The sequence below is a fragment of the Lissotriton helveticus genome, chromosome 6 (genome assembly GCF_964261635.1).
Source record: "Lissotriton helveticus chromosome 6, aLisHel1.1, whole genome shotgun sequence".
NCBI classification, from domain to species: Eukaryota; Metazoa; Chordata; class Amphibia; order Caudata; family Salamandridae; genus Lissotriton; species Lissotriton helveticus.
This window is the reverse complement of record NC_136067.1, coordinates 349,706,013-349,778,101: the sequence shown is the minus strand read 5'-3', so window position 1 is coordinate 349,778,101 and position 72,089 is coordinate 349,706,013.

Sequence of the window (72,089 nt, the reverse complement as noted above, 5' to 3'; positions counted from 1 at the left end):
GTGTCTCTTGTCTTGCATAAGGATTAAAGGATATAGGCAGTCTTATAGTTGAGCAAGTCGGTCTTATCTTCTGGGTGCCCCAGTCTCTTGGTCTTTGGCGTGCCGTAGCTAGACTGTATTGTCCGCATACGTTCCATGAGGTAGTTTTGTTGTGATTTGCTTTGCAGCTTCATTATATACATGAGGTAGATATCTTTCTCTTTCGTAGTCTTGAGGTGTTGTGAGGGTCTTCAATTTGTTTCTCTATGGGTTGTTTGGTTTCTGTCCTTGGCCCTTGGGCATATCCTGTGCTCTTGCCCCTTATGGGTCTAGCTAGTCTGTCATGAGGTCGGGTGAGGCACACCTTTTGCTTGACGGGGTTGCCTTCTCCATTTCCTGTAGGGCTGGGCCCCTTAGGTATCTTGATAGTTCCGCTGGGTCTTCGAAGGTAGGCGTAGTTCCTTTGTTGTTTATTCTGAATCTGGTTGGGCCGGCGAAGGAAATGGTGATGGTTTTCTTCCTTAGCAAGTCTCGCTGGGCTAGAAATCCTTTCCTTATGTCCACTGTGGTCTTCGAGTAGTCTTGCGTGAGGATAATTTTGTGACGTTCCATAGTAAATTGGGGTTCTTCCTTGCTACCCCAAACATAGTATCCGTTTGATGCGAGCGGAGTGGTTTGCAAATTATCGGTCTTGGGCCCGATCTGTTGCTTTGTCTAAAGGCCGGGACTCTGTAGGCTTTGTCCAGTTCAAAAGGGTTCTCAAATTTGAGGTTCGTCAGTTTAGATATGAGGTTCTGTACGAGTGAAACACACGAGCCAGCTTTTTCCTCCTCTCCTTCTGGCACCCCTAGAATTCTTATATTTCCTTTCCTGCTGTGATCTTCGAACTCTGCTGCTTGATTTCGGAGCACTTCGCAATGGTGCGACAGCCTTTCCTGTGAGCTGTGACTTGTCCTCTATGTCGCTGACTCTGTTTGACTGCAGATAGCCTGCTATTTGCTGTGTGGATGTCTGCTCTGACTGCAGCTAATTCAAGTTGGATTGCGTCTGTGGTCTTTTTTGTAGTTCTTGCCAAGTCGTGGACTTCAGCCAGTTTTTTGAGTATGCTGTCCAGAGTGCTGCTGATGTCCGATTTTTGTTTAATGGGGGACTCTAAGTGGCCTTCAGGCTTTGTTTTTTTCGGCTGTTGAGCTAGTTTCCCCTCATTGCCGGCCATTTTTATTAGCCCCCTCTTTGCTTGTAGGAGTTCGAATCTTTTTTTGCTGCTTTGTGGTGCAGACTGTATTGCTTGTACTTGTGGAAGATCGTTTTGTGGCTCGTTGCCCCTCTGCCTGTGTGGTCTTGTAATTATTCTTGGTTGTGGTCTTCTCTGCTTGGAGTTCTTTTTTTTCTCTGGCACCCTTTGTACGATCTTCTCTTTGTGTGCTTGGCCACCTTGGTTCGTGTTCTCTGCCATGACTGGGCTTCTTTGTTGGAGTGGACAAGGGTGGTATTAGCCCAGCGCAGTTTGACCCCTTTTTTGTCTCGTTACCAGCCTCTCTCTCTTTATTCCTGCCGTTCGCAGCTTGCTGACCGTGATGCAACTTCTCCGCTTCCGCCCCCATCTTGGACACAGATGGCCACTATCTTCTGTTTTCAGATTCGTTTCGTTTCTGTGCGGTGGTTACTATGTTGTGGGGGGGTAGGCCCTACTGTATGTTTGCTTTTAGCTTTTGTAAGTTGACATGGGCAGAATCTTTAGGTCCTCTTTAGTGCTGCGCCTACGCGCTTCTTTCGGGCAGTTCTTGGGTAGGCAGTTGGTTGTTTGGTGCTGTTGCCGTAGTTGTCCTAGGTGTGCCCACGGTGGTCTGCTCTGGCCGTGTTCGGCTGTTTCTGCGTTTGCGTTGCTACTGGTTCTTTACTCCACTGGCAGTGTAATTCATGTGCTGGTAGCTGCTATTATTTTCTGAGGAGTCTCCCCTTTCATGCAAAAGAGCAAGGCATGTCGACATGTTCTGATGCAATATAAATTTAAAATTCTTTTCAGTTAAATATTGCGTTCAGTTAATAATTTAGGGCAAATTGATAAAATATGTGTCAGGCTTTCTACGTGTCTTTGACATAGTCAGCACTTGGTATCCTGTGGTTTTCATTGCAATTTAGGGCTAAATTCTAATGTTTGAGATACACCAAGTTATAGGTTAAGTTGCTTATTTTTGTAAAACAAAATTAGTAATGTTGTTAAATATTTCTGAGGGCAAGGTTGCTTATAAGAATCAATGATTGTCCAGGCGTGTTTTCTTTTACTGAATTCCTCTTCATCTTTGTGCCATGTCAACATCCTCATTTGTTTGTTAATTACTTTCTTAAAGACGCTATAAGGCAGTGTTGAACACCATAGCTCCATTTCTTTCAGGTCCTTTAATGCTGTCTCGAGAGCCAGGGCCCAAGTATTTGAGTTCAGTTATGTTTTATTTTGGATTTCTTCCCACAGTAGAGCACTGAGTGTGGTTTCACCAGAAGACTTTATTAATAACACATATTTAATAATAAACAAAGAAGGGGTTTTCATCGAGAAGGCGCAAGGTATGAAGGTATAAATACAGTTATCAACAAAGAGAGACAACCTGGCACTTGATTTTTGAGCCGCTGTTTATTTCAGTGGAGCAAACCCAAGACTAATCAGTTCTTAAGCTTTGAGTGTCATTGGCACATCTTATATATCATGTTTGAAACATTTATATGATCATTTGTCACATGTCAGAGTTAAATACACTCTCAAATACAAAAACAACTGTGCCACATATATGGTGTTTTTAAACAGAAACTTAGTGAAAAAAACTCTAGACATTCATGAATAATACAACAAAATTAATGAATAATACACAAAATTAATACACGTTACGCAGAAATTACACCAGCAAGATCTTAGTATAAATACAAGACAGTTCCCAAGGGCCCTAAAATGTGGCGCGGTTGAGGGAACTGTCACATGGGAGAGATACTGCTCTGTGGGGTACAAAAGCTCCTGAGAACCCCCTCCAGAGATCCATAATTTTTTATGAATACCAATTATGGCAAAAAGGGAATAAAAGTTGCCGACGCGTTTCCAATCCCGAATCACAATTTACGGGATTTTCATCAGGGCATAAAGCATGGTGTAACCGGTGAATTTAAAATGAAATGACAATAAGTTACCCAAACAAGGATTTCCCCTTTCTTTTATATTCTATTGTGGACGTAATCTATTTACACTAATCATACCTGAATTCGACAAATTGCACCTTTCATGCATCGCACAAGGGACAATAATCTCGTTTCCCGGACCTGAAAGCAACCAGAACATTGGCATTCAGTATATCTCCATAGTTGTTTTTTAGCCCATATTTGTTGAAAGTTTGAGTGCATAAAACTTAGGTTTATGTATGCAGGTGGGGACCAAAAAGTTAAGCCTTCAAAAGTGCACGAAGTTCGATATTTTCCATAGTTATTTCGTAACAAGTGCCGCATTCACTGGAAAAAGAGATTCAATGCACGTATTTCATTGTTGTTATGTTTATACGTGATATCCTGTTTATTCAATATTGCAGTGAATGCACTTACTTTTACTGGATTGCACTCAAGGCCATCGGAAATTAAAGGAAGCCTCGTTCGGCAGCACGAGCCATCTCTCTGCAACAAGATAAATCATTCTGACTAGTTCCCACCTACATTCTGTTTAGAATGAACGGTGCTACTTAGTGGCAACCACAAGGCTGTATACGGGCAGAACCACTTACTTGAAAGCTTTTTGGTGCCAACGTTTATGCCCCAGAGATGGCAGTGCTCTTCATGGCCCTGTTTGAGGACCGGTTTATCTCCAAGCACAACCCATTCAGTGGGAACATTTCATCATGGTACCGCTATATTGATGACGTGTGGTGCCTGTGGAAAGGCACAGAAGAGGAATTATCCAACTTTTTTGAGTGGCTTAACAGTAGATGTTTACAGGAAATTTTCCAATTGACTTAAACGGGGAACCCTACACTGAAAAGCACCTCGGCACGCGGACCCCTCCCAGAGCGGACCGAGGCGTCCTGTTGGTGCTGCCATTGACCTTGGTCCCTACTTACCTTGGTACAGAAAGAACAATCCTGTTAGTCGCTGACAAGTGACTATATGCAGTATATATTCTCTCCCATAGTTTAACATTACCACAAATACAGTATTGTCTATTTACATGCTAAAAAACTATCTTAAAAAATACTTAACTGATCACAAAGCTCTTTGTGCATAAAATAATATCAAAATGGGCGCAATTTTTATAAATTGGTGTTAGATTTCTTTATTGAATGTGTGGCCCATTTATTGACTATGTGTGTACAGCATATGTTCAACACTCCCCTCTGATAAGCCTAAAGCTGCTCACTCACACTACCCCTAATAGAGCACTTTGGAAATGTTATACCAAGCCCCTGTAAACCAGTGCGGGTTGCTTGGACTCTCTATGCAGTGTACTTTGTTTTAGTGCACTATATAGAAAGCAAGCTTCCAACATAAACCCTTTGCCAAGCCTTAGGCTCCCCTTTTATTACATATAAGTATGGCTCCCGGTTTTATGGTATTTATTTTTCTAGCATTTCCGTCTGTATGTATCCTTATTTATTTTTTGCCCACTTTATCTGTATTTATCCATTTTTAGTTTGTGTTTTGCGGATAAATGAAGTTGTAAAACTGTACATTTCCATATTTATTTATTATTTAACTGATAGACCTGCACTCATACTTTGATGTCTGTCTGTTTGAGCTATTTCAGCTGCCAAATATTATATAACAAAACATCCACTGGTAAATATTAGCATTATACCACAAATGTATGTTGACACATGGCATCATTTATTGATATTTCATCCAGTTTTTTTATTTCCTGTGCTGTCCATCTGCTCAGCTGTTGGCCTATGATTCTTGAAAAACAGCACAGAGTCTCTTAAAAGAGTGCCAATTTTCTGTATTTATCCACTTTTAAAAATAAATGCAGCCAGAAAACACATTGTTTTCTGTCTATATTTATATGGAAAAATCCGTAAAAACGGAAAACCGGGAGCCGTACATATAAGTCACTCCTAAGGTAGGCTCATGAACTATATAGTTTTACGTGTCCTGGTAGTGAAAGAACCCTAAATCCATTTTGCACTACTGTGAGGCCTACCTGTTCCATAGGATAAAAATGGGCGGATGTATTACATTTAATAAGTGCTAACTTTTAATTGGGAATAGATAAGCATTTCATGTTTAGTTCTATGACATGGTAATTAAAAATTCTATAAATGGTAAAATGGTATTTTAAATTAACATTTTGAAAAGGACACTTTGAAAAAGTTCCCATTATCCTGCCCTTTGCAATTTGGTGTCTGCAGCCTTCCCTGGGTCACATGACTGGGTGTAGTTAGCAGTTTAGAGTTTGTAAAGTCCTCCCAGACAGTCACAGAATAGAGGGGATAGCTGTGCCTGACTGGCCATCTACTGGAAGGATGGGAGCGAAGGAGCTGAGCACAGCCCCATGTGCAACTGAATAGGCTGTGTTCTGCCTTCACACAAAAGGCTATTTACCACTGCATTGTCTCTGCACCCAGCTTGGAGCCATGGAATGGAGCCAAGAATTTCCAGATACTTCAAAGACAAACCTCTAGAAACTTCTATAAAATCAAAGAATTCCCCAGGTATAAAAGTGGGGCCTTCATAACTACTCTTAAGTTCATTTCCTTAGACCTCCGGAAGTACTTGGAGCACTGCCTTCTACTGTGGTTGGCTGTGGACTGCACAAGATTGCTTTGCTGCACCTACAAGGACTGCTTTGCTGCCTGAAGCCTGCCTTGAACCTTTAGAGACCTGCTTTTCTGCTTGAGCCTGGCTTCTTCACCTGAATGAACCCAGAGTGACTCAAAGGGCTGTTCAGAGTCAGAGTCACAGGAACGTAACAGGCTCCCACCATCTCTAACCCGCACCTGCACTCAGCTTGAATGAGTCGAAAGCCCCCAAGTGGTACCCTTCCATTTCTGCACCCTTGGTGTTTTGCTAAAGGTTCTTGGATAGCCAAAATCCAGAACTTGGGACTTCAAACATTTTTTTCTAAAAACTGCTCTGACAATCGAGGGAAGACTAAGACCATCCTGTTCATCAATCCGCCAGAAGAGCATAGCTGGTTGGCCTGACTTTGCGGAAGTTCCTGCTATGTTCTCCTTCGCAGAAGCAAATCCTGTTCAGCCTTTCTTCTTCAAAGGGGTATCTGGCCTGCTGGAGTTTTTTGACATGCAAAAAAGAGACAAAGTTTGAATGTTGAAATCTTCACCTCGACTTTGTCCAGCAGTTTGCTGAGAATTACTTTCTCTCCTCGGGACATGCCTGCAGCCTTGCCCCACTAACTTTATCTTCTCAGAACATTTTCTTCAAAATTCCTTCTAAGTCCGAAGGTAAGCGTTGACAGGACCCAATCCACTTCTTTTATTTGCCAAGTCTCCATTGGGTCGAACATCTTTTTGGACTTTGGCCCCGTCTCATGTGACTAGTCACTAGATGTCAGCGGTTGGCATTGATCTTTTAGGCACTAGTTTTCACAACATACTTTTAAAATTCATAATTCCTGTTATACTGGTTGGATTTTAGCTGTGTTGGTATCTAACAATTTATTTAAAAAATTCCCTATTTTTCCAACTTGGTGTGGGAGTTTTCTTATGTTGTGTTTTTACTTTGTCCCTGGTAGTGTGCTGTATAAATACTTTACACATTGCCTCTAAATTAAGCCTGACTGCTGTTTGTGCCAAGATACCAGCGTAGGTTAATTTAGTGAATGTTGTGATGATCCCTCCTCAAACACAGTCTGCATCCTTGCAGTGCTGAACTTCACCTTCTCAGAACATTTTCTACAAAATTTCTTTTGAGTCCGAAGGTAAGCACTGACTGGGCCCATTGAATTTCTTGTATCTGAGCCACTCTACATCATGGGCAGACATATTTTTAGACTTTGACACGGTCTCGTGAAACTAGATGCCCGTGGTTGGCGGTTTTACCTTTGAGGTGCTTTTTTTAACTAAAACTTTAACAATTCATAACTCCGGTTCTACTGATTCATTTTTGTTGTTTTGGTGTTAAATTTTTTATTAAATATACTTTATTTTTCTAAATTGGAGTGAGATTTTTCTTGTGTTATGTTTTCACTTGATTACGGTTTGTGTGCTGCATAAATATTTTACACAATGCCTCTAAGTTAATCCTGACTGTTGATTGTGCCATGCTACCAGAGCACAGATTAATGTATTGAATTTTGTGGTGCACCCTGACAATGATTTTGGATGTTGTTTAAACAGGGGTCACACCCCCTCAACCAACCACCCAATTTCTCACACCCCTTTAATTCATTATCTCTGAGTAACTTCAATAAGATTAAGGGCCCAATTACAATCTCGTTCGGAAAGCATACCGACTGAATCTGTTCAGGAATGCTTTCCATACGACTCGGATTGGGGGAGTCAGACCGAACGAGTACGATGCATCTGTATGCATCCAGGATACGAATTGGTCGGACTCTCATTGACTTCAATGGAAGCCTGTTCTCCGAACGTGAACACATGCTCCCAATTAAGAGAGGGGTGGGTGAGGAAAAACGTGCACCCTATGGCGGGCACCCCATGGTGCCTGCCACACTCTGCATGGGTGGAAAGGAGGAACTCATGGATACCACCACGGGTCCGATTCAGTGGTCACTGGGTGGAGAGGGGCCTGCTACAAGCCTTCTACGGGCCCCCAAAGACCAATTCTGGCAGCCGTTTCCTTCCGGGCAAACCGATTCGGAAAGGCTGTCCGAATCGATCATCTTACTCGCTCGTTCATAAACCAAGTCCATAGAGCTGTTCGAATCGGCTTCCGAAAGGCCCAAACTGTCTGAATGCCTTGCAGAACTGATTCGGTCATCCCGAACGGTTTCCAGGCATTGTACTTGGTCGTTCGGAACTAGGAACGGGTCGGTCAGAAACAAGGGCTCCGTATCAGATTCGGCAAGCCCAGATCCTATTCGGCAAGCCTACCCCCTTTTCTGAATCATTCTGTCCACCATAAGCGTGGAAGGGTATACTCAGATGTGAGTCCCTTGCTCATTGCACCATCAGGATTCAAGCAAGCCGGGCCGACGACGCCTGAAATGGCAGAAACCGGTCCCCGGAAGCTTGTTTCCTTCCCAGTACAAGAATTGGCTTGGTAGTTTGGTTTGCCCTGTTCCCATCATGCACTGGGACAGGAACAGACTAATTTGCATATAGCCAAGTTCTGAGCTGGGATGGTGCAGTGAGCTAAAAAACGGTGATGGATCAAGCCCTGATCTTTGGACTGGGTAAGAGTGGTCTGCTTAATTCAGGCACTCTGTTCATCACCACCCCCTTTTCTGAATCAGATCCTATTCGGAGCCCTTCTGACCGACATCGGATACAACATTATTTATACATTTATTTATTTGTATTGTGAAGTTTTTATATAGCGCTAGCTCCACCCGAGGGTATCAGAGCACTTTACATCAGCAATGGAAATAAACAAGAAAAAAAAAATCAATCATAGAACTGATCAAAACAGATTATACAGGAGATCAGACAAAATAAAAGGAAACAGTTTAGGGTACATGGTGAGTAAAATAAATATAGGATAAACAGGAAACCCATTAAAAGAACCCAAGTTTTCTTATAAATAGAAATGTAATAGTGTGCCAAGGGGGATTCACTGGGCATAGAAGGGTGTGCGGGGGGGGGTATAATGAAGGGGATAGGGTGAGGGGGGTGTCAAGAGGGGGGTAGGTGAGTGTGGGGGATTGGCGGAGTTGCTTAAGGAGAGAGGAGGGAAAGTAGTCAGAAAGGGGATCAGGGATTTAATTTCCCCAGAATTTGGAGAGAAAGTGAATTTTAAGGTTTCTTTTGAAGCTGGCATAGGAGGGGTTGCATCGAAGGTCTTTAGGGAGGGCATTCCATATGGTTGGTGCCTTGCCAGAGAAGGAGCGGGATTTCGAAGTGTTTTTATTTAGTAGGGGGTTATGAGTAGAAGAGTATTGGTGCTTCTCAGCATTCGGGCACAGTCAGCTTTTTTTAGTTTAGTTGAGAGGTAGGTTGAAGTCTTCTGGCTTTGTGTGTAATACAGGCAACTTTATAAGAGGATCTCCCTTCGATGGGAAGCCGTTTGAGCGTCTTGAGAGCAGGGGAGATGTGGTCAAAGCGTTTAACGTTTGTTGTTAGTCTGGCAGCGAGGTTCAGGACGGATTTGATGGGGGCAAGGTGGATTTTGGGAGTACCAGAGAGAAGGGCATTTCCGTGGTAGTCGATTTTGTATAGGGCAAGAGATTGGATAATTAATTTGAAATCTTACATTGGAATAAAAGGTGTGTAAAAGGTGTGATTTTTTTTTAGATGCTGGAGTGTGAAGAGTGCGCTTTTTGCTGAGTTCTTTACATGGGAGTTAAGTGTGAGTTTATTGTTGACTGTTATGCCGAGTGATTTGACGGATTCGGCGAGGGAGAGAGAGCAGTTAAGGGCATTAAGGTCAGCGATACATATTTGAATGGGGAGAAGGTTGTTTTTGGGAGAGAATAGGATGTCCTGTGTTTTGTTAGGGTTGAGTTTAAGATGGTTGTTGTGGAACCAGGTTTGGATCTTGGTTAATGCAGTGTTAAGGTGTAGGATATCGGCCTGGGATTTTATTTTATAGTACAATTGTGTGTCGTCAGCATAAAGGTGATAGTTGATCTTTGCCTGTTTAAGTATAAGGGTAAGGGGTTCCATAAAAACGTTGAAAAGGGCAGGAGAGAGGATGGATCCTTGAGGGACACCTAGGAAGACAGAGGTTGGGCTAGAGAGGCAGTTTTGAATTTTATTTTGTTGGGTTCTATGTTGGAAGTAGGAGGTGAACCAGTTCAGGACAGTGCCATTGAGGTCAAAGCGATTTTTCAGTGTATTGAGTAAGTTTGGGTGGTAAACTGTGTCAAATGCAGCAGTGAGGTCAAGAAGGATGAGTCGGCAGGTTTCGGCCTTATCCAGGGCTAAGTGAATATCATCGACTATGTTGAGCAGTGCAGTTTCAGTGCTGCAGCCTTTGCGGAAGCCAGATTGAAGGGGGTCTAGTAGGTTGAATGTGTCAATGTGTTTGTCCAGTTGGAGAAGGGCACACTTTTCCAGGGCTTTGGACAGGAGGGGGAGGCTGGAGATAGGGTGGAGTTTGTTAGGGTCATGAGGGTCCGCCTTGGGATTTTTGGGGATGGGAGTGATTTGTCCGAGTTGAAGGGGGATGGGGACATTCCCTGTTGAGAGGGAGGCATTAATGATGTTGGTCCAGTGGGGACAATGACGTGTTTGAGATCTTGGACAAGTGCACAAGGGAGAGGGTCTTTAGTGTGGGAGGAAGGTTTGAGTTTGGCTAGGATGTTGAAAACGTCCAGTTCAGAGACAGAGTGAAAGTTATGCCATGAGGTGTTATTTTTTAGCGTTAGGATAGCGGGGAGGGGTTCAGGAGGGATATGCGAAGGAAGGAGGAGTGAGTGAGTCATGGGTGTTTTGAAGGGGAGTGGTGGATGAGGTGTAGTATTCAGGGGAAGTTGGGGGGTGAGAGGGTTGAGTATCGAGGAAAGCACGGTCAATCTTTGCAATTTTTTCACTGAAAAAGTTGGCAATATCTTCACATTTATTAGTGGAGGGCACAGGGTTAAGGGGGGCAGGGGAGGTTTGATTTCTAATAATGTTGAGCAGTCCTCTTGGTCTGTTTTTAGCATGGTAGAGTTGAAGACAAAAGAAAGACGCTTTTTAAAAAAATATGTGTTTTTTTGTATGAGGATCGTGCAATTCTAAGGAGAGCAAGATGGGATGGGGAAGGGTGTTGTCTCCATGTTCTTTCAGCCAGTTTCAGTCAGCGTCTTTCTTTATTAAGGTCAAGGGTGAACCATGATTTAGAGGGGGCATTTTTAGCGTTTTAGTTTTCAGAGGGGCAAGTTGGTCTAGAACTTCAGAGACAGTTTGTTAAAGTGCTCAGTGAGTTCATTTGCATTTGAAGAGGGGGGGTGAGACTGAGTTGGGATTGGAGTTTATGTTCCAGTGCGCCGAGGGGGATTTGCTTAAGATTTCTGGTCACAATTGTGGTTTTATTGTTTTTTATAGGGGCGGATGGGGCTGGACGGGAGATCGTGAACAGAATGAGATGGTGGTCAGACCAGTCCATAGGGATGATGTTGGATAAGGATGTCAGATCAGGGTTGGAGATGATGGCGTCTAGAATGGCTCCTTTGGAGTGGGTGGGGGAGTGGCAAAGTTGCTTGAGGTCGTTAATCTCAAGAAGGTTATTGAGAAGATTGAATGTAGGATCATCGGGTTCATTCCAGTGAAGGTTAAGATCTCCTAGGAAGAGATTTTTGGAGTTGGAAAGAAGCGATTTAGTTAGAAGGTCCGATAGCTCTTCGGCAAAGGGAAGGGGTTCACCAGGAGGGTGGTAGATGTTATGAAATCGTATTGGGGGAGAGTTTTTCATTTTGAGTTTGGCTCCTAAATATTCAAAGGTTGTGTAGTCAGTGTTATTAATTGGGGAGAGTTGTAGTTTTTCTTAATAGCTAGACCACCCCCTATTTTTCCAGGTCTATCTCTTCTGAGAATAGAGTAGCCAGGGGGGGCAGAAGGTTAATAATGGGTGTAGAGTAGTCTTTGAGCCAGGTTTCAGTGAGGAAGGCAATGTCGGCATCTTCGCTAAGAATGGTTTCTGAAAGTTCGGTCGCATGCCGGACAGCCGAGTGGCAGTTTACGAGCATGCAGGAAAGTGGCTTGGGGATGGTGATAGGGGCGGGAAGTAATTGAATGCTGGTGAGTTGAGGGGGGGATCTGGGGGAGCTAGGAGACTCTGGGATTCTGCTGGTTCCAAAGATAACTGAGATATTGGAGTGAGAGGGGGAAAGATCTTTAGGTGGGGGGTTGTTAAGGTAGGCTTTGCAGAGGGCAGAGAGATCGAGGGCAGAGTAGGTGTTTGAGGTTCGGAGGGGTCTGTGAGAGCGGGTGAGGAGAGGCGTTGTTAACCAAACTTTGGATCAGAGTGTTCGTGAAGGTTAGCACATGTGGGGGAGGGCCAAGAGGGGCGGGCAGTGGGTTTGTAGAATTTTAGCAGATTTAAATCTTTTCTGAGTAGGGTAAGTTCAGTAGCTAGGGAAGAGAGATTGGTTACAAAGTGTCTGGCTGAGGTTGAAGGGGAGGGAAGTGGGAGTGGTTGGAGTGGAGGGGGAGTTAGAGACAGAGTGGCTAGGGAGAGAAGGTTGACAGTTTGGAGTAGGCGGTTCGCCAGAGGTAGATAATGTGGGTAGTTTTGTATTAGAGGGAGGAGTGGGTGACCAGGGGAGGGAGGGGAATGTGGCCCGGTGTTGGGATGGAGGGATGGTCGTGGTGTGCGATAGCCTGGAAGGGAGGGAGGGAGGGAGGGGGAATGGGTGAGAGGTGGGGTGGGAGTGTGAGGTGCGAGAGGGGATGTGGTAGCGACGTAATTGGTGGAGGTATAGTTTGTAGAGGATGGGGTAAGGACATGAGGTGTTATGGTCGTTATGGGATGGTTTAGAGGGGGGAGGGGTACTCGGGAGGTGATAGGTTGTTGGAGGAGGACGGTCATTTGGGGACATGGGTATTAGAGGAGTAGGGGTGGTTTGTGTGAGGTGTATAGAATAGGAGTTAAGGCGAGGGATGTGTTATTACGGATAGGAGGGTTATGGGGGAGTGGAGTTTGTTTCAGGGAGGCAGAGGAGAGTTGGGAGTGAGTGGGGGAGGGGGTTGGTGTGGGGAGAGGGGATAGGATTCAGGCAGGGGAGAGTTCAGGTGAGGGTGATAGAGTAGGAGTTGGTTTATAGGGATTGTCATTAAGGGGAGGGTTGGGAGAAGTGGCGCCTGTGGAGAGCTCAGAGGGGTTAAGGGACTGAGAGGATTTGGGGAACGAGTAGCTAGTGACAACTGGTTAGAAAGAGTGCTGAAGAGGAGTTTAAAAATTGTGAGGTGGTGTTCTGAGGCTTGAATCAGGATGTTTCCAGTTTTGTAGATGGAAATGGTTATTTCACTAGGGAAAAGAGAGGTAGAGGAAGTGGCAAGTTTGTGACCATGGGGGATTTTATTTGCACTAGATATTGGGAGGTGAATTAAAAAGGTGCTCTTCCATTTGGAGGGGCGTTTGGTGTAGAAAATATAGTTCGTTTTAATGGGGGATGTGGGGCTGTGGTAGTTGTCTTCAATTAGGGTTTCAGGATGTCCGATTCGGAATTTATGTTTAAAATTCTTTTTGGCATTTTTCGAAAGGTTGGCGAGGGTATGGAATTGTCCAGGAGTTGGATCCATGTTTGGTGAGGGTGGTATTGTGGAGGGACATGGTGGTGAGGTTTGGTCAAGGGCGAAGAGGGGAGCGGGCAGAAAAGGGAGGGAGAGGTTTAGAAGAAGGAGGATTAGGTAAGAGCGCAGAGGGAGAGGGAGTGGGAAGTAGGATGGAGTTAGTTAAAGGGAGTCATGGCAGCAAATCAAGGGGATTGTATAATTCTAAATCCCAATGTAAATACTTATAAAGAAAACATAATATTGGGTGGTAGCACGCCAGATTTGTCACAGTAACAACATGACAGACATTATGGCAAGACATCAATACTCAGTTAAAACAGGGGGGCAATAGTTATAGAGATAACTAAAATTTTAGTGGTTAAGGACACTAATTATTTAAATAATAGGGGTGTAATCATTCTCTGTGTTTTCATGAAGGGGGGCAACTCGTAGTCCATCTTGGGAGGGGGAAATGGGGGAGAGTTGCCATCTAGTTTTAGGGCGTTTTTTTAGACCAATGTAATTAGTTTCCCACAATTTACCGAAACCTCAGTAAAACGAAATAAGAAAGAGGGAGGGGGAAGTGGGGCACTCCTTCTGTTTGGCCTGATCACAGGAGTATGAGAGTGAAGGGGGAGGACGTTGAATAGTCTCGGTCGAGGGCTGATTTCGGTAGAGGGGTGATGTTAAAACATGGCTCAGGGAGCGAGTAGAACAGAATCCTAATTTAGCCAAAGGAATTGGTAGATGACGTAGGCAAACATAGAGGCGGCCAGCAGGGGGCAGCAGGAGCCATGAAGTAAAGTAACAGCAGCAGTCAGTTCAAGCATGCGGCCATGTTTGGGGTACAGCAGAGAGATTGGCAAATGAGAAGAGCAGTATGTATACACTTTAAGGCGTCGGGGTCGCCAGCAGGGGATCGCAGGAGTCAGGGGGAGTAAATTGCAATCAGCACTAGTAGAGGACCGTGTTCAAGCAAGGCAACGGAGTAGGCAAATGTCCAAAGAAAACAGTTACACTTTTGGCAAACGAACGAAGAGGCAGAAAAAGCCAAACCCTGTGGCAAAGCAAAACAGTCAAACTTATGGCAAATGAATAGGCAGAAAAAGTCAAACCTTGTAGTGTGCTGCAAGGGCAAAGAAAGATCAATGTGAAACGGGGGCAGTGCTCACAGTGCGGGCCACACCGGGGGGGGGGGGGCGATGGTGAAGGGCGATGCGGCTCCGTCCCAAGTCGTGCCACCAAGTAGCCCTAGAGCGAGGGAGAGAGGGAAAAACCAGCCGGGAAATGCGATAAATCCTGGGTGGGGGAAGGGACGTCCTCGCTCCAGGCTGGAGGCGATCCTCCCGCTCTCGATGCAATCAGGCTGGCCTCCGCTGCGACCTCTGACTCTGGTGCACATGAAAAAGTGTGTGCAGACTTAGACGTCAGGGGGGACCGCTCTGATGCAGCCAGAGGATCACCGGTGGAGATCGGGACTGCTCATATGTGTCCGTCCTCTGTGTCGGGGGGGGTCATCCTGGAGCTCCGGGTGCTAGCGCTGGGCACTCTATCAAACAGAGTTTATCACGGTCTGTGTGCCAGCCCAATCAGCCGTCTCCAACCACTATGCTAGAGGGGGTAGTCCTGGCGCTCTGGATGCTGGTACTGGGTGCTCAGGTGATCGGGGTCAACTCAGGTTCTGGGACACGCCTGATCGACCGCGTCCACGACCGCGATTAGACTTCTGCCATCCTGTATGTAGGATGTATCTAGCATGTAGGTCTAGCTTCCGATAATGTCATTAACAGCCCTTGGTCTTAGGGTAGGTCCTTGGATATGCTCCGAGTCTGACTCCCCTGTATTTCTGTACACTGAGCCACCATCAATTTCGAGATCCAACACCTATAGGGCCACTTGGATGCTATTTTAAAGTAATAGACCCGCAAACACCTTGGCTCAGTCTTTGGGCACCTGTTCCACTCTGGGGTATCCCCGAAGTTTCTTGGAATTACATGTACGTGGGTGCTGTGTTTACACATTCCCCTCCACCATTGCCCTGTTTGGGAGCATGATAACATCTTTTATTTGCACTCATTCCCAGATCTTCCCAGACATTGGAACAAACAATAACTTTTCATTGTCAATAACCCTTAACTTGCACAGTAATGCACACCACAAGTTTAAACTACACAACTAATTTCGATGAGAGAGCAGCACTGTGACTGGACTTCACTGGTATAGACAGGATTTATGTTCCAAGAGATATCATGTATGGAGGAGGACCCTTTCGACAGGGTCGTTTGCAAAAGTCCCTGTCATGGAAATTAAACATCCTGGCCACTATCTGCATGGGCGGTGCTCCAGGAAGGGCAGCCTCTCCACTGAAAAACACTTTGGAACCTTTCCATGGAGCATCTCTTGTGAGATATAGTTCTTAGTAATCAGTTCCACATTGGGTCTTCCTTCCAGCTCAGTCACATCGATAATGCAAACATTATTGTGCCTAAAGCACCCCTCAGCATCCTTAGCCCTGTGCCTTAACACATTGACCTCTTCCTGCCAGCCCTTAATTTGCAATTGCAATTCCTGTACTGTTGGCCGCATGGACGTGAGATCAGCCTTCAATGATCCCATGTCCATTGCTACTGAATCAATTTTACTTCTGAGCTTCGCTTTTGTGTCTCATATTACCTTGATCAACCTTATCTGTGCACTTGTCTAGAGTCATTTCTATTTAACTCAGCGCTGGGTTTAACATATGTGCAGGGACTTTAGCTGCCAACAATCAGGGAGATTTGGGATTAACCACTATGTCACCCGCACACTTCACCTTTGAGGCTGTCTGGGGTTGGCATATGAACTGTTCAGTTTGCCTTGGTAATTCTTAGAATGTGCCAAAATCAATAGGTTGGTGCATGGGAACACCCATTCTCGACCCATGAAGCGCCTTGCCAGGACAGAGCAACGCAAGGGAGAAACTAGTGCTGCCTTGCATTACCTTAGATTTACCAAGCCAAGCAGGGCTACACAAGGTGGCTTTCCGTGGCTTGATAAGTCTCATGCTAGGTTTTGCACCACCCTGCATCTCCTTCATAGTGCAAGGGCAAAACAAAGCCTTGATAAATGTAGGCCAAGGTGTCTTACTGTTTCGTAAAAGTATCCGGCCCACAGTGTGTTGAAGTTCAATATTCTTCTTATACTAAGAGTGAGAAAGTAGAACTAAGACACATGTCAAAGGAAATGTGATGGTCCTCAATAGGTTGGGTTTAAGTCATGTTTCATACCAAAAAGCAGCCCTCTTCGAACAGGATCTATTCTAAATTAAAATTCCTCATACGAAGCTGGTGGAGAGCCTCGATGAAAACACTCATGGCCTGTCTTGTAAATCTCAAATTGTTTGGAATGCTGCATTAATGTGACCACAACAAAGTCCTGCTCCCGTAGAATGTAACAGGGTCATTTAATTTGATTAGAACCTCACTTAAACCTGTTTTTTATTTACTGATTGGGAATTGCATTTCATCATGAATTTTCACTGTTTTGATTATCTGTACAAGTCGGTAAACACCCCTTACTACACATCCGTCACCTCGCATGTTGACCGCATCGTAACAACGCATACCATTACCCCGCAAGTCGTTACAACAACTTGCGAAGGAGGGATAAGGTTTTGGATTTAAAATCCAACACCTTCCCTACTGTCCGCACAAACTGGAGTTGGAGTAGTAAATTATACTATTCCCATATCCAGCGTCCCCCTCCAAAAGTCGTTGTGACGACTTGCGGGGTAATGGTATGCGTTGTTACAAAGCGGTCGTTGTAACAACTGCATTATAATAACATGCAGGGTGAGGGACTGCGGGAAAAAGAGGCATATTCGTAAAGGTCCAGTGATATGAAGCCATTACTGTAATACTGGAGCTTTTGCAGGTGAAATAGTAACTTTTGTCTTCACTAAAATTAAATAAGTTACATCAGAAATCATCGGTGGTTTCACAAAGGGAATGAAAGGCTTCAATATGGATTTAAACAATATGTTCCACTCAAATGAGGAATGTAAATAGAGAGGAGTTGCTGTTTTGAACGTTCATAAACAAAAGACTATTTTGCACATACCTAGGAGTGTACAGTAATTACCTAATAACTGCGAACTGAGAACATTAATATAGTAATGATGTCTTTGCGATTTTATCATAGGCAGAGTGTAGGCATTACATATTTATTTCAGAGTGTACCCCATATGGCATGAATCAAATTTATAATAATCCTTTACTGGGCAATTATGCCCAGAGTTTCAAAGCATTCAGTTCAACTTAGCCTCATAAAAACGGAGAAAGTGAGACCACATTTTCCGTTTTGACATTATCGTTCCATGAAGTAAGATAGGCAGTAGCAGCTGCTACCACGGAGTAGTGGTGGTCCGGAAAGGGGCGGGTTAAAAAAAGGAAACAATAAAAGGGGGGAAAAAAGAAAGAAAATTCCAATTACCTTCCAGGTGGCCAGCTCTCGTCCGTTCCTTTGGTTGAAGCAGGAGACACCCAGGCTCCGTGGTTTGGTGCTCAGATTGGAACTGGGGGGCTAAGCATGTTCTCCACCTAGGCTGTGTTTTACAGCCAGTGGAGAACAGGCCAAGTGCGCATGACTGTTGGCCGGCCCAAGATGGCTGGCCAAACTGCCATGTGCACTTGGAAAGTGCCTACCACTTCTTCCCAGCTCTGTAGGCATCAGAGCCCACCCCGCCCGCACCTTTAAAGAGCCAATAGTGAAAAATAAAATGAGGATAACATTGTTATTATCATTTTATTTTTCCTATGGGGGGACGCTCCACCGCCTTAGTGGAGGAGCCGCCACTGAAAATGGGAAAGGCTTTTTAGGTCCTGAACTGGTAACAAGTTTGAAGCGAGAGTGATAGCTACCTAAAGTTAGAGTTCATGTATCTCTATATTTTACCACTTTAAATTGTCCTAGTCATAGCATCTTAAGAAAGCCAAGGGTTCACTGAAAAAGATTTATAACTCTTACCTAAAGTGGCATAGAATTTCTTTAAAACATGCAGCTGGTCAGTTTCAGCCTGTATTATTTGAAAGAGGATAGAGAAGGTATGTTACACTGATTTCTGCCCAATCTCTAAGTTAAAGTGCTGCAAAAGTTCTAATACAAGAAATGTTTGCCATAACAATATACCAAGTTGTGCCAATGTCAATAGAGGAGGACCCAGAGTTCAGAAATAGAACATTTATAATGCAGTATTTGTCATACTAAAGAGCCAATTTAATACAATGACACTGATTGAAAATTGAGTGCCTGATTCACAAGGGTCAATTTACACTTTTTGTGTAAGTTTACTCTTGTTTTGGTATTCATAAACCATGAGTTAATAGTAAGTGTATGACTGCTGAGACTCTGCAGTTGGGGTGGAGAACTCCAAACGTTCTCCTCTCCTGCTGCAGAGTCTCCCTAGTCATAAACTTACAATTAACTCGTAGTATGTGAATATCAAACAACTTACACAAACGTGTACGTTTACCTTTGTGAATTAGTCGCGTAAACATTAAAGCCTATTGATATTTTGGCTACCAGGGGTCTTCACCTGGACAAAGGCCAGCATCACTAGACATGAAGTAAAAAAATAGGAAAGATGAAGATGCATTTGATATATCATGAAATCATTGGACAGACTGTTAAAAACCATGGCCCATATTTAGCATCTTATTGCATAGGGCAATGCAGCAAGCCACCTTATTGCACTGCGTGAAAAGGCAGAAAAGCACCGTATTTAATATTATATGGCGCAGAAAAGCACCGTATTTAATATTATATGGCGCATTCTTGTCCTTTCTTAGCACTGGCACACTTTTTGCAGCCTAGTGCCAATGCACGGACCATTGCTTCATGGTGCAAGGGTGCCTGTGTTGTAGGCAGGATTGTTTTTGTGCAGGAAGGTAAACTTTCCTACACAAATGAATTGTCAGAAGCATTTGACTCATTCTACGTGTGCTACAGCACACATAGAAAGAGATAAAAACAAGGAGAAATAAAGTTATTTCTTCTTGTTACACCTCACCTGGGAGGCGTAGCATGTCGATACATTCCCAGTTCTGCCACTCATGGCAAAAATCTTGGAATACATCAAAAACCATTGGGTGGATACGTGAAAAAACCCACGGTGCACCCATTGAACGCATCCCTGGGGCAGAATAACACAAGGCATTTGAGTTGCCTTGTGTTGCTCTAGATTTATCAAGCCATGAATGGTATGCTAGGTGGCCTTGCATGGCTTGTTAATTCTCATATAGGCTTTGTGTCACCCTTATACACTCTTGCGTGGCAAGAGGGTATCGCAAAACCTTAATAAACCTGGCCCCCAGTTTCTCTGAAGTGTAGCAAAGTTCACATGCAAGAGGCCGCAGGGTTGTGGGCAGGAAAATGAAAATAGATAGGTATCCCTTTAAAAGAACAGAGCCACTAGTTAACATGAATGAAGAAAACACAATGTCTGATATCACGTAGAATGAAAGTTCCAATGTTTTTGAATTTCAAGTAAGATTAATATATCTATATACTAAGATATACAAATTGTGATGCTTGTAACACTCTGCAACACTACAGTGATTAGGTCTTCTGTTTTACTAGGTTCTATTCCCTGGTGGATCTTCCAAAATATTGTGGTGTGCTGCCTCCTGAGTCTATTTTCGCAGCTACTGGGCCAAGGTTAGGGCAGTAAGAAGTCCCCGCAGAAGCAACCTAGGTTTTAGGCCTTGCACTCTGAGAGAATGAATATTGCAAGAATTTCTCACACAAATCTTAATTGACTATCTCCATTGTTGGTATATCTATTGTTGGACTTGACCCTTTTTGCAGGGTCATCCCTGAACTTTTTGCCTTCCTCCTCTACTTTGTCTGACGTGTTGTTAGCTGTTTTATGACTCTGGGCACTTTACCACTGCTGATCAGTGCATATGCTCTCCCTATTGTAAATTGATGTATGGATTAGTGACTCCATGATTGCCCTATTTGATTTACTGTCAGACCCTAGTACAGTGCACTGCGTGTGCCCTGGGCTTGTAAACTAAATGCTGTGGATGGGCTTGCGGCACTGGTTGTGCCACCCACAGAAGCAGCCCATGAAAGTGTGTCTCAGGTCTGCCATTGCAGAGCCTGTGTGCAGTCTGGTACTGCCATGTTGACTGGGCAAGTGCACCCACTTGGCAGTCCCTAAACCTTCCCTTTTCTTCATATCAGACACCCTTATGGTAGGCCCAAGGGCAGGGTGCATTGTAAGTATAAGTTAGGACAAGCCCTGATGTGTGTGGCATGTCCTAATAGTGAATTACAGCCATTTTCGTGTTTCACTATTGTAAGGCTACCTGTTCTCCATAGGCCAGAATGGGCAGTTAGATTATTACATTTTATTATACTAACTGACTCAAGGAACATGGTAGAAATTCGAGTTTAGTATGCCTGAACTCCGAATGATAAAATACATCTTGTAGTGACGCTGGTTTTAACATTCTGTGTTTGAAAATACTGCTTTTAGAAAGTAGGTATTTTCTTGTCTAACTAGCCAAGCCTGTCTCTGCTAGGCTGTGTGTTCCTTGTCTGGAGTTTGAGTGACAGGACTGGGGGATTCCAGGAGACAGAATGAGTCAGCCCAGTGGTGAATAGAGAGATCTGCATCTAGATGGGAGGGAGGAGTTGCACCTGGGTCCTGAATAGGGCTGTGCCTCCACCCACAGTGATGGCTCTACCTCCTGTAGTGCGTCTGATGTCTCTGCCCTGCACTGTGAAAGGAGAGAAACAGTCAAGTCAACAGAGTGCTCCGGGGCTGTGCCTTCACCACACAATGCTGGCTCCACTTCCTGTGGGGCAGCTGAAGTTTCAGCCCTGCACTGTGAAAGGAAAGAAGGAATCATGTAAACAGAGTGCTTCAGAACTGGTTTGGACTTACACAGAACCACATCTCCTTCAGAAAAGAACTTAAAACCTGGCTATTCGATAAATATTTAACCCCCTCCCCAAGCGCCTTGAGACCCTCTGGGTGAGTAGTGCGCTATATAAATTCTTGAACTTGAACTTGGACTTGGCAAAGGCCCCTCTGCTCTCAGAGGACAAAGGATTTTGGGGTATAAAAATTGGGACCCTGATCCCAAGAATTTAGATCACTTTTGGACAACAAGAAAAAACCTTTGCTGAGGACTGGAACCAGAGAGACTGAGGAGAGACTATCCCTAAGCTGAAGTGCTGCTTGGGGGATTGGCCTGCAGTGGTTGCCTGACTGACAAAGAAAGGAGAGAGAAACTTTGTGTGTACTTTCATCAACTTGTGTAAGGTTCTCCAAGGGCTTGGAACAGAGCTTACCTCCTGCAGAAGTCTCAGGGACAACAGACATCACCCAGCAGCTCCTCCAGAGTTCTCCTGAAGTGCCTGCAGTTGTGTTGGACTTTTTCAGAGACTTGCATGTCGCAAGGAGCTGGAAGCGCGACTCAAGACCAAGAACCGTGTCGCAGAACTGCCTCTTCACAACAGGAAGCGCCCCGCATCGCCGGAGGAGAGGATCGTTGTCGCAGCAGATGCTGCGCATCACCGGGAAGCGTATCGCAGGCGTGGAGGATCGACATCGCATCAGACGCCGCCGCATCACTGAGAAGTGTGTCGCAGGGCCTGTCGCGGCTCATCGCCGGAGAAGAGGATCGACGACGCAGCAGACGCCGCCTCATCACCGGGAAGAGTGTCACAGGGCCTGTCGCGGCTCGCATTGTTTTGGAAGCAACTCAGATTGCCAGGGGAGAGGATTGATGTCGCAGCAGACGCCGCCGAATCACTGGGAAGCATGTTGCAGGGCCTGTCATGGCTCACATCGTGTAAAGCATCTCGCTTCGCTGGAGAAGAGGATCGACGTCGCAGCAGACGCCGCCGCATTACCGAGATACGTGTTGCATCAAGGAGAAAGTGCCATCTTTGTTTCTTTGCACCAGATCTTAAAAGCATCACCGTCCTTGCGTTTAAGGGACTACCGCGTCAACTTCCCTGCAACACTTTCGTTGCCCTGCTTTACGCATCTTAAGGTACATTGACTCAAAGTGTCGCATTTTAAGAACTAAAGAGAACTAAGCTAAAACTACCATTTTAAGTACAGTATTGTTGAAAATTAGTACGGTTTGGTGAACATTATCTGCGCCATCTTGCCTCTTCCCCTGATGCCACACTTTTGTCGTGCGCACCCGCCATTTTAAGATGCCTTGATCAGAGCGAACCCTTTTGCATGCTGCTGGCCCCTGATATAGCCCTTCGCCCTCACTAAGCCTGCACGCTGACCAACCCCCTGCTTGCACCTGCCTTGAATCATAAACCCCTCTTCGGCGCTGCTCTGCCCCAGGCCCTCATCCTGTTCCCAGCGCGACACCTCCCTTCTTCCCTTTCACGATCCCCGGCCCTTAGATGCAAACCCCCTTTTTTCCCCGTGTGCCCGTTTGTCTTCCCCGTTCCCAGGCCGACACCCAGCACTGCCGATACCATTCCTTGCCCCTCCCCGTACAATAGAAAGCTTCCCCCACCAAAGGATCCCCGGGTTGATCAAAGCCCCCACTCCATGAGATCCGATCAAACCCCCCCCACATTCCGTGAATCGGCGGAATATCCAGCTGCGCGATACTCATCACCTGTTGTGACTAGGGTGGGGACTTCAACTGTAAATGTGTGTGGGAACGGGCCCAAAGGGGAGTTCCGGGAATGTCTTTTCCATACATCAAAGCTTTAACATGAATATGTAATCTGCAATAAAGTCATAAAACAGTGTATAAGAGGCCAGGCCTCAAAAATGTAGCTAGAGCACCTCAGAACGATACCTTCTGCCCGTTTTGTTGTGTTCTCCTCCGGAGAGAATAAAAAAACCTTGTTTCCTGCCTTCCAGTCTCCAGCGCCTGCCTCTTCATTGATTAAATAACTAGAGGGTCACAGAGGCAATACCGCCGGGCAAATACCGATTGTCCCCGACCCGTCCAAGGTTTAACAATTGGCGTCCCAAGCGTGGGGCCCATCAGCGACTCGTGGATCCAGTGGGAGAGGTCCCGACGACAGAGTGAACGACTGCAACGATCGGGAGAGCTCTTGCCCAATAGACCCTCGTCTGGCAGCCGATCATCCGAACTTCACTAGTTCCGAACAGACCTCTCTCGAGTGATCTACGGTCCTGACTGGGAACCATTAGGAGTGCCGTGAGAAATACGAGAAAAAAGAGGACGAACGGGCGCTGGATTCGGAAGACAAGAAACTGTCCACATGGTCCGGGTAAGGTCGTGTAATCGCGACAAGTTGCGAAATGATTGCTTGATTGTTTGATTGCTTGATTATTCATAAAATACTAGTATTACTCTTTGTTTGACCTATTTGGAGACTCACTGTCTGCACACGGAGAAACAGTAGGCTCCTTCTCTTTTGCAAACGGTGAAGGATAGGTAACGTAACCGTCGCGCCTATCTTTCTCCCCCACTGACTCTATTATTTCTTAACGGTTTTTGGGAGACTCCCCTCTCCCTCACTGATTAAACTGGGTTCTTTAACCCCGAACTACTGTTCACAGATTGTCTTCTGGAGATTCTCTGTCTGCAAACCGGAAACAACAGCTTCCTCTTTGCGGTTAGTGAAAGGGTAGAGGACGCAGACTTTTGCGCCCTACTTACTCTCCCCATTGTCCTTTTTCTATCCTATTTATTTATTTATTAATTGCTTGATTGTTCCGCGCTCTTGGTTACTCTTTTTTATTTTTGTTCATGAGGTATTCACTGCCTGCAAACAACGTAGAATAGGAATATTCTGTCTAGTCTTTGCACCTAGTGATAAGATAGGCACTGCTGACTTATTAGTCCCTCGTTACGAGCCGTCATGTCTGTCTTCTCCCCATTGATTGATAATTGGTTCAGCCCGGACCGTGTATTAGAGGTGGACCATATAGCTCCACTAGAAGGCACCCCTAATAAGGACATGTTCATAAACTATGGATTAGTTACCATAGCCTATAATAAATTGTGGCACAGGTATACCAAAGAAAGTCAAGACAAACAGTGGCCACTGGCAGGATCCTTTGACCATGATAAAATAGAAACGTTAGAAATAGCCCTTCGAAATAATAAGACAACGCCTATTATGCTCGACAGTCTCGGTATGTGGCGCAGAGAGGCTATGCAACGACAGAGAAAAGACGAGGACAAACCAAGTAGAGAAATATACCGACAGGACAACCCCAGGACACCGCTACCCACAAGTTATCCCCCGACACTACGCAAAAGACGACCAGACTTAGGGCCAGACCAATGCGCTTTTTGTAGATATGTCGGACACTGGAAAGCCCAATGCCTGACTCTACTGAGCGTGAGTAAAGGCAAAGGGCCAACAGGAACGACAGATCGGCAGTATGAGAAAAAGCGCGAGACAAAGAAGAACCCGACTTACATAGACAGACCAGATAGAACCACCACGTTTGATTATGCCCGATGGCACAGATTTCGCCAGGACAATTTCAGCGGCATGCTCAAGTTCTCCTAGGTCGGGCAACGTCAAGACGGGAACCCAGCCACGCTTTAAGATTCACAAACGGAAAGAGATAATTATGACCAATAACTGTTTTATATTCGTCTTGGGTCTTTGTATGTCGTACTTGTACTGTCCCCCCCCCCCGTCTGAGTTTGTGTGTATATAATGTACGAATCTGCGTCATCCCTCTACACGTGTTTCCGTGTTACTCAACCTCTGTTAAGCAGAAACTTAGCATAAAAGCAACCTGGAAAGAAAGAAATGGTACAACAAAATCCGTAGACCATTGATGAACTTGAACTTTTAATTTAACACAGCAAACAAGAAATAATAACGGTAAACTGTAGAAAATGAAAGTCAAACAGAACATTCGCCCCCCCCCATTCTGGAACCTTCCAAAGTAGGGCAGGGTTACGGCTACGCCCAACCAGCGGCAACCCATATAAGGCGGGCCCCGCTGCCAACTCTTGGTCAGGAAATCTTAACATATGGGGAAGCCGGAGGAGAGGCAGGGGCCAGCGGAGTCCAGCCGCAACGGCCCTAGGTAGTTGCCGGTAGTCCCGCCACATGCCTCCTCGGCCCAGCCGCAACGGGCCTGGATAGACTTGAGTAGTCCCGCCACATGTCCAGAGAAGAGCGAGGCACCTCTTCCTTTTCTCCTCCGCAACAGCCGCAGCAGCCCTGGGCTGATTCAGAAAAGGGGGTGGTGATGAACAGAGTGCCTGAATTAAGCAGACCACTCTTACCCAGTCCAAAGATCAGGGCTTGATCCATCACCGTTTTTTAGCTCACTGCACCATCCCAGCTCAGAACTTGGCTATATGCAAATTAGTCTGTTCCTGTCCCAGTGCATGATGGGAACAGGGCAAACCAAACTACCAAGCCAATTCTTATACTGGGAAGGAAACAAGCTTCCGGGGACCGGTTTCTGCCATTTCAGGCGTCTTCGGCCCGGCTTGCTTGAATCCTGATGGTGCAATGAGCAAGGGACTCACATCTGAGTATACCCTTCCACGCTTATGGTGGACAAAATGATTCAGAAAAGGGGGTGGTGATGAACAGAGTGCCTGAATTAAGCAGACCACTCTTACCCAGTCCAAAGATCAGGGCTTGATCCATCACCGTTTTTTAGCTCACTGCACCATCCCAGCTCAGAACTTGGCTATATGCAAATTAGTCTGTTCCTGTCCCAGTGCATGATGGGAACAGGGCAAACCAAACTACCAAGCCAATTCTTATACTGGGAAGGAAACAAGCTTCCGGGGACCGGTTTCTGCCATTTCAGGCGTCTTCGGCCCGGCTTGCTTGAATCCTGATGGTGCAATGAGCAAGGGACTCACATCTGAGTATACCCTTCCACGCTTATGGTGGACAAAATGATTCAGAAAAGGGGGTGGTGATGAACAGAGTGCCTGAATTAAGCAGACCACTCTTACCCAGTCCAAAGATCAGGGCTTGATCCATCACCGTTTTTTAGCTCACTGCACCATCCCAGCTCAGAACTTGGCTATATGCAAATTAGTCTGTTCCTGTCCCAGTGCATGATGGGAACAGGGCAAACCAAACTACCAAGCCAATTCTTATACTGGGAAGGAAACAAGCTTCCGGGGACCGGTTTCTGCCATTTCAGGCGTCTTCGGCCCGGCTTGCTTGAATCCTGATGGTGCAATGAGCAAGGGACTCACATCTGAGTATACCCTTCCACGCTTATGGTGGACAAAATGATTCAGAAAAGGGGGTGGTGATGAACAGAGTGCCTGAATTAAGCAGACCACTCTTACCCAGTCCAAAGATCAGGGCTTGATCCATCACCGTTTTTTAGCTCACTGCACCATCCCAGCTCAGAACTTGGCTATATGCAAATTAGTCTGTTCCTGTCCCAGTGCATGATGGGAACAGGGCAAACCAAACTACCAAGCCAATTCTTATACTGGGAAGGAAACAAGCTTCCGGGGACCGGTTTCTGCCATTTCAGGCGTCTTCGGCCCGGCTTGCTTGAATCCTGATGGTGCAATGAGCAAGGGACTCACATCTGAGTATACCCTTCCACGCTTATGGTGGACAAAATGATTCAGAAAAGGGGGTGGTGATGAACAGAGTGCCTGAATTAAGCAGACCACTCTTACCCAGTCCAAAGATCAGGGCTTGATCCATCACCGTTTTTTAGCTCACTGCACCATCCCAGCTCAGAACTTGGCTATATGCAAATTAGTCTGTTCCTGTCCCAGTGCATGATGGGAACAGGGCAAACCAAACTACCAAGCCAATTCTTATACTGGGAAGGAAACAAGCTTCCGGGGACCGGTTTCTGCCATTTCAGGCGTCTTCGGCCCGGCTTGCTTGAATCCTGATGGTGCAATGAGCAAGGGACTCACATCTGAGTATACCCTTCCACGCTTATGGTGGACAAAATGATTCAGAAAAGGGGGTGGTGATGAACAGAGTGCCTGAATTAAGCAGACCACTCTTACCCAGTCCAAAGATCAGGGCTTGATCCATCACCGTTTTTTAGCTCACTGCACCATCCCAGCTCAGAACTTGGCTATATGCAAATTAGTCTGTTCCTGTCCCAGTGCATGATGGGAACAGGGCAAACCAAACTACCAAGCCAATTCTTATACTGGGAAGGAAACAAGCTTCCGGGGACCGGTTTCTGCCATTTCAGGCGTCTTCGGCCCGGCTTGCTTGAATCCTGATGGTGCAATGAGCAAGGAACTCACATCTGAGTATACCCTTCCACGCTTATGGTGGACAAAATGATTCAGAAAAGGGGGTGGTGATGAACAGAGTGCCTGAATTAAGCAGACCACTCTTACCCAGTCCAAAGATCAGGGCTTGATCCATCACCGTTTTTTAGCTCACTGCACCATCCCAGCTCAGAACTTGGCTATATGCAAATTAGTCTGTTCCTGTCCCAGTGCATGATGGGAACAGGGCAAACCAAACTACCAAGCCAATTCTTATACTGGGAAGGAAACAAGCTTCCGGGGACCGGTTTCTGCCATTTCAGGCGTCTTCGGCCCGGCTTGCTTGAATCCTGATGGTGCAATGAGCAAGGGACTCACATCTGAGTATACCCTTCCACGCTTATGGTGGACAAAATGATTCAGAAAAGGGGGTGGTGATGAACAGAGTGCCTGAATTAAGCAGACCACTCTTACCCAGTCCAAAGATCAGGGCTTGATCCATCACCGTTTTTTAGCTCACTGCACCATCCCAGCTCAGAACTTGGCTATATGCAAATTAGTCTGTTCCTGTCCCAGTGCATGATGGGAACAGGGCAAACCAAACTACCAAGCCAATTCTTATACTGGGAAGGAAACAAGCTTCCGGGGACCGGTTTCTGCCATTTCAGGCGTCTTCGGCCCGGCTTGCTTGAATCCTGATGGTGCAATGAGCAAGGGACTCACATCTGAGTATACCCTTCCACGCTTATGGTGGACAAAATGATTCAGAAAAGGGGGTGGTGATGAACAGAGTGCCTGAATTAAGCAGACCACTCTTACCCAGTCCAAAGATCAGGGCTTGATCCATCACCGTTTTTTAGCTCACTGCACCATCCCAGCTCAGAACTTGGCTATATGCAAATTAGTCTGTTCCTGTCCCAGTGCATGATGGGAACAGGGCAAACCAAACTACCAAGCCAATTCTTATACTGGGAAGGAAACAAGCTTCCGGGGACCGGTTTCTGCCATTTCAGGCGTCTTCGGCCCGGCTTGCTTGAATCCTGATGGTGCAATGAGCAAGGGACTCACATCTGAGTATACCCTTCCACGCTTATGGTGGACAAAATGATTCAGAAAAGGGGGTGGTGATGAACAGAGTGCCTGAATTAAGCAGACCACTCTTACCCAGTCCAAAGATCAGGGCTTGATCCATCACCGTTTTTTAGCTCACTGCACCATCCCAGCTCAGAACTTGGCTATATGCAAATTAGTCTGTTCCTGTCCCAGTGCATGATGGGAACAGGGCAAACCAAACTACCAAGCCAATTCTTATACTGGGAAGGAAACAAGCTTCCGGGGACCGGTTTCTGCCATTTCAGGCGTCTTCGGCCCGGCTTGCTTGAATCCTGATGGTGCAATGAGCAAGGGACTCACATCTGAGTATACCCTTCCACGCTAATGGTGGACAAAATGATTCAGAAAAGGGGGTGGTGATGAACAGAGTGCCTGAATTAAGCAGACCACTCTTACCCAGTCCAAAGATCAGGGCTTGATCCATCACCGTTTTTTAGCTCACTGCACCATCCCAGCTCAGAACTTGGCTATATGCAAATTAGTCTGTTCCTGTCCCAGTGCATGATGGGAACAGGTAAAAAACCAAACTACCAAGCCAATTCTTATACTGGGAAGGAAACAAGCTTCCGGGGACCGGTTTCTGCCATTTCAGGCGTCTTCGGCCCGGCTTGCTTGAATCCTGATGGTGCAATGAGCAAGGGACTCACATCTGAGTATACCCTTCCACGCTTATGGTGGACAAAATGATTCAGAAAAGGGGGTGGTGATGAACAGAGTGCCTGAATTAAGCAGACCACTCTTACCCAGTCCAAAGATCAGGGCTTGATCCATCACCGTTTTTTAGCTCACTGCACCATCCCAGCTCAGAACTTGGCTATATGCAAATTAGTCTGTTCCTGTCCCAGTGCATGATGGGAACAGGGCAAACCAAACTACCAAGCCAATTCTTATACTGGGAAGGAAACAAGCTTCCGGGGACCGGTTTCTGCCATTTCAGGCGTCTTCGGCCCGGCTTGCTTGAATCCTGATGGTGCAATGAGCAAGGGACTCACATCTGAGTATACCCTTCCATGCCCTGTCCATACCCCTGCAGGAATGCGTCCAGGTCGGGCCGGGAGGGAGAGGCGACGCGGACGAGCCTCTCCCACCTCCACCGATAGGAGGTCTCCCAGCCCCCGGCCCAACGCCGAACACCCCCAGTCAGGCGATGGTGCCCATACTTGCACAGCACCGAACACACCATGGTGGCACCCCAGTATTTGCGCAGCACCGAACGTGCAATGGTGGCCATATTTTCGGAACACCGAACCTGCAATGACTGCACCGATACTCGTGCCGCGCCGAATGCGCGCCACAGGTGGCCATACTCCCACAGCACTGAGCACAAGACTTGGGGAACACCGGATGTGGAGAGACCTTCATGCGGGGCGATGAAAAAGAGCAGCATGGAGTGCACCGGGAGAAGGAGACGGCGTGAACGAGTCTCCCTCGCCCCCCCCCAGGTGGGGGCATCACAGCTGCACCCCAGCTGAACGTCCCGCTTTCACACAACAGGGACCTCTTCCTTTCACTCCGAAGGATCTCTTCCACTCTTGCAAACTCGACGAGAGTGGCCCCTGTAGGGCCTCAAAATGGCGTCTGGGTCCGCTGGAAGGCGGGCCCCGGCCACTAGAGTAACTTTGACCAGCAATATAACTCGGACATTTGCCCACTGGGGCACGAGCCCCAATCTCCGACAGCATCTCCGCAGCCTTGAAGATCCTACAAAAGTCCCCGGCGGAACCTTCGGCCTCTGCAGGTTTCCGGTAAGGGACGGCTGCCTTGACCGCCAATGAAATAAACATGACATTGCCACTCCTTCTGTTAGCATGAATTCTAGAACTGCCGAAAAGGACTCTGGTCCAAACTGCCAGTAATGGGAAACATTTCCCCCTGATGCTACTTCCGGACTGAGCCGGCCCCGCCCAAAATGGCGCCGGTATCAAGAGGGACTTGCGAACACCTCGTGGTGTTCCTTCGCACTAATATAAACTTGATGTTCTGAGACTTTATATGATCCTTTGTACACTTGGCTAGAAAAGACAAGGAGAGCTCACTCGACGAACAGTGTGAAAGGATCCCGTTAAAAAATGTTGATTACAAATGTACAATGTATTATATTTTTATAGCTGATGTATAACCTCATCTACGACGCACACATACAGTATGCATATAGGAAATCTGATTGCAACTATTATGATTATGCTTCTAAATTATGAAATAAATGCCCACGAACCCCCAGCCAATTAATAGACGTTTTAGTTTCTTACAAATGAATGAATAAAACTTTCCAATGTATTTATTGCCGCAAGACGACACTCCCACTGTACGCGCTTTAGCCATTGCCATGTCCGACCAAATACGACTGCACCCTCATCATCCACGTACTGAAATGATTCTGAGAAATAAAGGTTTTCGAAACTATGGACGGGTATTGCATGCTTTATTTTAAAAAAATGTGGGATCGGTGGGAAAGTTCTTTTCTGTGCACCCTACTCTGCTCTCTCTTTAAGGTTGAAAGAAGATGGTTGCCCAGCCCTGGAGGACGGATCGGATCGACAACACGACACTCTGCCTTCAAAGTACGCGACTGACTCATGAACTCTCGCGTGGAGGAAGACCTTGACTTCCAAGGATGGGTAAAACGAACGGTGTAAATGAGGGAATGTAAAAGGAGGGTGAAATGAAATGATGTAAATGTTATAAAGTACAACGTTCCAAGGTATCAGGGAACGGAGCTGACCCAAGAACCGAAGAACCTTAGAACGCCACAGCGTTGAAGGAGGTTTAAGGATCCCGATAGTGAGATACGTCCTTTGACTAGATACCTCGCACTAGGCACCTCTGGTTTCCTTTTCACGTTCCCCGCACACGACCTATATGGACACACTGCCCCCCCCCCCCCCCCGACTCCAGAAACCATATCCCCGGGGACTCTGCCCCGAGGAGGGAAGACGAGTAAGAGGTGAGTAAAGGACTCTTGAACACATGTATTTAAATATGCGCGAATGCTGTTCCCTCCCCTCCCCCCTTTTTTCCTCCCTCTGCAGGTTACATCAGAAATTACAGCCGAGGTGTGACGACGATCTGAAGCCTTGCCATGTCTAATACACGAAGCAGACTAGCGCCGCAAGGTGGTGCCTAAGCACGCCTGCAAACTACTCACGTATCGAACAAACCCGAAAAATTAGCACGACCTGATAAAAAGTGATCACCCTTAAACCAGACCGGACGAATGAACCCATGTCACGTATGATGCGAAACTGAGAGAATGTGTGTGTGTGACCGAGGCGCTGACCCAACTGGTCGAAGGACCGAGAATGCGAGAAAATGCGACAAAATGGTACCTCCTCTCTTCTTTCCTTTTCTCAAGGCACGTCCCCTCTACCCTGTCTAATACTCAAACTGCATGATTACAAGATCCTAACGCAGACCCGTGAATGTCCTTTACTGTGTAATGCACTAAATAGCCTTTCTTGACTACACTGCCACCCTCTCTGTTGCACGTGTACTATTTAGCCTGCCGTTGCACTCTCTCTCTCTCTCTCTCTCTCTCTCTCTCTCTCTCTCTCTCTCTCTCTCTCTCCTTCTATTTTTTTTGCACTCCCACTCTTCCGAGCGATTAGCCCCGAAATTGGCAGACTGCCACCCCTAGCGCACCACCTAATTGGCTTCAAATACCGTCAGTATTTGCACAAAAACTTGTCTTTAATACAATCACCCTGAGACCGTGTCATTACCTCTCCTTTTCCGCTAGAAGTCAATGAACCGAGGTTGGGCCGTAAGGGAAAGGACAGGTAAGACGACAGAGGTTCCCTAATCTGGCCCGTAATAAGGGAACTACATGTCAACGGCTCCTATGGTATAAAACAAGGACCTCAGAATACGCGACCCTCCCCGCCCCGAATTGTCGCAATACCCAAACAGGAAAAATGATCACCCCTGTTACATCCCCTGTATCAGCCGCTCCAAACTGGAGTTATGAAACTACCCCTCATTCCCGGTTGGGAGGAATGGGTCGATTTACGCCCTTACCACAAGTTTCTATGTCCCTAGTTGTCTCCCATAAAACCCCTGTCTTTTCTGATTAAGTACTCAGGCCGTAGGAAGCTACGTAGGAACCAGAATGATGTTTTACAAGGTTAAAAGACTAGACCAAAGTGAAGAAGTCGTTGAAATGAACCCTGTTTAGTTGAAAAACAGGACGCATTGATAAAAAGAACTGTTTAGCCTATGTTCGTCCCACAGCAAAATATCTGTTTAGTACCATGTCGATAGCACACAGTACCCTTGGTAAATATAAAGCCCTAGAGAACGGCATAACTTTGTCAAGCCCGTCTTACGAAGGTGGGTCTCCATCAGATAAAAACTGTCGAAACTGTAATAAATAATTATGAAGGAAAGCCATAATACCTCCAACAGGCCCGTCATCGGTCATTTATATGTTAGTTGTGAACCCTAAAATAACGGACGTTTTCATTTCTATCTGAAGCTGGGAGAGAAATAGACTTTTGTGATTTCCTTCCTCTACAAATTCTCTAAAGACTGTCTTTTCAAACTCGTTTAAGGGTACGGCTGTCAGGAGAGAGAAGGACCGGATGTGGGAGCACGAGGCCTGACTGCAGACTATGGAACACCTACGACATGGGCCAAGGCGAGACCGCGACAGAACAGAGCTACAGGACGAGGCACTACCTCCAGCAAAGTGAGAAGAAAGGGCTAAACTGATGCCCCCGCTCTATGTTCGAATGTGTGCCGAAAGGTCCCCGCTCTCCAGACTCGGTCATGAGCCCGCCCATCTGAAGTCTCTCGTTCCCCTAGTTTGTTCCTAATTTGGCCTTGCTCCATCCCCCTTTTTCTCCGACCTACCCTATGGACTGTTTTGTACGCTCTTCTTCCATCTGAACTTTCTGACAATCACCTCAAAGGACACAGGGCGAAAAGGACCTTTCCGACCAGAAACACGAGGAAAGGGTCGTGCCCTGCAACGCAGAACTTAGAATAGAGCTGGACTTGTAGCTCCACCGCTGGCGCTCCACAGCGCCAACGAAAGACAACAAAGAATAATGAGAACTCGTTAACTTCGAACATTTGACATCCTCAATCACCGTTTCTGCTATGCCTCATTTCTCTCCCAGCCGCCATTGTATTGATCATGCTCCAATCCGAATCTGATATATGTAATAACCTACCAGTTCACGTTATGAAATGTACTTGCTGCTCTCGCTACAGAACCGTTTTTTGTATTACATTTTTATGACTTTCCTGCTAAAACAAATTGATCAAAGTTTATCAAATAGGTCCACCTCCTAAAAACTAGAAATGTTAAAATGTATTGTTTACAACTCTTTTCATCTAGGGTTCCTACCGTTTTCTTTCTCATGCCCACCACAATAGAACCGAGTAGAAAATGAACCAGCAAGATGTCTTGAATATGTTAAAGGGAGGACTGTTGAAAATTAGTACGGTTTGGTGAACATTATCTGCGCCATCTTGCCTCTTCCCCTGATGCCACACTTTTGTCGTGCGCACCCGCCATTTTAAGATGCCTTGATCAGAGCGAACCCTTTTGCATGCTGCTGGCCCCTGATATAGCCCTTCGCCCTCACTAAGCCTGCACGCTGACCAACCCCCTGCTTGCACCTGCCTTGAATCATAAACCCCTCTTCGGCGCTGCTCTGCCCCAGGCCCTCATCCTGTTCCCAGCGCGACACCTCCCTTCTTCCCTTTCACAATCCCCGGCCCTTAGATGCAAACCCCCTTTTTTCCCCGTGTGCCCGTTTGTCTTCCCCGTTCCCAGGCCGACACCCAGCACTGCCGATACCATTCCTTGCCCCTCCCCGTACAATAGAAAGCTTCCCCCACCAAAGGATCCCCGGGTTGATCAAAGCCCCCACTCCATGAGATCCGATCAAACCCCCCCCACATTCCGTGAATCGGCGGAATATCCAGCTGCGCGATACTCATCACCTGTTGTGACTAGGGTGGGGACTTCAACTGTAAATGTGTGTGGGAACGGGCCCAAAGGGGAGTTCCGGGAATGTCTTTTCCATACATCAAAGCTTTAACATGAATATGTAATCTGCAATAAAGTCATAAAACAGTGTATAAGAGGCCAGGCCTCAAAAATGTAGCTAGAGCACCTCAGAACGATACCTTCTGCCCGTTTTGTTGTGTTCTCCTCCGGAGAGAATAAAAAAACCTTGTTTCCTGCCTTCCAGTCTCCAGCGCCTGCCTCTTCATTGATTAAATAACTAGAGGGTCACAGAGGCAATACCGCCGGGCAAATACCGATTGTCCCCGACCCGTCCAAGGTTTAACAGTATTGTGGATTGTTGTCGTTTGTGGTCTTGTGATAAGTCTATAGAAAGAATACTTATTTTTGGTGGTGTACATATGTAGTGTTGTCACTTGATTGCTGTATGTGTTCACAAACGCTTTACATACTGCCTCTGAGATAAGCATGTCTGCTCATGCCAAGCTACCAAGGGGGTGAGCAGGGGTTATTTTAGGAGTGTACCACCTTACCCTAGCGAGAGGCAAGGGTCCCTATTTGTCACAAGTACCTACCTGTGCCAACTAGAGACCCCCAAATCTAACATCTATATATCATCTAAAGTCCACAGCTCATCTCCAATCACCCCATGTCGCCTGGAGAAGACCAGTGTTAGATTCAATAATAATCCTGTAATTGGTCATGCTATTGTTTATGAAAATAGTAAAGAGAATTGTGGCATCTTTTTATGCTGTGTTTAGGGGCTATAATAATTCAAGTAATGAAATGGGATGAAGAAGGTTTGAAGACCTGGGCCTTTAAAGTCTATGGTTAGTTACAATAGTTTATATCTGTTAGAGAACTGCATAGATGGGTGAATATTTAGGTCATCATTTTAGGTGCCTAATTTATTAAACTACCATGGTCAGGTATGGACCTATTGGCTATGGCAACATGGCACTCAGAATTTTTTTTAATCAATATTTGGGATGTCTAAATTGTTATGTAATACATTCTTTGTGAGAGAATTTGTGGCGCTATCAGTACACAAGTGTTGAGTTTAAAAACAAGTGACATTTTACAGATCAGGATCTCAATGAATCCTGCCTTAGGATTTCTGCTGCAAATAAGGGCTCGACTGTGGCAGACTGGTGGCATTAGCAAGCAAACCAGCTGAGTGCAACCCATGAATAGCAATGGAGGGTATTTCTGTCTAGTCAAAAACTACAATAATAATAATAATAATATTAATAATAATAATTATAAACGTTATGCATTTCAAAGATCATGAAGAAATCATGGAGACATCAGCATTGAATCAGAATTCCCATGAATAGATGTAGGAAATTGGGGTACTAGTTGAGAGAGGTGAATACCCACCTAAAATGAAAAACACAATTCTTGCCTGTCCTTAAATTCATTAAATTAACCTGAGCTCAATTTATTTGTCTCCATGGCACATAGCAGACAGAATTAACTTAGAGGCAAAGTGTAAAGTATTTATGCATTACTCAAATAGTAATAAAATAAAAATTAACAACACAAGAAAAAACCCAAACCAATTTAGAAAAATAGAGTACATTTTAATAAATTCAATGACACAAAATAACAAAACTCCAATCAGGGGAAATGGTGTTTGGTATTTTTAAATTTAAATGTTGAACAAAGCATCAAATATGTTAAGTGCTCGAACGGTACAAGGGTAAGATTTAAACTGATCGCAATGGTGCGCTCGTCGGATACAGGGACCAGGTTTGTTCAGTGAAATGTTTTGCCTTCGGACTTAGTCTCTGAAATTGAAGTCAAAAGTCTTCAGTAAAGCAAGTCAGCAAGCTGTAGCCATGTCGTTGACAGCTGCTGGACAAGTTCTCAGTGAAGCTATTGACTTTTGGCAAGAAACATCCAAGCTGGAGAAATTTGATATTTTCATCCAGGAGTGGTCCCTCGCCGGCCAAATACTTTTCAAGCCTTTATTAGATTATTTTTAGGGTTGAGGGTTAAGCTTAGAGTAATGGATGATGCGAAGAATGGTGCATTCTAAAGTGTATGGTTTATGGTTTGGAATGGGGTAGGTATAGGGCTAAGATTCAGGTAAGACTTAGGCATAGGACAAGGGTTTAGATAAAGGGTTAGTTAACTTTAGAGGTTTCATGAGGATAAGTGTTAGGGTTAAAGTTGGTGATAATATAAAGACAGCTGTGCTTGGTTAGGGGTGGACTGAGGGTTGGTGTTAGGATTGAGGTAAGATTGAGGGTAAGCTGTGGCTAAAATTAGGTTACATTTAGGGGTTGTGTTAGAGTTATAGTAATGGAATATTCAAGTTGGATGTAAGGCTTGGTAAGAAGACATTAGTTCAGAAGGATGTCAAGTGTGACACTATGTTACCAGGGACAAACAATGGTAGAATTAGAATTTACGAGTTACATGGATTATATTAAAGTGCAGTTCAATGTAGTTTTCACTGCAAATGTTTGTACTTTTAATCGACATACTGATTAGCCGTTACTTTTTTGCCTCCATTTTTCGACTATACTTTGTCAATTTGGGATTTTACATTCAATCACATGAACAAACCAAGAGGATTTTTTTTCTCAAAAACTAAGGGGCCTACATATAAGAGGCAGTTTGCATTAATTTTGCACCACGCAATGTGGTGGAAGAGCGACGCAAACCTTGAGACAGATTTGTTTAAGCCATGGAAAGTCACTTTGCATGTCTCTGAGTGGCTCCAAAAATCTGGAGTAAAACAATGCAGCACAAATCACTATGTTGCATTATTTTACCCTGAGAATGCGTTTCCTTGAGCATTGCATGGGTGTTCCCACACAACTACCATGGATTTTGACGCATCCCTAGATTTATAAGAGCCTGTATGTCTAGGGATGCACCAAAAATGTGCACCTGTCCAGTGGAAGCGTAAAAGGGGAATTATCTCAAGTTCTCCTTGTTTTTTCCTCTTTCTGTGTATGGTGCATTCTGCATCACACATAGAAAGAGGAATATGCCACCCAGGATTGTTTTTGTGCAGGAAGGTCTTCCTGCCCTTTCCCTGTCATGCAGTGCAGCGCAACAAGGTGATTTGCTGCGCTCCCCCTAGTGGTTTCCCCATAAATAGACCCCAAACTTCTTGGGATGCCCTTTCATTTAAACAAAATTAAACAGTATTCATTGTACATTATTTACAACAGAGAAAATATTTTAAAATGTAACCTATATTTTCTTCAACATGTGGAGTAAGAGCACATAATTAGTCGTGTGTATCAGAACTCTTTTGTAACATATTGTTCACCTGCATATATATATATATTATTTCAATTCAGGAACTTGAGACCTTTCAGTTTCACTAAAAGATAACTGAATATGAAATGCATGGTAATTTTGCCGAAATGCAAGCATTTTTGACATTTTCTTTATTTGATGTTTTATTTAGTGTGAACCCTTACCTGATTACTTGCTGCCACACGCCACATGCCTTCTCTCCAGCCTGCACTTCAGTTGTCAGTTGCGGCCAGTGAAGCTGATAGTTGAGCGCGGACTGCCCCAGGACTACATCTCCCAGGGGGCCAATGAGCTCGCGCGGCAGGAGCCGCATCACGCACTTCTTGCGGCAGGAGAACAGCCGCCCTACAAAGCCTTGCTGGGGCTCCCGCGGCATGGGAGGCCCTTACCTGATTACTTGCTGCCACACGCCACACACCTTCTCTTTAGCCTGCCCTTCAGTTGTCAGTTGCGGCCAGTGATGCCGATATTTGAACGCGGACTGCCCCAGGACTACATCTCCCAGGGGGCCAGTGCGCTTGCGCGGCAGGAGCCGTGTCATGCACTTCTCGTGACAGGAGAACAGCCGCCCTAGAAAGCCTTGCTGGGGCTCCCGCGGCGCGGGACGCCCTTGCCTGATTACTTGCTGCCACACGCCTTCTCTCCAGCCTGCCCTTCAGTTGTCAGTTGCGGCCAGTGATGCCGATAGTTGAGCGCGGACTGCCCCAGGACTACATCTCTCAGGGGGCCTGTGCGCTCACACGGCAGGGGCCGCATCATGCACTTCTTGCGGCAGGAGAACAGTTGCCCTACAAAGCCTTGCTGGGGCTCCCGCAGTGCGGGACGCGCGCGGGCCAAGGGCAGTCCCGTCCTTGCCCGTCATCGAACGGAAGAGGCTGGGCTGGGCCACAGCTCTTTGCTGTGTGCCTTGATATCATTATAGAAGGTACTGCATATATGACTTCCGTGTTTGGATTAAGAACTTGCTGAAAAGGGTTCCTGTACGGGACGGTCTTGAGTTGGACTAAATTGGTGAAATGTATAGTTTAAACTTGCATAGTCCATAAATAGTTCAGTATGGGGAACGAAAAACATCGATTGCACCACAAAAAAAGAAGCAGAGCAAAACAGGGGAAGGGCCTTGTTTATCTCTATTGAACTATCTGACTGGTGCAATGGGTGCAATTGAAAAACAGATTTTAAATGTAGAAGAGGCCATGAATTCAGATAAAATCAATACTGCAGATGGCCCCAACAGATCCACTACTGATAAGAACCATACCAATGTAATGATTGATTCACAATTAGAAAAGCTAAGTAGCGTAGTTGAAATAGGAGGTAGAAATGGATGTGTTAGATGTTTCAGACCATATTATAGATACTGACACAGATAGTGATCCTCAGCCACCATTTAAACGACCTCGAAATCCCGATGAAACCCTAAAGCAGAATTTAGAAATTAGTGATAGCAATTTGGTAATCACTAACCGTGAACAAATAAAAGCTCCAAAGAGGGGTAAGAATCATGCATTGAATAAAATGGGCGGAAGGGAAAAGGTGAAAGTTAGTTTAGACTTGCGGATGCAGAATGAAGTTTTAAATGTGAAAAACAAACTGGAAGCTCTGGATATGTATCTTAGGGATGTGTTGGAATAATTGAGTGGGAGATTAGGAGCAATAGAGGATGTGTTGTCCAAATGCCATAGTAAATCCGACCTTCCATCCGAGCTTCCATCGGACCCTAAGGCAGTGCAAAGACCAATAAAGGGGATACTTATGTAAATTCCTGTTGTCATTTAAATGCCTCACATTCGAGCACACAACCAATAATCGGTAGCGGAAATGGAAGTATGGGGACTCATCCCAGGCCAATTAATCGTAATGGAAGTAACATTACTCATCTGGAGGGGCCAGGTATGATCAGAGAGCCCAGTGATATGAAGGAAACGGAATTCGAGTGACAAGTTCCATATATAGACTTACCTCCTGTGGCAACCCCCATACCGTGGTGCTAATCAATGTACCCAGGCTACGCAAGGATATTGAGGAAACATGTGAAAGCCTAAGTAATAAAGCGTTATCTTGGCTTGGGACTAGGACAGACTTAACAAACAGATTATTCGCAGAGTTTAAAATGGCAAGACGGGTGGGCGGGATAGGAAGGGGATTTAAGAATCTGTCCGGTGACTGTGTGATACTAATCTTTAAGACCCCATACCTAATTAAGTCAATCCTCAGCCGGGCAGGCAATGTCCAATTTAGGTAGACCGAATTAATATTGTCCCACTTGGATATTTTTACAAACCTTACCAGTTTAACGGTGATATACAGAGGACGGTGGTCATACTGGTAAATCATAGTACTAGTTATGGCATACCTACAACTAACCGATTTGGGGCCAGATGTAGGTAGGGTTTTACCGGTCGGTAACGGCCGAATTCGGCCGTTACCGACCGGTAAAAGGAATTTGAGATGTAGGGGACAGAATCGGTAATTTTACCGAATCTGTAAATATACCGGTCGGTAAATTTACCGACCGGTATATTTACAGAATCTGTAAAATCGATATGTAGGTGGGACTCTTATGAGTCCCACAAGGCCTAAGAAATCGGTATTTTACCATCAAATTCAATTTGATCGTGAAATACCGATTCAGGTGTGCATGCACATGTGTGCATGCACACCTGTGCCATATGACAGGCAGACCTGCCCTTAGGGCAGGTATGCCTGCCATATGGCCCCCGAACCTTTTTTGGGGGTGCTAGAGGGTGTCAAAGTGACACCCCCTGCACCCTTGCCAAAAATCGGTATTTACCGATCGGTAAATACCGACCGGTAATGCCCCATTCATTCCTATGGGCTTCAAAGCCCATAGGAATGAATGGAGCATTACCGATCGGTATTTACCGAATCGGTAAATACCGACTTTTAAAGAATCGGTAAATCCACATCTGGATTTACCTACATCTCGGTACTTCATATTTACCGACTCTTAAATACCGAATCGGTAAAATTCGGTATTTAAGAGTCTGTAAATATGATTTACCTACATCTGGCCCATGTGTTTTACCAAGTCTGGGGGAAGTGGATTGACTTACTGGATGCGATAACACTCACATGATCAGTGTATCTAATGTTGAGTCTGGTGTAGGGGGCCTTTCTGCATTTGACACACTTGGAATCGTAGTACAACCGGAAATTTTAGATGTTGATTTGGTAGTTACTAAACAAGAAAAGAGTGTCAAGTGGTTCAATCAGACCACAGTCAGGAGCAACTAAAGAAGGGGTTGACTGCCTCATTCAGGACGTTTCAGGAAAGCCCTCACTCACCACCTGGTGATGACATGCTTCATCATCGGGCCCCACCAAAGAGACAGAGTGTCTCTTTGGTGTGCTACAACGCCAGATTTACTGCGGAGCAGGATAGTGAGATTCAGACGTGTTGTGCAAAGTAAATTTAACTAATGAGTGGTGAGGGTTTTGTTAAAAAAGTCAGTAGTGTATCAAAACTATTTTATTCTTAGATCACTAAGGAGAAGTTATTAAAATTATGTGTTTTGGAAAATAGTCCACAATTGATTGAGTGGTTATTTCCTTACAAATCAGTTGACATGTTTCAGCCATGAAACGGTGTAATGTTACCAGGCATTCTTCAGGACTTGTTGGTGTATTAAACCCTGGCGGTATGGACGCACTAAGGCCCACCCATACCTAGGGACGTGAAAGTGAAAATAATAGAAAAAGGTGAAAAAGTGCAAAAAAATTAGGAAGAAAAGAATGCTTTCTAATTTCTCCTGGTTTAGGAGGCTTCCAGCTTTATGGTTTCTGCACCTGGAAATGACAAAAGGACATAGACGAACATGTAGGACAGAACAAACATTTAGTAGTAGTACTAGTCGCAGTTGTAAGTCTATGGTGCTCCAGTATGTGGTAGAGAGGCATTCGTGGCAAAGTAACAATATAGTTATCACCACCGGAGCCCCTGGGTTCTTACTTATTAGCATGAAGGAGGTGCTGTGTGCTATACGTGATACATAAGTAATCGTGTTGGTGAAGATAAAAGGGAAGTAAACTTCCTGGTTGCGATCAAGATCAAGGTACGATCGCTTCAGAGAATATATTAAGATTAAAATGTCTCACTTTTGTGGTGTCAGGAAAGTACACCATGGGTCACAGGAGGGGGGGTGGGAACGTAATTGGCAAACCCTGCGTGTTTGTCAACAAATGGGAGTAAAGAAAGACATACATTAGGTCTGTGTCATAGCGTCGGTACTTAGCTTTAGCGATAAAGATGGTAGTCGAATTACAGCTCCTACTCACGCCCTCGACGCTCAGCACCCTCAGTGTACCTGCATCGCCCTCAACTGGACCCCGAAGATGTGGACGCGGGGCCATGAGTTCCGTATATATCAGTTAGTCCGACAGTGATTGATTTCCGGGTTGGGCGTGGCCGATGACGGACTGCCGCCGCCGCCCTTGTTTAGGCCAATCTGTGGGCCTACGAGATCGTGACGAGACGGTTACGTTCTAGGATCAGGTTTGTTTGTTGTTGGGAAAGATGGGCGTGTCACACTCGCAAGTACGAATGCGGATGTGGCGTCCTCGCGCGTTGTTATGGAGACCAAAAACAATGCGGGAGATCATACAGCATTGGGAAGGCTCATAATAGAATCTCATATCTAGTGAGAATTATATCATATTATATAATATTATTTAAACGAATGATGCGGGTGAAATGCTCCTTTGCACTTAAGAGGAGGGCAAAAAATCGTAACGAACAAGTGCCACACGCAATTGGGGACTCACTTGGCAAGTAGGCTCATATTATGCAGGATTGCAGGATAGTGAATATATGCCTAAGGGTGAAAAAGGGGGGGGGTTATTATTATTGTGCCGGGTAACTCTCATGCACTCTTACTTCTATCTAGTGTAAAGGGGGTGAAGCTGTGTAATCAGACTGTGGGATGATATGTCATTCAAGCTACAAAGTGGTGCGGATATGGTATTAAAGTCTGAACTCATGCAGTGTTCACTTGATCACGGAATTCCAGGGAATATCATCATTTAATCCAATATGATGGGTCCCAAGCCTATATACCCATCGTTGTTCTTTCTCAAAGAGGCGATTGCAGATGTTGTTGCCACTGTTCAGATGTTCAATGATTGTCCATTGCATATCGTTAGTTGTATGGTTGGTTTCCAGAAAGTGTCTGCTGATTTTTGTTGTCGTCTTTTTGCACCTGATATTAGAACGGTGCTCACAGATTCTCTGTTTGACCTTCCTGCTGGTCATGTCCACATAGCGTAGTATGGGGGCTCATCCCAGGCCAATTAATCGTAATGGAAGTAACATTACTCATCTGGAGGGGCCAGGTATGATCAGAGAGCCCAGTGATATGAAGGAAACGGAATTCGAGTGACAAGTTCCATATATAGACTTACCTCCTGTGGCAACCCCCTATACCGTGGTGCTAATCAATGTACCCAGGCTACGCAAGGATATTGAGGAAACATGTGAAAGCCTAAGTAATAAAGCGTTATCTTGGCTTGGGACTAGGACAGACTTAACAAACAGATTATTCTCAGAGTTTAAAATGGCAAGACGGGTGGGCTGGATAGGAAGGGGATTTAAGAATCTGTCCGGTGACTGTGTGATACTAAACTTTAAGACCCCGTACCTAATTAAGTCAATCCTCAGCCGGGCAGGCAATGTCCAATTTAGGTAGACTGAATTAATATTGTCCCACTTGGATATTTTTACAAACCGTACCAGTTTAACGGTGATATACAGAGGACGGTGGTCAATTGTACATTGTACATTGATATACAGAGGACGGTGGTCATACTGGTAAATCATAGTACGAGTTATGGCATACCTACAACTAACCGATTTGGTGTTTTACCAAGTCTGGGGGAAGTGGATTGACTTACTGGATGCGATAACACTCACATGATCAGTGTATCTACTGTTGAGTCTGGTGAAGGGGGCCTTTCTTCATTTGACACACATGGAATCGTAGTACAACCGGAAATTTTAGATGTTGATTTGGTAGTTACTCCCAGTGCAGTGAGAGACAACACCCCGATTCTGAGTACAAATGAAAGTCTGGTATCTAACATAATTGCCAGTGGAAAGGGTGGATGTAATTTTATGTTCTGGAACGGGCAGGTTTAAAATCCAAAGTGACAATGTATTGTGTAATAAATTCATACAACGATTTGATGTTTTTAGTGTTCAGGAAACCTGGACAATGGAACCAACATACATTAATGGATATAAAACACTGCATACTACTGCTATAGCCTCCAGATATGGTAGAGCTAAAGGGGGGTTATGTACCTACGTCTTGAACCTAGTTAACTTTGTAAAAACTGATATGGTTGTTGAGGACTGTTTTTAACAAATCATTAGACTGGTGGTACATATAACCTGTGTAGTAATACTTGTGAACTGTTATAATAATATCCCTCATGATGTGCTAGAAGAGGTGGTGAAGGTGATACGCGGCCATTTGCATAAGTTGCAGGAGTTGGGGAGTAAAGATTTGATTGTAGTTTGACGGCGGATTTTAATACTGCTCGCTGTCAATATTCGGAAACTGGGAACTGTGGAATCTCATATGATACGGAGGCCTCTATTTCCCATTTCCCACATACAAGGTATGGTGAATGTCTGAATGAGATAATATTCGAATTTGATTTGGGGTTCGCGAACACTTTATGTAGCCCTATTGTACCTTTTTGTCCCACGTTCAATGGGCGTGGAACTTTTTCCACAATAGATTTCATTTTGGTATCCAACCATTATGGATCAATTGTTGATGAGTCCTGTGACCATCAAATTGTATTAAGCGATCAATTTGCTCAAAGTGTGAGCATTTTCTTGTTTAGACAAAGTGTAAGTAAGGCTAACAGCCCTAATTTGATGTTGGAGAATATATCACTGTCTAGGCAAAATGGTTATGCTATAAGTTGGGAAAAAATGGTACCCACAGATTTTATGGTAGGTGTGATAACACATTGCTATGACAAGTTTAAAGCATGTCTGGATGAAAACACTCCACCTAAGGAAATTATTGATAGTTTCAACAAAATTACAGATTATATTAAGAAGGCACTTACCATTAATGCAAATTGCAAGAAAAAATGCAAAGGAAAAAAGGGGTGGTTTGACTCTATTTGCACTAGGGCTTATGGAAGTCTTAAGTTTGCACTAAATAATGAACCTAAAGACAGGAATAGGATCAGAAGGGTAAGAAAAGAGTATAATCGTGCCCTAAAAGGTAGAAGAGAGAGTTTGAAGGCGGAAGCCTGGACAGCCCTCCGTGAAGCATCCTTAGACTCAAGTCCATTCTGGAAAGTAGTTAACATACCCTTCCTCAGAGACAAGGATGCAGCCACTATAGAGCTGGCTATTCTGGAATATAGATGGATAGAGCACTTCTCGACTTTGTACGATGAACCATCCACAGGCACACATGAAACTGAGGGCCCAGTGGTAGAGTATGGTACTTTGTCAAGGGGCGCTGAAGGGGAGTATGCCACAGTGTTAAGGAATCATCGGACTGCACTTGTATTTGAGTTGAGTGAGGTAAATATGGCCATTGCTGCAATTTGGGGAGGAAAGGCAGCAGGCCCGGATGGCGTCCCTGTTGACATTTTTAAAGCCAATATTCCACTATGGGGCCCTCTACTGACACAAGTGTTTAACGCAACCACCTCTGGTGGTTTTATTGAAACATGGTATGAGTCCATCCTTGTGCCGATTTATAAAAAAGGCGATAGGAGTCAACCGGCTTGCTATCGACCAATATCATTATTGGACTCAACAGTGAAAATAGTAGGTCGGTCATATTAAACAGATTACAGGATTGGGCAGAGGAACAATCAGTGATAAGTGACCTCCAGTTCGGTTTTCGCAAAAAGCTACGCACAATTGAGCAGGGCCTTAATTTAAACATTTTGCTGAATAAATATATTACAGCAAAAAAGGGAGCCCTGTATTTGGCATTTGTTGATTTATCATCCACATTCGATTGTGTAAGGCATAACAAACTTTGGTTGATTCTAGAAGAATTGGGAGTTGATTTAGTCCTAATCTCTTTTATAAGAGAGTTTTATCTGGGGGCAAAGGCACGGGTTCGGTTTGAGATGGGTGGGGAATGCACAGGATACTTTAAAGTAAAACGAGGCATGAGGCAAGGCTGTTTCCTTGTCCTGTTTCTTTTTACGTTGTACATAAACAATCTTGAAAAGGTTCTGGTACAAGAATGTAAAGACTTCCCTAAGGCCGGTAAACGTCCCATCCCCGCATTGTTATATGCCCATACCCCATTGGGACTGCAAAGGGTGGTAACTAGCTTTGCAAATTTTATGACTGAAAGAGGTTTTACTATTAATTCATCAAAAACTTTTGTAATGAATTATGGGTCAGGTTGCACAAAGACGAGATCTATTTTTATTGATAAAAAACAGATAGAAAATGCAAAGCTATTCTCCTACCTTGGAATCTTGTTCGCCCGTACGGGGTCATGGGTGCAGGCTGTTAAAGCCAGGAGATTGTTATATATTAAGACCTTATCTGCACTATCAAACTTCAGCAGGAAATTAGGTAGGCATCCCACTGTGGAGTTATTAGACATCTATAAAGCGAAATTTGTGACACTGTTGCCTCATATGGAGCAGGTATATGGGGTTATGAAGGTGTAAGTTCGCTGCAGGCAGCTGAAAATACATTTTAAAGATAGTAATAGTACCTCTTCCTTTATTTGCCACATGGGACTGGGTCTTCCATATTTGGAAGACATTATAAAGATTCAACCGGTTCGGTTGTGGAACAGGATATGGATAACTGATGAAACAAATTTTAACCGTGGAATTTTAGATGACTGTTGGGTCTGGATAGGGTGAAACATATCACATGGTTATTGTACGTCAAATCATTCCTATATAATATAGCTCTTCAGGGTTTTTATGATGATCCGCCTACTATGATTAGTATGAGTAGGAAGGATCTTAAGAGAAGCTGTGCATTGAAATTAGTAAATCCACGGTGCAAGCACATAATCTCATATTAACTACTTTTAGTCTGCAGCCGTACTTACGCCTCATAACGATTGACTATGACAGATTCCTACTGATGCGCTTCCGCTTGGGTACCCTGCATAGATTACTCAGTTTCCCAATTATAAATGACTGGGCAAAACAGCTTTGTAAATGTTCTTAAGATGACACCTCTGACCAGTCTTCTATACATGTCCTGATTTTCTGCAAATTCTATTCTATACAGAGGAAGATATGGCTTGTTCCAGTTTTAAAATTACTAGGTATAAGGCTGTGTCGGCCAGCATATGTCCGACTTCAACAACTAGAGACAGAGGGCCCGATTCACAGTATGAACTGAAGACTAAATCCTAAACTTACTACTATTTGGTATTCACAGAATGCACTTACTACTTTCGGGATTCACAGAGTGAACTTACTACTTTCGGGATTCACAGAATGAACTTACTACTTTCGGTATTCACAGAATAGATTTAAGACTACTAAATTTACGTCCGCACTCGGGCCGGAAATTCCGGCCCGGAGGTGGAGTTTCTGACCAGGAGGCGGAGCTTTCGACCCGGAGGCGGAGCTTGCCGCTTGGAGGCGGAGCTTCCGGCTCGGAGGTAGGGATTTAGCCATGGCTGAAATCTCCACCTCTGGGCCGCAAGCTCCGCCTCCAGGCTGGAAGCTCCTCCTCCGGGCCGCAAGCTCCACCCCCAAGCCAGAAGCTCCGCCTCCGGGCCAGAAACTCCGCCTCCGGGCCGGAATTTCCAGCCCGAGTGCGGACGTAAAGTTAGTAGTCTTACATCTATTCTGTGAAAACTGAAAGTAGTAAGTTCATTCTGTGAATCCCGAAAGTAGTAAGTTCACTCTGTGAATCCCGAAAGTAGTAAGTGCATTCTGTGAATACCAAATAGTAGTAAGCTTAGGATTTAGTCTTAAGTTCATTCTGTGAATCGGGCCCTGTGTTTGTTGTAGCCTCTGTAACAGTTTTAAAAAAAAATGTTTTTAGATGCAGGAAAACTATCATGATGTGATAAATTGGAAATTAATTTATGTCTATATACGTGGTGCTACCCCCCCCATTCTTTTTAGGTATTTTTAACTGTATTAATAATATTTTTAGCTAAGTGTTTTTATCATGTGCTTTTATGGTTATATACATTTGTATCCGAATAAAGTATTATTGAATTGAATAGTGTGAACCACACCATTATTAGTTTAGTTGGGTTTTACACAGTGGCCAACATACACAATTAGCAATTTCATTACACACATGCAAAAAGGGTAAAACAATCTATCAAAATGGCATTCTAATAAAAGGGTTCCTCAGAGTGTTTCTTTACATCATTGATAGCATCTTGAGTATTGTTCCGCAGGAATGTCCCCTTCATGGTGTACAGTCATGACTCCCTGCCCTGAATGCTGTACTGTGTGTATCTGGTATCCCATTGTTTGATTTTTAGCCCTAGCTTCACACTATTCTAGTGTGTATAGCAAGGCTAAGGCCTTTACCTTAACATGAGTGAGGACTTGTCCTGTGACTGGTTGGGGCACATTAAGAGAGGCCTCAATATACCAGGGCTTTGTACTTAGGGAGTTTGTGGCAGCGCTCCATCATTTGTGAATAGTTAGTAGTGTCAAGACCTTTTTACCTGTGCTACTGGAGTGGAAGCCTTCTGGCCTGCTTCTGTAAAGCTCTACTTCTATGTGCAACTAGGCCTGGATTAGCTACCTGGAGTGTTATTGGGCTGACATTGAAGGGGACCAGTTTCTTTGCCATGGGGGCCAGGTCTGTAGTTGGGACCATACCACCTATGTTCCAATTTGCAACCCTTCTAAATAAAATATGCAAAAACATAAGGTAAACCATTATTTTTGAATTGTTTATTTAGTTGGGCTGGAAGTAGCAACATGGCCGGCAGGTGCGCAGCAACAAAGTCTGGCCCCTACAGCAGTGAAACCGGCCCAATACCTTTCAGTCGACCAAAAATCCCAGTAGCACGTCTGGCCATAGTGCTAACCCAAATCCTAGCTCTAACATCCCAAATCTATTTTGTGCCTGTGTATGTGGTCTGTGTAGTGTATGTATGGTGTGTATGAGTGAAACAGAGTTATTGAGGCCTTTAGAACCAATTTTGGATGTCCCTCGCCTGGCTTTTTGCACAAGATGAAGGTGAGACTGTTTCCCCAGACAGTGGAAACCTATTGCTGTGATTCCTCAAGCTGAAGGGAGAAGACTGAAGTGGGGAGGGAAGAGACAAGGCTAGAATTTTGATTAGGCCTTTTGCTAAGAGGAGCTGCAAATTAGTCTTCCTGTAGCACTGCCATTTAGTAGATGATGATGGTTAAGACTGGGACTGCAGTCTCTACTGTTCACAGCAAAAGCTGCTCCTTAGATGAGACCAGCTGTTTAGCTTTCCTCTGATCACTCTTCAATGTGGCTTATGACAGCCAGGTGCAGAAAGTTCATTCGTCTCTGTGCCTTTGTTGGCAGCTTCTGATGCTGAAGACAGCCCTAGTGTGAGGACCGACTTCCTTGTAAGCACGAGCGGGACCACGCACTTAGTCCCCGATTGACTGGGCCTAAAAGACTTTTGGTGATTTGATTACCGCAGCTTTGAATTCTATATATTGATGTAATGGATAGATATAACTATTGGTCTATCTAACAGTGATACCTGTTCAAACAACATTTGCCGCTGTTTTAATTTTACAATTTTTGTGGATCACCTTCAATGAAAGTTGATGGGATCGTTTTTATTCAGAATTGTTTGTAACGCTCAAGTGAAATGAGAGTCCTGATGATGACAGTCTAACTTTACAGTAGTCGAAACGTCGTCGACACCTATGTGGCCAAAAATACCGAAGGACACATTATTTTTGTTTATGTTGTTCCTTTATTGTGATGTGTATTTCTTTGTTTGCCACTTGTCAGGTTTGTGATATGTTTTTGTTTGTATACCAGCACTTTTGTCTTGAGCGTAACTGTTCTAGTTACTTTTATCATATGTAATAAGTAATAACTTTTGATACATGATTTCTTTGACTTAGGGGCTTCTTCTTCTTCTTCTCCTTTTATTTTTTTTCTTTTGGAATTTTGGATTTGATTGATTTACTAATGTTTGTATATTGTATGTCTTAAGCAGTTTTCATCTTGAACCATTTGTTATGTGTATCTAGTGTGAGGAGTGTCATCAACACAAGGCTGTGTTTGGAGAGCTGACCAGTTCTGAAAGTACAGGCAGTGGACCACATCTCCTGTCTGCTTTTACTGTGTAAAAGTGAAACTCACAGACCCACTTGTTGTTCCAGTTTTAAGTCCTTCATGATCAAGGAAGTGAATTTTCTACAGAGTATTCAGAGGAATGTGGTGCAGCTAGAGCTGGTGTCTGCCTGAGAGCCAGCTTTCCAGAGATTCAAATCTATTAATTCCTGCAAGAGCTGATCGCCTTTCTTGAAGTGCATACTAGCCAGACTTTCTGCTGAGAGAGGGAAGGAGCCTGCTAACTATGCCTCAGGAGTGATTGTTCATGAGGAGTGAGGTGCAGGTTGTCTCTGGTGCGCTCAGTCTGCAGAAGCAGAGGACTACAGAGAGTGATCTGTGAACTTCAGCGTACTCCAGAGACTCATGTGATTCCTGTCAGGAATCAGGATGATGCAGCACATCCTGGGCTGCTGCACCAGACGTAATTGACTGCATCATGACATGTGCATCTGAGATCGAAGCAATTCACTGAAACGCGTGCCACCGCACACAAAACCAGCCCCTTTAGCATGACCTGAATTGCTGCAAAGGAGGAATCACCTGTAGCATAACCTGAGACACTGAAGAAGGAGCAACTCTGGCATAAGCTGTGGCTTTCCCCCACTAGCTGAGGCCCCCCAAGAAACCAGAACAGACTGCACCTGGGTGCACTTGCCTGGACCTGTATAGCCAAGGTGAGACTGCACCACACACTGCTGGATCAGTTCTGACCAATGCCCTCCTGAAACACCTGAGACACCTGCATCTCCGGACTCCCTTCTGAGGCACCCTGAGCTGTAAACATTGTTCCTATTGGATTTTTGTTGGTTTGATGTCATTTTATTTATTGAAATATTCTCTATGTTTCAAATTTGGTGTGGGATTGTTCTTGTGTTTTGTTTATTACTGTTTGAGTACTAGATACACACTTTACACATTGCCTCTAAATTAAGCCTAATTGCTTTGTGCCCAGCTATCACAGGGTTATGCACAGAAATATTTAGTGACTTTAGTTGTTCAGCCTGGCAAGGATTGTGATTTTTATTTCAAGTGGGTTTTCACACTTTTCAACTAATATTCCAGTTCTTACAGGGTAAAACTGCAACTGAGTGGATTTTTTCTACAACATGCACAAACTGAAGGAATCCACCAGAGCCAATGGGTGGGACCCAAGGGTGATAGGAGGGAAAGTTGCATCCTCTGAATATCTGTGTGTGGTATTTAGTTCTAGTGTGCAATAAAGTACTTTTCATTTTTAAATTCAAATACCGGTTTGGACAATCTTCATTTTCCTGATGTGTATTTGTTGAGTGCTGATCTCAGCACCCCTCTCCATTACCTCCTGAAAAGGCTATTACTGCTCGCCATTACCACCATTTAGGGCTTAGCTAAGGGGGCAGTATGTGGCCCTATTTGTAGAACCATATAATTACAGGTGCCAGTACATTAAAGGCAAGTATCCTCAATCACCTATGTTGAGGCATAGTAAACTGTGCTTGGCCTGAGGGCCCGAATGTGATCTGACAACAATTGAATAAGGAAAGTGACTTTTGACTCATCTCTCACTGTGAGGAAAGACATCTTTTTGTATGATCACCCCCTAAATGTTTGAGCTGATGCTGCTGATTGTTTGGCTCTGAAGTGCACTGGACTTTGCTGGCCCCAGTGAATGTGCTCTGACCCCTCGAAGTGTATGTGCAATTGGCTAATAGCTGATTGACATATTTAACTTACTTTTAAGTCCCTAGTATATAGTGGAAGGTATACCCAGGACTTCTAACTTACATGTGTTGGAACCAGCAGTGTCTGGTTGGCTGAAGGCATGCCCCAGCCGTACAAAACTACAGTTCCTGTCAAGTGCATTTGATTACACTCACTGTATAACCCATGCTCACACTGAATGTGCCACCACTGCATTTACAAAGTGAAAACATGGCACTAGGACTACCACTGCACCTTAGTTAGACAACTTTATAACTGCCAACCTGACATAGCAAAATAAACCATTTTGTCAAGTCTGAACCTTCCATTTTAATATTTATAAGTCACCCCTATGGAAGGATTGTTAGACCTTGTATCATTGGCTTGATTACCCCTATCTTTTTGCTCTCTACCGCCTGTATTGTTGATGTTATGCTTGACTTCGTTTTTGCTGGTTTGTGTACTCTGGGCACTTTACCCCTTCTGATCAGTGCTAAAGTGCAAGTACTTCCTGTGTAAATTGTGATTATGATTGGTTATCCATGATTGGCATATTTAATTTACTAGTAAGTCCCTAGTAAAGTGCACTGAGTGTGTCCAGGGTCTGTAAATAAAAAACTTCTAGTGGGACTGCAGCTCTGGTTGTGCCACCCACACGGGTGGCCCTGTAAATTTATCTCTGACCAGCCATTGCAGTGTCTGTGAGTGCAGTTTTAAACTGCTATGTTGACTTGACAAGTGCACCACCTTGCCAGACCTAAGCCGTCCCTTTTACTAAGTTAGGCCCAAGGTAAGCCCATGGGCAGGATGCAGTATATGTGAAGGGTATGACATGAACTGGTGTGTTTTACATGTCTTGATAGTGAAATACTGCCAAATTCATTTGTCACTTTTCCAAGGACTAGCTCTCCCATAGGTTATCACTGGAGCTGCCTTGTAACATTTTAGAAGTGTATCTTTCAATTGGGTATAGCTATAGATTTGGAGTTTGGGCTCGCTGAGCTCAGAATTCGAAATCACATCTTTTAGGAAAGGGTGGTTTTTAAATTGTATGTTTGAAAATGGCACTTTTTAGAAAGTGGGCATTTTCTTGCTTTACCATCTGCCTTGGCCTGCCTGTGGAGTAAATGTCTGGTTTAGACTGACAGCTGGGATGTTTGTGCATTCACTCTTCACTCTAGACAGTCAAACAAAGGGAGGTGAGGTGTGCCCTGCATATCCTGATTACCCATCACCAGGCTGATGGGCCTTCCTGAGCTAGAGTGCTGGTAGTTGTCACTGACACCTGAATAGGGCGGTGCACCTAATCAGGTGTCATCCACCGGGAGCCAAGATAGGGCAAGGCAGCGCTTGTGCACTACATCGAGGCCTGTGACGGTTACTTGGCGGCCTTCTCATCCACCCCGAATACTTTCTCTACTAATGAGGGAAACTTTACCGAAACCTGGGCCATGTCTCGGGCCTAGAGATCTTGGGAACAACAAGTACTTACTTGCACCAACTTTGGTGAACCACTCACGAACTTTGTTTCAACTCTTCAAACCACACCCACTTCACATACCAGAGTGCTTAGGGGCGATCCGGAGGAGAGGCCAGTGGTGTGCGATCCATCGTAGATTTCTGTTATAGGGCTCCCATGAGCCCCCAAGCTGACGAGCTTTTGGAGACGCACCTGCGCGCCGGAGAGGCATCGAGGCCTGTGACGGTTACTTGGCGGCCTTCTCATCCACCCCAAATACTTTCTCTACTGATGAGGGAAACTATCCCGAAACCCGGGCCATGTCTCGGGTCTAGAGATCTTGGGAACAACAAGTACTTACTTGCACCAACTTTGGTGAACCACTCACGAACTTTGTTTCAACTCTTCAAACCACACCCACTTCACATACCAGAGTGCTTAGGGGCGATCCGGAGGAGAGGCCAGCAGTGTGCGATCCATCGTAGATTTCTGTTATAGAGCTCCCATGAGCCCCCAAGCTGACGAGCTTTTGGTGATGCACCTGCGTGCCGGAGAGGCATCGAGGCCTGTGACGGTTACTTGGCGGCCTTCTCATCCACCCCAAATACTTTCTCTACTGATGAGGGAAACTATCCCGAAACCCGTGCCATGTCTCGGGTCTACAGATCTTGGGAACAACAAGTACTTACTTGCACCAACTTTGGTGAACCACTCACGAACTTTGTTTCAACTCTTCAAACCACACCCACTTCACATACCAGAGTGCTTAGGGGCGATCCGGAGGAAAGGCTAGCGGTGTGCGATCCATCGTAGATTTCTGTTATAGGGCTCCCATGAGACCCCAAGCTGACGAGCTTTTGGAGACGCACATGCGCGCCGGAGAGGCATCGAGGCCTGTGACGGTTACTTGGCGGCCTTCTCATCTACCCCAAATACTTTCTCTACTGATGAGGGAAACTATCCCGAAACCCAGGCCATGTCTCGGGTCTAGAGATCTTGGGAACAACAAGTACTTACTTGTACCAACTTTGGTGAACCACTCACGAACTTTGTTTCAACTCTTCAAACCACACCCACTTCACATACCAGAGTGCTTAGGGGCGATCCGAAGGAGAGGCTAGCGGTGTGCGATCCATCGTAGATTTCAGTTATAGGGCTCCCATGAGCCCCCAAGCTGATGAGCTTTTGGAGACGCACCTGCGCGCCGGAGAGGCATCGAGGCCTGTGACTGTTACTTGGCGGCCTTCTTATCCACCCCAAATACTTTCTCTACTGATGAGGGAAACTATCCCGAAACCCGGGCCATGTCTCGGGTCTAGAGATCTTGGGAACAACAAGTACATACTTGCACCAACTTTGGTGAACCACTCACGAACTTTGGGCCTGATTCACAGAACTAACTTAAGACAAAATCCTCAGTTTACTACCATTTTGGTATTCACAGAAGGCACTTACTCCATTTGGTATTCACAGAAGGCACTTACTCATTTCGGTATTCACAGAAGTTAGGAGTCCTAACTTTAAGACTCTTGAATGCCTTCTGTGAATACCGAAAGTCTTAAAGTTAGGATTTTTCTCAATTTAGTAGTAGTAAAGTTAGGACTCCTAACTTTAGGACTCCTAAATGCATTCTGTGAATACCGAAAGTCTTAAAATTAGGAATTTTCTCAGTTTAGTAGTAGTAAAGTTAGGACTCCTTACTTTAGAACTCCTAAATGCCTGCTGTGAATACCGAAAGTCTTAAAATTAGGATTTTTCTCAATTTAGTAGTAGTAAAGTTAGGACTCCTAACTTTCGGAATCCTAAATGCCTTCTGTGGATACTGAAAGTCTTAAAATTAGGATATTTCTCAACTTTACTAATACTAAACTGAGAAAAATTCAAATTTTAAGACTTTCGGTATTCACAGAAGGCATTTAGGAGTCCTAACTTCTGTGAATACCGAAAGGAGTAAGTGTCTTCTGTGAATACCAAAATGAGTAAGTGCCTTCTGTGAATATGAAAATGGTAGTAAGTTTAGGATTTTGTCTTAAGGTAGTTCTGTGAATTGGGCCCATCGTTTCAACTCTTCAAACCACACCCACTTCACATACCAGAGTGCTTAGGGGCGATCCGGAGGAGAGGCTAGCGGTGTGCGATCCATCGTAGATTTCTGTTATAGGGCTCCCATGAGCCCCCAAGCTGACGAGCTTTTGGAGACGCACCTGCGTGCCGGAGAGGCATCGAGGCCTGTGACGGTTACTTGGCGGCCTTCTCATCCACCCCAAATACTTTCTCTACTGATGAGGGAAACTATCCCGAAACCCGGGCCATGTCTCGGGTCTAGAGATCTTGGGAACAACAAGAACTTACTTGCACCAACTTTGGTGAACCACTCACGAACTTTGTTTTAACTCTTCAAACCACACCCACTTCACATACCAGAGTGCTTAGGGGCGATCCGGAGGAGAGGCTAGCAGTGTGCGATCCATCATAGATTTCTGTTATAGGGCTCCCATGAGCCCCCAAGCTGACGAGCTTTTGGAGACGCACCTGCGTGCCGGAGAGGCATCGAGGCCTGTGACGGTTACTTGGCGGCCTTCTCATCCACCCCAAATACTTTCTCTACTGATGAGGGAAACTATCCCGAAACCCGGGCCATGTCTCGGGTCGAGAGATCTTGGGAACAACAAGAACTTACTTGCACCAACTTTGGTGAACCACTCACGAAGTTTGTTTCAACTCTTCAAACCACACCCACTTCAAATACCAGAGTGCTTAGGGGCGATCCGGAGGAGAGGCTAGCGGTGTGCGATCCATCGTAGATTTCTGTTATAGGGCTCCCATGAGCCCCCAAGCTGACTAGCTTTTGGAGATGCACCTGCGTGCGGGAGAGGCATCGAGGCCTGTGACGGTTACTTGGCGGCCTTCTCATCCACCCCAAATACTTTCTCTACTGATGAGGGAAACTATCCCGAAACCCGGGCCATGTCTCGGGTCTAGAGATCTTGGGAACAACAAGAACTTACTTGCACCTACTTTGGCGAACCACTCACGAACTTTGTTTCAACTCTTCAAACCACACCCACTTCACATACCAGAGTGCTTAGGGGCGATCCGGAGGAGAGGCTAGCTGTGTGCGATCCATCGTAGATTTCTGTTATAGGGCTCCCATGAGCCCCCAAGCTGACGAGCTTTTGGAGACGCACCTGCGTGCCGGAGAGGCATCGAGGCCTGTGACGGTTACTTGGCGGCCTTCTCATCCACCCCAAATACTTTCTCTACTGATGAGGGAAACTATCCCGAAACCCGGGCCATGTCTCGGGTCTAGAGAACTTGGGAACAACAAGTACATACTTGCACCAACTTTGGTGAACCACTCACGAACTTTGGGCCTGATTCACAGAACTAACTTTAGACAAAATCCTCAGTTTACTACCATTTTGGTATTCACAGAAGGCACTTACTCCATTTGGTATTCACAGAAGGCACTTACTCATTTCGGTATTCACAGAAGTTAGGAGTCCTAACTTTAAGACTCTTGAATGCCTTCTGTGAATACCGAAAGTCTTAAAGTTAGGATATTTCTCAATTTAGTAGTAGTAAAGTTAGGACTCCTAACTTTAGGACTCCTAAATGCATTCTGTGAATACCGAAAGTCTTAAAATTAGGAATTTTCTCAGTTTAGTAGTAGTAAAGTTAGGACTCCTTACTTTAGAACTCCTAAATGCCTGCTGTGAATACCGAAAGTCTTAAAATTAGGATTTTTCTCAATTTAGTAGTAGTAAAGTTAGGACTCCTAACTTTCGGAATCCCAAATGCCTTCTGTGGATACTGAAAGTCTTAAAATTAGGATATTTCTCAACTTTACTAATACTAAACTGAGAAAAATTCAAATTTTAAGACTTTCGGTATTCACAGAAGGCATTTAGGAGTCCTAAAGTTAGGACTCCTAACTTCTGTGAATACCGAAAGGAGTAAGTGTCTTCTGTGAATACCAAAATGAGTAAGTGCCTTCTGTGAATATGAAAATGGTAGTAAGTTTAGGATTTTGTCTTAAGGTAGTTCTGTGAATTGGGCCCATCGTTTCAACTCTTCAAACCACACCCACTTCACATACCAGAGTGCTTAGGGGCGATCCGGAGGAGAGGCTAGTGGTGTGCGATCCATCGTAGATTTCTGTTATAGGGCTCCCATGAGCCCCCAAGCTGACGAGCTTTTGGAGACGCACCTGCGTGCCGGAGAGGCATCGAGGCCTGTGACGGTTACTTGGCGGCCTTCTCATCCACCCCAAATACTTTCTCTACTGATGAGGGAAACTATCCCGAAACCCGGGCCATGTCTCGGGTCTAGAGATCTTGGGAACAACAAGAACTTACTTGCACCAACTTTGGTGAACCACTCACGAACTTTGTTTTAACTCTTCAAACCACACCCACTTCACATACCAGAGTGCTTAGGGGCGATCCGGAGGAGAGGCTAGCAGTGTGCGATCCATCGTAGATTTCTGTTATAGGGCTCCCATGAGCCCCCAAGCTGACGAGCTTTTGGAGACGCACCTGCGTGCCGGAGAGGCATCGAGGCCTGTAACGGTTACTTGGCGGCCTTCTCATCCACCCCAAATACTTTCTCTACTGATGAGGGAAACTATCCCGAAACCTGGGCCATGTCTCGGGTCGAGAGATCTTGGGAACAACAAGAACTTACTTGCACCAACTTTGGTGAACCACTCACGAAGTTTGTTTCAACTCTTCAAACCACACCCACTTCACATACCAGAGTGCTTAGGGGCGACCCGGAGGAGAGGCTAGCGATGTGCGATCCATCGTAGATTTCTGTTATAGGGCTCCCATGAGCCCCCAAGCTGACTAGCTTTTGGAGACGCACCTGCGTGCGGGAGAGGCATCGAGGCCTGTGACGGTTACTTGGCGGCCTTCTCATCCACCCCAAATACTTTCTCTACTGATGAGGGAAACTATCCCGAAACCCGGGCCATGTCTCGGGTCTAGAGATCTTGGGAACAACAAGAACTTACTTGCACCAACTTTGGTGAACCACTCACGAACTTTGTTTCAACTCTTCAAACCACACCCACTTCACATACCAGAGTGCTTAGGGGCGATCCGGAGGAGAGGCTAGCGGTGTGCGATCCATCGTAGATTTCTGTTATAGGGCTCCCATGAGCCCCCAAGCTGACGAACTTTTGGAGACGCACCTGCGTGCCGGAGAGGCATCGAGGCCTGTGACGGTTACTTGGCGGCCTTCTCATCCACCCCAAATACTTTCTCTACTGATGAGGGAAACTATCCCGAAACCCGGGCCATGTCTCGGGTCTAGAGAACTTGGGAACAACAAGTACATACTTGCACCAACTTTGGTGAACCACTCACGAACTTTGGGCCTGATTCACAGAACTAACTTAAGACAAAATCCTCAGTTTACTACCATTTTGGTATTCACAGAAGGCACTTACTCCATTTGGTATTCACAGAAGGCACTTACTCATTTCGGTATTCACAGAAGTTAGGAGTCCTAACTTTAAGACTCTTGAATGCCTTCTGTGAATACCGAAAGTCTTAAAGTTAGGATTTTTCTCAATTTAGTAGTAGTAAAGTTAGGACTCCTAACTTTAGGACTCCTAAATGCATTCTGTGAATACCGAAAGTCTTAAAATTAGGAATTTTCTCAGTTTAGTAGTAGTAAAGTTAGGACTCCTTACTTTAGAACTCCTAAATGCCTGCTGTGAATACCGAAAGTCTTAAAATTAGGATTTTTCTCAATTTAGTAGTAGTAAAGTTAGGACTCCTAACTTTCGGAATCCTAAATGCCTTCTGTGGATACTGAAAGTCTTAAAATTAGGATATTTCTCAACTTTACTAATACTAAACTGAGAAAAATTCAAATTTTAAGACTTTCGGTATTCACAGAAGGCATTTAGGAGTCCTAAAGTTAGGACTCCTAACTTCTGTGAATACCGAAAGGAGTAAGTGTCTTCTGTGAATACCAAAATGAGTAAGTGCCTTCTGTGAATATGAAAATGGTAGTAAGTTTAGGATTTTGTCTTAAGGTAGTTCTGTGAATTGGGCCCATCGTTTCAACTCTTCAAACCACACCCACTTCACATACCAGAGTGCTTAGGGGCGATCCGGAGGAGAGGCTAGCGGTGTGCGATCCATCGTAGATTTCTGTTATAGGGCTCCCATGAGCCCCCAAGCTGACGAGCTTTTGGAGACGCACCTGCGTGCCGGAGAGGCATCGAGGCCTGTGACGGTTACTTGGCAGCCTTATCATCCACCCCAAATACTTTCTCTACTGATGAGGGAAACTATCCCAAAACCCGGGCCATGTCTCGGGTCTAGAGATCTTGGGAACAACAAGAACTTACTTGCACCAACTTTGGTGAACCACTCACGAAGTTTGTTTCAACTCTTCAAACCACACCCACTTCAAATACCAGAGTGCTTAGGGGCGATCCGGAGTAGAGGCTAGCGGTGTGCGATCCATCGTAGATTTCTGTTATAGGGCTCCCATGAGCCCCCAAGCTGACTAGCTTTTGGAGACGCACCTGCGTGCGGGAGAGGCATCGAGGCCTGTGACGGTTACTTGGCGGCCTTCTCATCCACCCCAAATACTTTCTCTACTGATGAGGGAAACTATCCCGAAACCCGGGCCATGTCTCGGGTCTAGAGATCTTGGGAACAACAAGAACTTACTTGCACCAACTTTGGTGAACCACTCACGAACTTTGTTTCAACTCTTCAAACCACACCCACTTCACATGCCAGAGTGCTTAGGGGCGATCCGGAGGAGAGGCTAGCGGTGTGCGATCCATCGTAGATTTCTGTTATAGGGCTCCCATGAGCCCCCAAGCTGACTAGCTTTTGGAGACGCACCTGCGTGCGGGAGAGGCATCGAGGCCTGTGACGGTTACTTGGCGGCCTTCTCATCCACCCCAAATACTTTCTCTACTGATGAGGGAAACTATCCCGAAACCCGGGCCATGTCTCGGGTCTAGAGATCTTGGGAACAACAAGAACTTACTTGCACCAACTTTGGTGAACCACTCACGAACTTTGTTTTAACTCTTCAAACCACACCCACTTCACATACCAGAGTGCTTAGGGGCGATCCGGAGGAGAGGCTAGCAGTGTGCGATCCATCGTAGATTTCTGTTATAGGGCTCCCATGAGCCCCCAAGCTGACGAGCTTTTGGAGACGCACCTGCGTGCCGGAGAGGCATCGAGGCCTGTGACGGTTACTTGGCGGCCTTCTCATCCACCCCAAATACTTTCTCTACTGATGAGGGAAACTATCCCGAAACCCGGGCCATGTCTCGGGTCGAGAGATCTTGGGAACAACAAGAACTTACTTGCACCAACTTTGGTGAACCACTCACGAAGTTTGTTTCAACTCTTCAAACCACACCCACTTCACATACCAGAGTGCTTAGGGGCGATCCGGAGGAGAGGCTAGCGGTGTGCGATCCATCGTAGATTTCTGTTATAGGGCTCCCATGAGCCCCCAAGCTGACTAGCTTTTGGAGATGCACCTGCGTGCGGGAGAGGCATCGAGGCCTGTGACGGTTACTTGGCGGCCTTCTCATCCACCCCAAATACTTTCTCTACTGATGAGGGAAACTATCCCGAAACCCGGGCCATGTCTCGGGTCTAGAGATCTTGGGAACAACAAGAACTTACTTGCACCAACTTTGGTGAACCACTCACGAACTTTGTTTCAACTCTTCAAACCACACCCACTTCACATACCAGAGTGCTTAGGGGCGATCCGGAGGAGAGGCTAGCGGTGTGCGATCCATCGTAGATTTCTGTTATAGGGCTCCCATGAGCCCCCAAGCTGACGAGCTTTTGGAGACGCACCTGCGTGCCGGAGAGGCATCGAGGCCTGTGACGGTTACTTGGCGGCCTTCTCATCCACCCCAAATACTTTCTCTACTGATGAGGGAAACTATCCCGAAACCCGGGCCATGTCTCGGGTCTAGAGAACTTGGGAACAACAAGTACATACTTGCACCAACTTTGGTGAACCACTCACGAACTTTGGGCCTGATTCACAGAACTAACTTTAGACAAAATCCTCAGTTTACTACCATTTTGGTATTCACAGAAGGCACTTACTCCATTTGGTATTCACAGAAGGCACTTACTCATTTCGGTATTCACAGAAGTTAGGAGTCCTAACTTTAAGACTCTTGAATGCCTTCTGTGAATACCGAAAGTCTTAAAGTTAGGATATTTCTCAATTTAGTAGTAGTAAAGTTAGGACTCCTAACTTTAGGACTCCTAAATGCATTCTGTGAATACCGAAAGTCTTAAAATTAGGAATTTTCTCAGTTTAGTAGTAGTAAAGTTAGGACTCCTTACTTTAGAACTCCTAAATGCCTGCTGTGAATACCGAAAGTCTTAAAATTAGGATTTTTCTCAATTTAGTAGTAGTAAAGTTAGGACTCCTAACTTTCGGAATCCCAAATGCCTTCTGTGGATACTGAAAGTCTTAAAATTAGGATATTTCTCAACTTTACTAATACTAAACTGAGAAAAATTCAAATTTTAAGACTTTTGGTATTCACAGAAGGCATTTAGGAGTCCTAAAGTTAGGACTCCTAACTTCTGTGAATACCGAAAGGAGTAAGTGTCTTCTGTGAATACCAAAATGAGTAAGTGCCTTCTGTGAATATGAAAATGGTAGTAAGTTTAGGATTTTGTCTTAAGGTACTTCTGTGAATTGGGCCCATCGTTTCAACTCTTCAGACCACACCCACTTCACATACCAGAGTGCTTAGGGGCGATCCGGAGGAGAGGCTAGCGGTGTGCGATCCATCGTAGATTTCTGTTATAGGGCTCCCATGAGCCCCCAAGCTGACGAGCTTTTGGAGACGCACCTGCGTGCCGGAGAGGCATCGAGGCCTGTGACGGTTACTTGGCGGCCTTCTCATCCACCCCAAATACTTTCTCTACTGATGAGGGAAACTACCCTGAAACCCGGGCCATGTCTCGGGTCTAGAGATCTTGGGAACAACAAGAACTTACTTGCACCAACTTTGGTGAACCACTCACGAACTTTGTTTTAACTCTTCAAACCACACCCACTTCACATACCAGAGTGCTTAGGGGCGATCCGGAGGAGAGGCTAGCAGTGTGCGATCCATCGTAGATTTCTGTTATAGGGCTCCCATGAGCCCCCAAGCTGACGAGCTTTTGGAGACGCACCTGCGTGCCGGAGAGGCATCGAGGCCTGTGACGGTTACTTGGCGGCCTTCTCATCCACCCCAAATACTTTCTCTACTGATGAGGGAAACTATCCCGAAACCCGGGCCATGTCTCGGGTCTAGAGATCTTGGGAACAACAAGAACTTACTTGCACCAACTTTGGTGAACCACTCACGAACTTTGTTTCAACTCTTCAAACCACACCCACTTCACATACCAGAGTGCTTAGGGGCGATCCGGAGGAGAGGCTAGCGGTGTGCGATCCATCGTAGATTTCTGTTATAGGGCTCCCATGAGCCCCCAAGCTGACGAGCTTTTGGGGACGCACCTGCGTGCCGGAGAGGCATCGAGGCCTGTGACGGTTACTTGGCGGCCTTCTCATCCACCCCAAATACTTTCTCTACTGATGAGGGAAACTATCCCGAAACCCGGGCCATGTCTCGGGTCTAGAGAACTTGGGAACAACAAGTACATACTTGCACCAACTTTGGTGAACCACTCACGAACTTTGGGCCTGATTCACAGAACTAACTTTAGACAAAATCCTCAGTTTACTACCATTTTGGTATTCACAGAAGGCACTTACTCCATTTGGTATTCACAGAAGGCACTTACTCATTTCGGTATTCACAGAAGTTAGGAGTCCTAACTTTAAGACTCTTGAATGCCTTCTGTGAATACCGAAAGTCTTAAAGTTAGGATATTTCTCAATTTAGTAGTAGTAAAGTTAGGACTCCTAACTTTAGGACTCCTAAATGCATTCTGTGAATACCGAAAGTCTTAAAATTAGGAATTTTCTCAGTTTAGTAGTAGTAAAGTTAGGACTCCTTACTTTAGAACTCCTAAATGCCTGCTGTGAATACTGAAAGTCTTAAAATTAGGATTTTTCTCAATTTAGTAGTAGTAAAGTTAGGACTCCTAACTTTCGGAATCCCAAATGCCTTCTGTGGATACTGAAAGTCTTAAAATTAGGATATTTCTCAACTTTACTAATACTAAACTGAGAAAAATTCAAATTTTAAGACTTTCGGTATTCACAGAAGGCATTTAGGAGTCCTAAAGTTAGGACTCCTAACTTCTGTGAATACCGAAAGGAGTAAGTGTCTTCTGTGAATACCAAAATGAGTAAGTGCCTTCTGTGAATATGAAAATGGTAGTAAGTTTAGGATTTTGTCTTAAGGTAGTTCTGTGAATTGGGCCCATCGTTTCAACTCTTCAGACCACACCCACTTCACATACCAGAGTGCTTAGGGGCGTTCCGGAGGAGAGGCTAGCGGTGTGCGATCCATCGTAGATTTCTGTTATAGGGCTCCCATGAGCCCCCAAGCTGACGAGCTTTTGGAGACGCACCTGCGTGCCGGAGAGGCATCGAGGCCTGTGACGGTTACTTGGCGGCCTTCTCATCCACCCCAAATACTTTCTCTACTGATGAGGGAAACTACCCTGAAACCCGGGCCATGTCTCGGGTCTAGAGATCTTGGGAACAACAAGAACTTACTTGCACCAACTTTGGTGAACCACTCACGAACTTTGTTTTAACTCTTCAAACCACACCCACTTCACATACCAGAGTGCTTAGGGGCGATCCGGAGGAGAGGCTAGCAGTGTGCGATCCATCGTAGTTTTCTGTTATAGGGCTCCCATGAGCCCCCAAGCTGACGAGCTTTTGGAGACGCACCTGCGTGCCGGAGAGGCATCGAGGCCTGTGACGGTTACTTGGCGGCCTTCTCATCCACCCCAAATACTTTCTCTACTGATGAGGGAAACTATCCCGAAACCCGGGCCATGTCTCGGGTCGAGAGATCTTGGGAACAACAAGAACTTACTTGCACCAACTTTGGTGAACCACTCACGAAGTTTGTTTCAACTCTTCAAACCACACCCACTTCACATACCAGAGTGCTTAGGGGCGATCCGGAGGAGAGGCTAGCGGTGTGCGATCCATCGTAGATTTCTGTTATAGGGCTCCCATGAGCCCCCAAGCTGACTAGCTTTTGGAGACGCACCTGCGTGCGGGAGAGGCATCGAGGCCTGTGACGGTTACTTGGCGGCCTTCTCATCCACCCCAAATACTTTCTCTACTGATGAGGGAAACTATCCCGAAACCCGGGCCATGTCTCGAGTCTAGAGATCTTGGGAACAACAAGAACTTACTTGCACCAACTTTGGTGAACCACTCACGAACTTTGTTTCAACTCTTCAAACCACACCCACTTCACATACCAGAGTGCTTAGGGGCGATCCGGAGGAGAGGCTAGCGGTGTGCGATCCATCGTAGATTTCTGTTATAGGGCTCCCATGAGCCCCCAAGCTGACGAGCTTTTGGAGACGCACCTTCGTTCCGGAGAGGCATCGAGGCCTGTGACGGTTACTTGGCGGCCTTCTCATCCACCCCAAATACTTTCTCTACTGATGAGGGAAACTATCCCGAAACCCGGGCCATGTCTCGGGTCTAGAGATCTTGGGAACAACAAGAACTTACTTGCACCAACTTTGGTGAACCACTCACGAACTTTGTTTCAACTCTTCAAACCACACCCACTTCACATACCAGAGTGCTTAGGGGCGATCCGGAGGAGAGGCTAGCGGTGTGCGATCCATCGTAGATTTCTGTTATATGGCTCCCATGAGCCCCCAAGCTGACGAACTTTTGGAGACGCACCTGCGTGCCGGAGAGGCATCGAGGCCTGTGACGGTTACTTGGCGGCCTTCTCATCCACCCCAAATACTTTCTCTACTGATGAGGGAAACTATCCCGAAACCCGGGCCATGTCTCGGGTCTAGAGAACTTGGGAACAACAAGTACATACTTGCACCAACTTTGGTGAACCACTCACGAACTTTGGGCCTGATTCACAGAACTAACTTAAGACAAAATCCTCAGTTTACTACCATTTTGGTATTCACAAAAGGCACTTACTCCATTTGGTATTCACAGAAGGCACTTACTCATTTCGGTATTCACAGAAGTTAGGAGTCCTAACTTTAAGACTCTTGAATGCCTTCTGTGAATACCGAAAGTCTTAAAGTTAGGATTTTTCTCAATTTAGTAGTAGTAAAGTTAGGACTCCTAACTTTAGGACTCCTAAATGCATTCTGTGAATACCGAAAGTCTTAAAATTAGGAATTTTCTCAGTTTAGTAGTAGTAAAGTTAGGACTCCTTACTTTAGAACTCCTAAATGCCTGCTGTGAATACCGAAAGTCTTAAAATTAGGATTTTTCTCAATTTAGTAGTAGTAAAGTTAGGACTCCTAACTTTCGGAATCCTAAATGCCTTCTGTGGATACTGAAAGTCTTAAAATTAGGATATTTCTCAAATTTACTAATACTAAACTGAGAAAAATTCAAATTTTAAGACTTTCGGTATTCACAGAAGGCATTTAGGAGTCCTAACTTCTGTGAATACCGAAAGGAGTAAGTGTCTTCTGTGAATACCAAAATGAGTAAGTGCCTTCTGTGAATATGAAAATGGTAGTAAGTTTAGGATTTTGTCTTAAGGTAGTTCTGTGAATTGGGCCCATCGTTTCAACTCTTCAAACCACACCCACTTCACATACCAGAGTGCTTAGGGGCGATCCGGAGGAGAGGCTAGCGGTGTGCGATCCATCGTAGATTTCTGTTATAGGGCTCCCATGAGCCCCCAAGCTGACGAGCTTTTGGAGACGCACCTGCGTGCCGGAGAGGCATCGAGGCCTGTGACGGTTACTTGGCGGCCTTCTCATCCACCCCAAATACTTTCTCTACTGATGAGGGAAACTATCCCGAAACCCGGGCCATGTCTCGGGTCTAGAGATCTTGGGAACAACAAGAACTTACTTGCACCAACTTTGGTGAACCACTCACGAACTTTGTTTTAACTCTTCAAACCACACCCACTTCACATACCAGAGTGCTTAGGGGCGATCCGGAGGAGAGGCTAGCAGTGTGCGATCCATCATAGATTTCTGTTATAGGGCTCCCATGAGCCCCCAAGCTGACGAGCTTTTGGAGACGCACCTGCGTGCCGGAGAGGCATCGAGGCCTGTGACGGTTACTTGGCGGCCTTCTCATCCACCCCAAATACTTTCTCTACTGATGAGGGAAACTATCCCGAAACCCGGGCCATGTCTCGGGTCGAGAGATCTTGGGAACAACAAGAACTTACTTGCACCAACTTTGGTGAACCACTCACGAAGTTTGTTTCAACTCTTCAAACCACACCCACTTCAAATACCAGAGTGCTTAGGGGCGATCCGGAGGAGAGGCTAGCGGTGTGCGATCCATCGTAGATTTCTGTTATAGGGCTCCCATGAGCCCCCAAGCTGACTAGCTTTTGGAGACGCACCTGCGTGCGGGAGAGGCATCGAGGCCTGTGACGGTTACTTGGCGGCCTTCTCATCCACCCCAAATACTTTCTTTACTGATGAGGGAAACTATCCCGAAACCCGGGCCATGTCTCGGGTCTAGAGATCTTGGGAACAACAAGAACTTACTTGCACCAACTTTGGTGAACCACTCACGAACTTTGTTTCAACTCTTCAAACCACACCCACTTCACATACCAGAGTGCTTAGGGGCGATCCGGAGGAGAGGCTAGCGGTGTGCGATCCATCGTAGATTTCTGTTATAGGGCTCCCATGAGCCCCCAAGCTGACGAGCTTTTGGAGACGCACCTGCGTGCCGGAGAGGCATCGAGGCCTGTGACGGTTACTTGGCGGCCTTCTCATCCACCCCAAATACTTTCTCTACTGATGAGGGAAACTATCCCGAAACCCGGGCCATGTCTCGGGTCTAGAGAACTTGGGAACAACAAGTACATACTTGCACCAACTTTGGTGAACCACTCACGAACTTTGGGCCTGATTCACAGAACTAACTTTAGACAAAATCCTCAGTTTACTACCATTTTGGTATTCACAGAAGGCACTTACTCCATTTGGTATTCACAGAAGGCACTTACTCATTTCGGTATTCACAGAAGTTAGGAGTCCTAACTTTAAGACTCTTGAATGCCTTCTGTGAATACCGAAAGTCTTAAAGTTAGGATATTTCTCAATTTAGTAGTAGTAAAGTTAGGACTCCTAACTTTAGGACTCCTAAATGCATTCTGTGAATACCGAAAGTCTTAAAATTAGGAATTTTCTCAGTTTAGTAGTAGTAAAGTTAGGACTCCTTACTTTAGAACTCCTAAATGCCTGCTGTGAATACCGAAAGTCTTAAAATTAGGATTTTTCTCAATTTAGTAGTAGTAAAGTTAGGACTCCTAACTTTCGGAATCCCAAATGCCTTCTGTGGATACTGAAAGTCTTAAAATTAGGATATTTCTCAACTTTACTAATACTAAACTGAGAAAAATTCAAATTTTAAGACTTTTGGTATTCACAGAAGGCATTTAGGAGTCCTAAAGTTAGGACTCCTAACTTCTGTGAATACCGAAAGGAGTAAGTGTCTTCTGTGAATACCAAAATGAGTAAGTGCCTTCTGTGAATATGAAAATGGTAGTAAGTTTAGGATTTTGTCTTAAGGTACTTCTGTGAATTGGGCCCATCGTTTCAACTCTTCAGACCACACCCACTTCACATACCAGAGTGCTTAGGGGCGATCCGGAGGAGAGGCTAGCGGTGTGCGATCCATCGTAGATTTCTGTTATAGGGCTCCCATGAGCCCCCAAGCTGACGAGCTTTTGGAGACGCACCTGCGTGCCGGAGAGGCATCGAGGCCTGTGACGGTTACTTGGCGGCCTTCTCATCCACCCCAAATACTTTCTCTACTGATGAGGGAAACTACCCTGAAACCCGGGCCATGTCTCGGGTCTAGAGATCTTGGGAACAACAAGAACTTACTTGCACCAACTTTGGTGAACCACTCACGAACTTTGTTTTAACTCTTCAAACCACACCCACTTCACATACCAGAGTGCTTAGGGGCGATCCGGAGGAGAGGCTAGCAGTGTGCGATCCATCGTAGATTTCTGTTATAGGGCTCCCATGAGCCCCCAAGCTGACGAGCTTTTGGAGACGCACCTGCGTGCCGGAGAGGCATCGAGGCCTGTGACGGTTACTTGGCGGCCTTCTCATCCACCCCAAATACTTTCTCTACTGATGAGGGAAACTATCCCGAAACCCGGGCCATGTCTCGGGTCTAGAGATCTTGGGAACAACAAGAACTTACTTGCACCAACTTTGGTGAACCACTCACGAACTTTGTTTCAACTCTTCAAACCACACCCACTTCACATACCAGAGTGCTTAGGGGCGATCCGGAGGAGAGGCTAGCGGTGTGCGATCCATCGTAGATTTCTGTTATAGGGCTCCCATGAGCCCCCAAGCTGACGAGCTTTTGGGGACGCACCTGCGTGCCGGAGAGGCATCGAGGCCTGTGACGGTTACTTGGCGGCCTTCTCATCCACCCCAAATACTTTCTCTACTGATGAGGGAAACTATCCCGAAACCCGGGCCATGTCTCGGGTCTAGAGAACTTGGGAACAACAAGTACATACTTGCACCAACTTTGGTGAACCACTCACGAACTTTGGGCCTGATTCACAGAACTAACTTTAGACAAAATCCTCAGTTTACTACCATTTTGGTATTCACAGAAGGCACTTACTCCATTTGGTATTCACAGAAGGCACTTACTCATTTCGGTATTCACAGAAGTTAGGAGTCCTAACTTTAAGACTCTTGAATGCCTTCTGTGAATACCGAAAGTCTTAAAGTTAGGATATTTCTCAATTTAGTAGTAGTAAAGTTAGGACTCCTAACTTTAGGACTCCTAAATGCATTCTGTGAATACCGAAAGTCTTAAAATTAGGAATTTTCTCAGTTTAGTAGTAGTAAAGTTAGGACTCCTTACTTTAGAACTCCTAAATGCCTGCTGTGAATACTGAAAGTCTTAAAATTAGGATTTTTCTCAATTTAGTAGTAGTAAAGTTAGGACTCCTAACTTTCGGAATCCCAAATGCCTTCTGTGGATACTGAAAGTCTTAAAATTAGGATATTTCTCAACTTTACTAATACTAAACTGAGAAAAATTCAAATTTTAAGACTTTCGGTATTCACAGAAGGCATTTAGGAGTCCTAAAGTTAGGACTCCTAACTTCTGTGAATACCGAAAGGAGTAAGTGTCTTCTGTGAATACCAAAATGAGTAAGTGCCTTCTGTGAATATGAAAATGGTAGTAAGTTTAGGATTTTGTCTTAAGGTAGTTCTGTGAATTGGGCCCATCGTTTCAACTCTTCAGACCACACCCACTTCACATACCAGAGTGCTTAGGGGCGTTCCGGAGGAGAGGCTAGCGGTGTGCGATCCATCGTAGATTTCTGTTATAGGGCTCCCATGAGCCCCCAAGCTGACGAGCTTTTGGAGACGCACCTGCGTGCCGGAGAGGCATCGAGGCCTGTGACGGTTACTTGGCGGCCTTCTCATCCACCCCAAATACTTTCTCTACTGATGAGGGAAACTACCCTGAAACCCGGGCCATGTCTCGGGTCTAGAGATCTTGGGAACAACAAGAACTTACTTGCACCAACTTTGGTGAACCACTCACGAACTTTGTTTTAACTCTTCAAACCACACCCACTTCACATACCAGAGTGCTTAGGGGCGATCCGGAGGAGAGGCTAGCAGTGTGCGATCCATCGTAGTTTTCTGTTATAGGGCTCCCATGAGCCCCCAAGCTGACGAGCTTTTGGAGACGCACCTGCGTGCCGGAGAGGCATCGAGGCCTGTGACGGTTACTTGGCGGCCTTCTCATCCACCCCAAATACTTTCTCTACTGATGAGGGAAACTATCCCGAAACCCGGGCCATGTCTCGGGTCGAGAGATCTTGGGAACAACAAGAACTTACTTGCACCAACTTTGGTGAACCACTCACGAAGTTTGTTTCAACTCTTCAAACCACACCCACTTCACATACCAGAGTGCTTAGGGGCGATCCGGAGGAGAGGCTAGCGGTGTGCGATCCATCGTAGATTTCTGTTATAGGGCTCCCATGAGCCCCCAAGCTGACTAGCTTTTGGAGACGCACCTGCGTGCGGGAGAGGCATCGAGGCCTGTGACGGTTACTTGGCGGCCTTCTCATCCACCCCAAATACTTTCTCTACTGATGAGGGAAACTATCCCGAAACCCGGGCCATGTCTCGAGTCTAGAGATCTTGGGAACAACAAGAACTTACTTGCACCAACTTTGGTGAACCACTCACGAACTTTGTTTCAACTCTTCAAACCACACCCACTTCACATACCAGAGTGCTTAGGGGCGATCCGGAGGAGAGGCTAGCGGTGTGCGATCCATCGTAGATTTCTGTTATAGGGCTCCCATGAGCCCCCAAGCTGACGAGCTTTTGGAGACGCACCTTCGTTCCGGAGAGGCATCGAGGCCTGTGACGGTTACTTGGCGGCCTTCTCATCCACCCCAAATACTTTCTCTACTGATGAGGGAAACTATCCCGAAACCCGGGCCATGTCTCGGGTCTAGAGATCTTGGGAACAACAAGAACTTACTTGCACCAACTTTGGTGAACCACTCACGAACTTTGTTTCAACTCTTCAAACCACACCCACTTCACATACCAGAGTGCTTAGGGGCGATCCGGAGGAGAGGCTAGCGGTGTGCGATCCATCGTAGATTTCTGTTATATGGCTCCCATGAGCCCCCAAGCTGACGAACTTTTGGAGACGCACCTGCGTGCCGGAGAGGCATCGAGGCCTGTGACGGTTACTTGGCGGCCTTCTCATCCACCCCAAATACTTTCTCTACTGATGAGGGAAACTATCCCGAAACCCGGGCCATGTCTCGGGTCTAGAGAACTTGGGAACAACAAGTACATACTTGCACCAACTTTGGTGAACCACTCACGAACTTTGGGCCTGATTCACAGAACTAACTTAAGACAAAATCCTCAGTTTACTACCATTTTGGTATTCACAAAAGGCACTTACTCCATTTGGTATTCACAGAAGGCACTTACTCATTTCGGTATTCACAGAAGTTAGGAGTCCTAACTTTAAGACTCTTGAATGCCTTCTGTGAATACCGAAAGTCTTAAAGTTAGGATTTTTCTCAATTTAGTAGTAGTAAAGTTAGGACTCCTAACTTTAGGACTCCTAAATGCATTCTGTGAATACCGAAAGTCTTAAAATTAGGAATTTTCTCAGTTTAGTAGTAGTAAAGTTAGGACTCCTTACTTTAGAACTCCTAAATGCCTGCTGTGAATACCGAAAGTCTTAAAATTAGGATTTTTCTCAATTTAGTAGTAGTAAAGTTAGGACTCCTAACTTTCGGAATCCTAAATGCCTTCTGTGGATACTGAAAGTCTTAAAATTAGGATATTTCTCAAATTTACTAATACTAAACTGAGAAAAATTCAAATTTTAAGACTTTCGGTATTCACAGAAGGCATTTAGGAGTCCTAACTTCTGTGAATACCGAAAGGAGTAAGTGTCTTCTGTGAATACCAAAATGAGTAAGTGCCTTCTGTGAATATGAAAATGGTAGTAAGTTTAGGATTTTGTCTTAAGGTAGTTCTGTGAATTGGGCCCATCGTTTCAACTCTTCAAACCACACCCACTTCACATACCAGAGTGCTTAGGGGCGATCCGGAGGAGAGGCTAGCGGTGTGCG